The sequence below is a fragment of the Marmota monax genome, unplaced genomic scaffold (assembly GCF_021218885.2).
Source record: "Marmota monax isolate L192 unplaced genomic scaffold, Marmota_monax_Labrador192_F-V1.1 WCK01_AAM20220418_F8-fsc00730, whole genome shotgun sequence".
Taxonomy (NCBI): Eukaryota; Metazoa; Chordata; class Mammalia; order Rodentia; family Sciuridae; genus Marmota; species Marmota monax.
Genome location: NW_026693495.1, coordinates 120,990 through 176,612, shown reverse-complemented (window position 1 = coordinate 176,612; position 55,623 = coordinate 120,990). Strand labels below are relative to the sequence as shown.

Below are 55,623 nucleotides of genomic sequence, written 5' to 3'. Positions count from 1 at the left end.
TTGTCCTAAGGAGACTCCACAGCAGAATTGTCAAGACCTGAGCAATCAGAGGACAGAGGAGCTAGAAGTCCAGGTGGCAGGATACGCCTGGATAGCAAAGAGAGAGAGTCTGCAATGCCCATACAAGGGACAGCAGTCTAAACCCTATCTTGCATAAGCAGATGGAGTCTGACAAAGACTTGCCCTAAACTGTCTCCCCTGTGGGATTGACCTAGTCCTAGTCCTAGTAAGCCCTTGGTGGGCAGCCTGGGAGAGCAGGGGTTAGGGTAGCCCAGTGTTGGACAGGACACCATGGGAGACAGACCCCCATGTGTTTTCTGGCTCATCTCCATCTCTCAAAGCTTTTGGACATGCACACAGCTGGAGGAGATCTCCCTGGTGGAGAACTTTGGAAAGCTCCCTCTAGTGAGACTGGGCATGGGTGGCAGGGTTGGGGTGGGGACTGCCTTGAGAAAGCAGCTGAGGAAAGGTTTCTTGAGCTTGTAAACATATTGAGCAATTCTGTAGTATACAACATCAGCACACAAAAACCAGGTGCTTTCTTACATGTCAATAATGAATATGTTGAGAAAGAAATCAGGAAAACAGTTCCATTCACACTAGCCTCAAAAGATCTTCAGAATTAATTTAACAAAAGAGATGAAAGACCTCCTCAAAGAAAAGTATGGAAGGCTGGAAAAAGTAAGAGAGAAGACACCAGAAAATGGATGCCGCAGTCTGGCTGGGCACAAAATAACCGAGCCACCACAAAAGGCTTGTAGATTCCAACAGTAACTCTTTTTTCCTGAACTCTCACTGGCACTCTACACGCATGTCCTGGGAAAATACACTCCCTCCACCGGGTTCTGGGTACCAATACTCTTAGAACCCTGTGAGAACTCCAGGGGAACTCAAGGAGTGGGTGCCTGAGGCAGCAGGATAAGCCCTATTCCCAGCAGGATCCACCCTAAACCTAGAGCCACCCTAATCCAGCAGGATCCACCCTAAACCTGGAGCCACCCTAATCCCTGAGCAGGTCACCTTTCAACCAAAAATGCCATGCATCATTCTTACTTGGCTATGGCTCTCAGCAAAGGGAAAGCCCTCCCATGTTCAGAGTTAGGAAAAATTAATATTGTTAAAATGGCCACATTACCAAGCAATCTACAGGAGTCAATGCAATACTCATCAAAATATAGTTCTGAGAAGAACTGGAAATAACAGTTCTACAATCTGTGTGGAAGTACAAGAGACTCAGAATAGCCAATGCAACTCAGATGCAGAATAACCAAAGCAGAGTAGAGCTGGAGGCATCACAATACTCAATATTGAAATACTGAAATCCTTCAGGATTTAGATAACATGGATCAATTTGTCTAATTATGAGCTTTTTGCATTGAACCTCCAAGGTCATATGAATGTCAATTATCAGTCTGTAGCCCTTCAGCTTGATCTATTTGATCCACTGGCCTCCATGGTCATGTTTCTTCCTTCCAAGGTTCTGCATCAGGAAGCTCCTATTTGAGACTGAATTGATAGCAATCTTAGGGACTGAGCAGGCACTCAATGGGCTCCAAGCAGGAGAGGGGCGTTCGATCTGTGTTCTTTAGTTATAACCCAGCAGAGATGCACCATACACTAGTGAATTCTGAAGTAGACATTGGATGGAGGAAGGTCCATTAGAAATGTTTCCTCCTCCTCAGGTCAAACATCACACTTTGACTAGCTAAACTGGACAGTCAGGAAACTAGCTGTGCAGGTTAAAAATCTAAGTCAGGAAAACAGTTGTAAAAGCTTGAAACTCATTGTTACTGGGATAATAATCCAGAGCCCAGAGCCCATTTGTTTGCCTTCCCCTCCAGGATACTGGGAAAGGAGGAAAGACCAGAGAGAGCACAAGGCACTTTGTTTGCCTTTTCTCTCCCAGGACCCATTGTCCTCCCTCAGCCCTGGGGGTTGTCATTTCCCTTTTCTAGGGAGATGTTGTTTTCCATATTCTTCACTTATACATAGAATTAACCCTTTAAACACCCTGTTTCCACTGCTCATGTCTACCTAGAACCACCACCATGTTCCTTGGCATATAAATTTCCACTTATCTGTGCTATATTCAGAATTGAGTCCAGTTCTATACTGAGGTCTCTACTCCCCTACTGCAATTGTCCTAAATAAAATTTGTTCTGGGGTAGGGGTATAGCTTAGTGGTAGAACACTTGCCTAGCATGTGCAACACATTGGTCTGATCCCTAGCATTGAAAAAAAAATTTTCTTTACTGCTTTGTAAGGGTGAAGCAGACCAGTTAGCCCCATCCAAAAGACCATTGCCACAGTTAAGCTTTTTTCCTTGTCAGAAAGAATTTTACCAAGGGTGTCAATAGGATATCAGCAAAAATTTCTGTGGTTTGTAGCTTCCTCTTTCTTATAAATGCCAGGTTTGCAGACAAAATTTGTGAAACCTCTGTCTAGCCTAAAAATGTGGGACAAAGAGTCACTGTTATGTACCCACCCAGTGACATGCAACCACCCCACTGAGTATAAGTCTAAAAGAATTTTCAGATTCAGGGTCCAAAGCTTTTTAGGCATTAGCCTCCTCTGGACTGCTGCAGCTAAAATAAACCTGATTTCTGGTGTCCAGCCACATCTGTCCTATATCAAGGGGACAGACAGATTTAGATGTAAGGTGTAAGGGGACAAATAGATGAAGATGGTGGGAACACAAGGTTCAGAGAATAATTCTATAAAATGAGTTCACTGTACTGATTCTCCACATGCTTTCTTTGCTAAAAAGCAATCTGCCTTCAGCCCTACCTGGCCTCGGGGGACAGGAAAAACACATTCCTTGCTTTTTTTGGCTATGCCTTTTGTTTCTTAATCTCTTCTTTAGGTTTGGACAGGAGAGTCTGTTTCTTACAGACATGACATCATAAATCAAGTTGGAGTAAACTATTATGAACTTAATAGTTTCATATACATTGTATAATATTTATCAAAACTACTGATAAAATGTCTTCACAAAGCAGATTCAAAACAGAACTTGATAAAAGCCACAAACTGCAGCTAACATGGGAACCTTGGTGATTATTATTAACCAAGACATGAATACCTTCTTTCTTATCTGACTTATAGTTAGGAGGCCCTGCACAAACAAGAAGAAAAATAAACGACTTATGACTATTATAATAACAAAAATGCACAGGAAATATTATTTATATTTAAGTCCAAAAAAAGGAACTTACAGATATTAAAGTTCAGCAAGGTTTCCAGACAGAAGGACCTAATTAAATACTTTTCAATAGCTTTCCTCTAGCAGAGCAACAGTCAATAAAACAATGAAAGAGAAAAGTAAAGACCTAAAGGACTGAATCAATGGAAAAGAGTTTATCGCACAGGTTGGTAGACTCAGAGTTTTAAGTATGATGGCCTGTGGACAGGGCTCTAGCAAGGGTATTAATGCATTTGATGAGCATGATACTCCCAGGCCTCAGGGAACCTGTGTGACAGGCTCTAACTTTAGCCCCGCCTCTAGGAATTTCCATGGGTTTCTCTTGGCAACCAGGTCTCATCTTAGACCCAACCTCTGGAATATTAAAAGCCACGTCCCTTGATCTGGTCTCACCTGAGTCCACTCGGCAGGCCTAGCCTCCCAGCCTCCTCTATGGTTCTGGTTCTCTTTTTACCTACAACCCCAGGAAAATTAGCAAGTTCCATGCGCTGATGGACTGAGCTGGCCGCTCCGCGCCACGCCTAGCTCCCAAAGCCCCGCCCCTTACGCAGAGCGTTTCTCAGAATGGGGAGGGGGGGTAGCGGGAGGCAGAAGGGCATGTCTGCGCACGCGCGAGGTAGCTCACTGTGTGCTTGAGGCCGCCATGACACTTTACGCTGCACCCCGCGTGTGAGATACATTCTTGCCTCAGTCCACATCCTATCCTGCCCGGCCGGGCGCCATCCAGGTATGGTCCGCGGGAGGCGGAAGGCTGGCTTCCTCTCGTCCGCCGTCGCATCCTATCCGTCCCGCCCCGCGCCATCCAGGTATGGGCCGCGGGAGGCGGAAGGCTGGCTTCCGCTCGTCCGCCGTCCCCAGGACCCCTTCAGCCGCGCGGCCCAGAGTCCCGTTGGCTCCGCCGGTGCCGACCTCGTCCCGGTGACCGCATCGGGGATTCCGGGCTGCGCCAGCGGCGGGCGCGTCTCCTGCAGGCCGGAGCTGGAGAGCCCCGCGACCTCTCCCTTCGGAGAGCAGAGGCCTCGCTTGCGTCGGGGTCCCGGTCCGGAGCTTCGTGCGGGTCTGCTGGTCTGCACACACCCGGCGTGGGGTGAGCTCGGCCCGCTGCCCCTGGGCCTCGCGCATTGTCTAGCGCGGGTCTGAGAGTTCCCCGGGGGCCTGGGGCATGTTTGACATGTTGCATTCAGATACACAAGAGGGAGCTGATTTTAAAATACTGTTAACCCGCCTCCTGGGCAAGTGCATTTCATCCTTAATAAAGTGATACATTTTAGCCTGGCGCGGAGGTGTACGCCTGTAATCCCAGCTACTTGGGGCTGAGGTAGAACTTGATCCCAAGTTCAAGGGCAGCCTGAGCAATTTAAGCAGACCTTATCTCTACACAAAAAATTAGAAGGACCAGGGGTGTACTTAAGTGGTAGAATGCCCCTGGGTTCAATCCCTAGTACTGCAAAATGCAGGGAGAAAGAAAAAAAAAATCTTGGTCACTTATTTATAGATTCTTTCAATTTTGCACAGAAAATGTGCCAGTTTGAATATTTTTTCTCCTAAATGTTTGTGTTTTCCATTTTTTTTTTGTTTCTAATTACTGCACTTGCCAGGACTCGCAGCTGAATGGAGATTAGCATATAATTTTCATTCTTGCCTTGTTCCTGATTTCAGAGAAAATTAATCAGTATTTCACTATTAAATAGAATGTTTGCATTTTTTTAATGTATAAAATCTAATCCTTTCTAATGGCCTAAGTTATTATTAGCAATGTACACTGAAATAGATTAGTTATTGCTTTGTGTCTAAGGGAATATGTCAAATAACATTTCTATGAATACTGTGAATTTCATTAATCAGTGATTCAATTTTTGTTTATTTTATTCTTGTGGCGCTGGGATTGAATCCAAGGACTCAACACTAGTAAGACACCGTACCACTGAGTCCCAGTGATTCAGTTTTATTCTTTTTTTCCTTTTTTTAGTGATTCAGTTTTTAAGCATCCATCATTCCTAGGGTGAAATGAACTTAAATTGTGATTTATACTTATTGTTCATTTTTCAACTGTTACCAATACTTTTGTATTATTTGTACTTTGTATGTGATCTGGCATATTTTTTAGTTGTACCCTTCTGGTGTTGGAAGTAGGAAATTACCTTCCCTCTGTACACTGGAATTATGAATTTCCTACTTATTTTGTGAAATTTTCTGTAAAACAATTTGCAACTTCTGTTTCCTTGTGCATGTTTTAATATGATTCTTTTAATGACTGGATACAATGAAATTTTCTTCTTCCTCCTCCCCCTCTTCTACCACTACCATCACCACCCACCACCACCACCACCACCACCACCTCCACCACCTCCACCACCTCCACTACTTCTTCCTTTTCCTCTTTCTCATCTCTTCTAGATTCTACCTCTTGTAGTTCCTGTTACCTCCCAGTAGTCCATTCAAACTCTTAATCCATAAAATGGATTAATCCACTGATGAAGTCAGACCCCTTATAATCCAATCGCTTCCCCCAAGTCCAAACTCTGAACACTGCAGCACTGGAGACCAAGCCTTCAACACATGAGGCTTTGAAAGACATCCCAGATTCAAACCATAACAAATAGGTTGATTCTCTTTCTCAGAAATTAGGTTTTGTGGTGCCCATTGGGTGGGGTTGGGATGACAGCAGTGTTCAGGGCTTTGTAGTAATGCCTATTATCATGTAAAATGGTAAACAAGTAAAAATGTTGGTCAAGGAGCCCCAAGAAGCCTAGTGTTTAAAATTAGTGCTTTCTTAGATATGAGTCAGGGAATATATATTCTTAGGGTTGAAGGCACCACTTGATACATTTCATGCTTTTTGTTATGGGGAAATGGACAGCCAGATGTTCTTAAGACTTGAGTTAATTTACTAATAAAATGTTACTATTAACCTCTTTTGTATCATTGACATGGATAAGAGTGTTTTTTTTGTATCTCTAGGGAAGAAAGGATTGTTCCAGTTTCACACAAGTTCAGTTTGTATTTACTTGGGAGTCATGGTATATGTGTTTTGAGTTGTCACTGGTAATGGATGTGCTACAATATCCAGGCTCATGAGTATGGGAATTCTCTGGAGGGTTGGATTCCCATGTCAGCTCCTGTCTTACCTATAACTTCTCAATGTCTTACTTTTCTTTATGAAGGTGACATGGAGGAAGAAAGAATAAGTGTTGGGTTACAGAAAAGTATGATGCAGGTAAGTAAAAGGTATAATGCTCTAAAAGAATATTTCTATTTCATTTGATATCCTGCTGCTATTTTAGAGCACAGGTTAGCAATCTGCTTCTTTTTTTTGGATCACATGGTATGTATTTTAGGTTTTGAAGGTCATAGAATTTCTCTTACAAGGAAATTGTAATTTTAATACAAAAAATATTCATAGAGGAACATAAAAAATGTTTTATTGTATTGCAATAAAACTTTACTTACATAAGTAGGTGATAGGCTAGAGTAAGTGCATGTGCTATAGTTTGGTGAGCCCTGGCCACAATACTATAAAACCGAGCCAGCTGTGGGCCTGAGTTGAAAGATGTGCAGGCTCTTGGGCCTCTCAGGATTGTGAGGGGGGAAAAAGGAAAAGTTCCCATTCACTCTTTGTGTTTTCATTCATTAAAACCTCATCAAGATTTAAACCTGAGTTTGATGTTGTGCTCAATGCCTTAATAGGAATAAAGTAGCAGGTGAAGTTATTCTTGAATAAGGAAGAATTTCCAAATAAGGAATAATATGATATTGTCCAATATGTGGTCTTGGTCCCATATCCTGGCATAGAGTTCCTAAAACCCTTCAAATGTCTGGAGTGATAAGAGTAGCTTTGTATGATGACTGGTGACCAGGACAGATAGCCTCAGGATGACTGCTGGTCCAGAAGAACTAAGATATGCTTGACTCTTCAGCCCTATCCACTAACCTTGAAGTTGAGAGGTACTGAAGGTTAAATTGTTTATTTAAATTGCTAATTTAAATCAGCCATGCTTTCTAGTAAAGCCTCTGTGAGAACCCAAAAAGAATGAATTTAGGGAGCTTCTGTATAGCTGAATATGTAGAGGTTCCTGGTACGAGGCACCCCAATAGGCATGGAAGTTCTGCAGCTTTTCCTACCCTGCTATGCCATATATATTTCTTTATCTGGATAGTTCTCTGTATTTATAAGAAACCATAAGCACAAGGAAGTGTTTGCTTAGATTCTGTAAGCCATCCCAGCATATTAGCTAACTCAAGGAGGGTACAGTGGGGACCCTGAGATGTAGCCATGTGGTGAGAAGTATAAATGACAATGTACTAGTTGTTATGTTGCTTGAAGTATGGGGAAGTTTTGTGGGACTGAGCCCTCAACCTGTGGGATGAAGCTCTCCATGTAGATAGTGTAAGAATGTTAATGAATAACAGGAAACCTAGCTAGTGTCTGTTGGAGAACTGCTTGATGTGTGTGTAAAATTACCCACCTACCTAATATCCAGTGTTCTTTGCAGGTTCGAAGGAAAATAACTTTGATTTTTTGTTTTCTTATTTCATTACCATCAACTGAAAAGAGACTAATGTAGTATTTTAGAAGTATTTTGGCTTTTAGACAGGATTTGTTCAGTCACTAAGTATGTGTGAGTAGAAAGGGAAAGAGATCTGCTGACGGAGTCCTGACATAGACTTGGGGAGACCACAGAATCTTCTGAACCTCCCCTGAATTGATTCTCAGGTCCCCAGTGCTGTCAGCCTCACCCACCATCTCACACACACTGGAGGAATTGTACTTTCTGAACAGAATTTGTGGCATCTTTTAGGACTCGGTGACCTTTGAGGATGTGGCTGTGGACTTTACCCAGCAGGAGTGGGCTTTGCTGGATCTTGCTCAGAGGAGCCTCTACAGAGATGTGATGCTGGAAACCTTCCAGAACCTGGTCTCACTAGGTAAGATTGGCAATGTTGGTTCATGTAGTGGTTTAGAAAACAGTTTTATCTACTAGTTGACCTTGTTCCAGGATCTGTGCTGAGGAGTGGGAGTACTTGGTAAATAAGACAAACGTGGTCACTGACCACAGGGTGCTTACGATCTGGAGGCTTCTTCATGAAAATGAACACGGGCATATTAAACTTATTTTTTCTTTTTCTTTTTGTGGTTGAAAGCCTTGAGGCTTATTAAGTGTTGAATGTGTGGGCATTGAGGGGCTTCTCTGGGGCACAGGGAGACTTTGTGATTTGAGACCTTTGAAGAGTCTGCTGCCGTGAATGCCCTTTACCCAGAGACCACCAGGAGCACACCTGTAAGTTAAACAAGCGGGGTTTATTTTGCAGTCATGGGAGAACATACCCATGGGGAGTCGAGGGGCGTCTTAGTAAGAGGGCGTTAGAAAGTACCTATTAGAGAATTTGTGCTTTTTGGATGATTTAGAGATGAGTCTATGGGGTAGATTATATTGGTTTCTTAGGGTGTCTATGAACAAGTACCATAAAACTGGTGGGTAAAAAGTATAGAAATTTTTATTCTTTCATGTTTCTGGCATCTGGGAGTGTGAAACCAGGTGTCAGCAGAGCTATATTCTTTCTAAAGGCTCTAAGGAAAAAGTTCCTCCCTGTCTCTTTCTAGCTTCTGGTGGTTGCTGGCAGTCCTTTTTGTTTATAGATGTATCACTCCAGTCTCTGCCTCCACCATTACCTTCCCTGTTTACCTGTTTCTAATCTCTGTCCATATAGGGACATCAGTCATTGGATTTAGGGTCCATATTAATCCAGAATTACCTCATCTTAACTTTACTATATTGACAAAGACCTTGTTTCCATATAAGGCAACATTCTGAATATGGGTGAACATTTTCAAAATAGTCTTTAAAAAAATGTATGTGTTGTATGTACATTTGTACGTATGCATATATGTATGTATGTATGTGTGTGTTTATGTGGTACTGAGAATTTAACCCAGGGGCTCCCTACTACTGTGCGAAATCCCCCGCTCTTTTTTATTTTGTGAAAAGGGTCTTGCCAAGTTGCCCAAGTTGGCTTCAAATTTGGGATCTTCCTCTCTCAGCCTTCTGAATAGCTGGAGTTATAGGTGTGCACCACCATGCCCCAGAGTTACAGGCTTTAATTTTTAGAGCAGTTTCAGTTTCAAAGCAAAATTAACTGGAAGGTAGAGAGATTTCTAACAACTGCTGTCCTCACAACACAGACAGCCCCTTTCACTATGAACATCTTCCACCAGAATGGTCCATGTTTAATTTACAAATGATGAACGTACATTGACACATGTTCATCATTAACTAGAGTCCATAGCCTATATTAAGGTTCATTTGTGGTGTTGTACATTGTATGGCTTTGGGCAAATGTACAATGACATGTACCATATATATATATTCAGTAATATATAGAGTAGTTTTATTCCCCTAAAAATTTTCTGTGCTCTCACTTTTTAATCCCTTACTCTCTCTTAACCCTTTGGCAGCCACTGGTCTTTATATCATCTGTATATTTTTTATCTTTTGTGGAATGTCATAAAGTTGGAATTTATATAGTATGTAGCTTGTTCAGATTGGCCTATTTCACTCGGTAATGTGCATTTAAGTTTCGTTCATGTCTTTTTATGATTTTTCTTTTACTGTTGAATAACATTATGTAGTATAGATTTGCCACAGTTTATTTATCATCCCGTTTACTAAAGGGCATCTTGGATGCTTTCAGGTTTTGACAAGTATGAATTATGCTCTCATAAACATGTGTAGCCTTTTGTGTGCAGTTTTGACTCCTTGGATGAATGCCAAGGGACACAATTTAATTGCTGGATCATATGGTAAGAAGAGTTTTTTTTTTTAAATATTGATTTTTTAGATGGACACAATACCTTTATTTATTTATTTTTATGTGGTGCTGAGTATTGAACCCAGTGCCTCACATGTGCTAGGCGAGCGCTAACCCCAGCCCCATGGTAAGCGTATTTTTAATTTTATAAGAAACCACCAGATTGTCTTCATAAGTAGCTGTACCATTTTGCATTCCCATCAGGAATGAATGAGAGTTCCAGTTTCTCTACATTTTTGCCCATATTTGGCATTGTCAATTTTCTGGATTTTGGCTGTTCAAAAAGGCGTGTAAAGGTGTGTCACTGTTTTGTTTTTCCTGGGTGATTTTAGGATGTGGAGCGTACTTTTACTTTTTTACTTGCCATTTGTCTGTATTTGTTTAAGTGTTTGTTTAGGTCTTTGGCTATATTTTTATGGTATTTTTTTGTTCTCTTATTATTGATCTTTAAGATTTGTTTGTATAACGTAGCAAAAGAAATGATAAAGTGCGAAGAGACAGCCTTCAGGATGAGAGAAAATCTTTTCCACCTACTCCTCTGACAGGGGATTAACATCCAGAATATACAAGGAACAAAAAAATTCAACAGCAGAACAAAACAAACAAACAAACAAAAATCCCAAAGCAAACAAAAACCAAATAACCCAGTCAAGAAATGGGCAAAAGGGACTAAACAGATTTTTCAAAAGAAGAAATGTGGGCTGGGATTGTGGTTCAGCAGTAGAGAGCTTGCCTAGCATGGTAGAGAGCTCACCGAGCTCGTGCGAGGCCCTGGTTTGGATCCTCAGCACCACGTAAAAATAAATAAATAAAATAAATATATTAAAAAAAAGATTATTTGTTAAAAAAAAAAGAAGAAATGCAAATTGTTGATTGATTGTGTTTCTTCTTCTGTGAAGTGTCTATTCAGTTCCTTAGCCCATTTATTGATTGGGTTATTTGTGTTTTTGGTGTCAAGTTTTTTGAGTTCTTTATATATTGTAGAGATTAATGCTTTATTGGAGTTGCATGTGGTAAAGATTTTCTCCCAATCTGTAGGCTCTCTCTTCACGTTATTGTTTCCTTTGAGAGAAGAAGCTTTTAAATTTGAATCCATCCCATTGATTATTTTGACTTTGCTTCTTGCATTTTAGGAGTCTTGTTAAGGAAGTTAGATCCTAATCCAATGTGGTGAATATTTGGGCCTATTTTTTTCTTCTATTAGGCATAGGGTCTCTGTTCTAGTGCCTAAGTTTTTTATCTACTTTGAGTTGATTTTTTGCGCAGGGTGAGAGAGAGGTTTAATTTCATTTTGCTACATATGGATTTCCAGTGTTTGCTGTACCATTTGTTCAATAGGCTATCTTTTCCCCAGTGATTGTTTTTGGCATTCTTGTCTAGTAGGAGATAACTGTATTTATGTGGGTTTGTCTCTGTGTCCTCTATTCTGTATCATTGGTTGATACAAGTCTATTTTGGTGCCAATACCCTGCTGTTTTTTGTTACTATAGCTGTGTAGTATAGTTTAAGATCTGGTATTGTGATGCCACCTGCTTCACTTTTCTTGCTAATGATTGCTTTAGCTATTCTGGGTCTCTTATTTTTCCAAATAAATTTCATGATTGCTTTTTCTATTTCTATGAAGAATGTCATTGGGATTTTAATAGGAATTGCATTGAATCTGAATAATGCTTTTGGTAGTAAGGCCATTTTGACAATATTAATTCTGCCTGTCTAGGAGCATGGGAGATCTTTTCATCTGCTGAAATTTCCTTCAGTTTCTTTCTTTAGTGTTCTATGGCTTTCATGGTAGAGGTCTTTTGTTAGATTGATTCCCAGTTTTTTTGGGGGGGCTATTGTGAATAGGTTAGTTTTCCTAATTTCTCTTTCAGTGGATTCATTGATGATGTATAGGAATGTGTGTGACTTATGGGTGTTGATTTTATATCCTGCTGCTTTGCTGAAATCACTTATTCTAGAATTTTTCTAGTAAATTTCTTTGATCTTCTAAATATAGAATCATGTCATCAACAAATAGTGATAGTTCTTCTTTATCTATTTGTATTTCTTTAATTTCTTTCTTTTATCTAATTGCTCTGGCTAGAGTTTCAAGGATGATGTTGAATAGAAGTGGTGAAAGAGGACATCCTTGTCTTGCTCCAGTTTTTAGTGGGAATGCTTTCAGTTTTTCTCCATTTAGAATGATGCTGGCCTTGGGTTTAGCATATATAGCTTTTACAATGTTGACATATGTTCCTACTATCTCTAGTTTTTCTAGTGTTTTGAGCATGAAAGTGTGCTGTATTTTGTCAAATGCTTTTTCTGCATCTATTGAGATGATCATATGATCCTTGTTTTTAAGTATATTAATATAATGAATTACATTTATTGATTTCTGTATATGGAACAAACCTTGCATCTCTCGGATGAATCCCACTTGATCCTGGTGCACTATGTTTTAAATATGTTTTTTTATGTGATTTGCCAGAATTTTATTGAGAACTTTTGCAAATATGTTCATCAGGGATATTGGTCTGAAGTTTTCTTTCCTTGATGTGTCTTTGTCTGGTTTTGGTATCAGGGTGATATTGGCCTCATAGAATGAGTTTGGAAGGGTTCCCTCCTTATCTATTTCATGGAATACTTTGAAGTGTATTAGTATTTATTCTTCTTTGAAAGTCTTGTAGAACTCAGCTGAGAGTCCATCTGATCTGGGCTTTTCTTGGTTAGTTGGCTTTTGATGGTGTTTTCTATTTTATTACTTGAAAATTGATCTATTTAAAGCATGTATGACGTCATCATTCAGTTTGGGTAGGTCACATATCGTTAGAAGTTTGTTGATATCTTTAATATCTCCTATTTTATTAGAGTATAAATTTTCAAAATAGTTTGTAATTATCTTCTGTATTTCAGATGTGTCCATTGTGATATTTCCTTCTTCATCTTGTATTTTAGTAATTTGGAGTTTTCTCTTTGTTAGCATGGCCAGGGTTTATCTATTTTATTTATTTTTTCAAAGAACCAACTTTATGTTTTGTCAGTTTTTCCAATTGTTTCAATTTCATTAATTTCAGCTCTGATTTTAATTATTTCCTGTCTTCTACTGCTTTTGGTGTTGATTCATTTTTCTTTTCCTAGGGCTTTGAGATGTAGTGTTAGGTGATTTATTTGTTGACTTTTCATTCTTTTAATGAATGTGCTCGATGCAATAAACTTTCCTCTGAGTACTGACTTCATAGTGTTACAGAGATTTTGATATGATTATCAGTGTTCTCATTTACCTCTAAGAATTTTTTTATTTCATTCTTGATTTCTTCTACTATACATCATCATTCAATTGTGTATTATTTAGTCTCCATTTGTTACTTCTATTTTTATTTTATTGTTGATTTCTAATTTCATTCCATGTGGTCTCATAGAATGCAAGATATTATGTCTGTTTTTTTGTATTTACTAAGATTTGCTTTGTGGCATAAGCTATAGTCTGTTTTAGAGAATGAGCCATATGCTGCTGAGAAGAAAGTATTAGCTCGTTGATGGATGAAATATTCTATATATGTCTGTTAAGTCTAAATTATTGATTGTATTTTTAGTTCTATAGTTTCCTTATTTAGTTTTTGTTTTGGAAGATCTGTCCCATAGTGAGAGAGGTATGTTAAGGTCACCCCATATTACCGTATTGTGGTCTATTTGACTGTTGAAATTGAGAAGCATTTGTTTGATGTACATAGATGCTCCATTGTTTGGAGCATGAATATTTGTAAGTGTTATATCCTTCTTATATATACTTTCTTTAAGAGGTATGAAATGTCCTCTTAAGGGAAGTATATATAATCTCTTCTGATTAACTTTGGTTTGAAGTCTACTTATCTGAGATGAGAATGGAAACCTCTGCTTGTTTATACAATCCATTTGAGTGATAAGGTTTTCCCCATCCTTTTACCTTCAGTCTGTGGATGACTTTGCTCATGAGGTGAGTCTCTTGAAGACAGTATATTGCTGGGTCTTGCTTTTTAATAAAATCTGCCAGTCTATGTCTTTTGATAGATGAGTTTAGGCCATTAACATTCGAGGTTATTATTGTGATCTGATTTTGTATTCCATATCATTTTGATTTTTTTCTGGTTTTTGATTTGTCTTAGATTCTCATTTGGTTGAGTATTGTTTTAGTGTAGATCCTCCCTTTGCTGGTTTTCACTTTTTTTCCCCCACTTCATCCTCATGGAATATTTTGTTGAGAATGCGCTGTAATATAGACTTTCTAATTGTGAATTCTTTTAATTTTTGTTTATTATGGAATGTGTTAATTTCATCTTCAAATCTGAAACTTAATTTTGTTGGATATAAAATTATTGGTTGGCATCCATTTTCTTTCAGAGCTTGAAATAAATTATTCCAGGACCTCCTAGCTTTGAGGTTCTTGGCTAAAAAATCAGTTGAGATCTGAATTGTTTTCCCTCTATATGTAATTTGATTTTTTTCTCTCATGCCTTTAAGATTTTATCTTTATTCTCTGTGTTAGTCATTCTAGCATAATGTGTCTTGGTGTGGGTCTGCTGTAATTTTGTACATTTGGGGGTCCTACAAGCCTCTTGTATTTGACTTTTCCGTTCCATTCTTTAGATTGGGCAATTGTTTACTATTATATCATTTAAAAATTATGCATTCCTTTGGATTGTATCTCTGCTCCTTCACGTATTCCAATAACTCTTAAATCTGGTCTTTTCATGTTATCCCTTAATTCTTGGATGTTCTGTTCATGGTTTCTTACCATCTTCTCTTCATGGGCAACTCCACTTTTAAGATTATATATTTTTTCTTCATTGACTGAGGTTCTGTCTTCCAAGTGATCTACTCTGTTGGTGATGCTTTTTATTGAATTTATAATTTGGTTTACTGATTCCTTCATTTTAAGGATTTCTGCTTGTTTTTTTTTTTTTCATGATCTCTAACTCTTTATATCAATTTAACTATATGCAATCTGAACTCCTTCTTCGACATTTTTTCTACTGTGTTATCAGTGGCTTCTGTTGTTGAAGCATCTTGGTTTGTTTGGGGCTCTTTATTTCCTTGTTTTTTTCATGTTGTTAGTGTGTTTTCCCATGTAGAAGTATGGATCTAAGGCAGCATAAAATCTACTCTGTAGACTTATAATGTCTAGTTGTCTGAAGGTTTCCATAGCCTCATGTTTAATGGTGAGTCCAATATCAATGTTACTCAGCATATAATATGTAGCCTTAAACCTAATAGCTCCCACTAAGGCAACTACTGCTTTCTCGCAGTAAACCAAAATGATGAATTTAATAACTATCTATAGTATAAACAGAAATTTCGTTAAAATGGTTTACAATTTCAAAGGGTGGATGAGAGAACAGAATAGTGTAGTATGTAATATTTGTGAGGGAGGAAGAGAGAAGCTAGAAGTAAAAATTCACAGGAAGAGTGGAAGAGGAGCCAACAGAGATTGGCTGTTCATTGGAGAGAAGTTGGAAAGAAAATAGCATAAAAAGCATCCTGTTCTAAATATGGTAGAGAGATTAGTGAATCAAAAAATAAAATAAATCTTGCTGGAAAGTCGAACTGTCTCTGTCAGTGTTCAACAGTTTGTCAGCTCTGACTCTGATGTCTCTTAGGATCACCAAACCCAGATCAGCCCTTGCAAACCTAGTCTCTAGCCTACAAACCTGGATTTCAAATACCTCAGGCTCTGCCATTTGTAGTCCCAAGATCTCAATGCTGCTCCTACTTGCAGAGAGACCACCAGGAATACACTCATGCAAACGAGCAACAGCAAGAGATGCAGCAGCAATACCCAGGCCACTAGCACTCTCAGCAGGAAGACCCCAGGGTCCTCCACACCCACAGGTAACCCAACACTGGACCTGCAGGTCCTGATTGGAGTCCCCAGACAGAGGGTCTTGTGGTGGTAAACCTGCTGGCACCCAGGTCCCAGGCCCTGGCTGGTATCCCAAAATGGGTGCCGCCACATGCAACCAAACCTGGAATCTCCCCTGCAGCAGTCCTCTAGGCCGTGGTAGCAGCAGTAGTGGCGGCTGCATTGGCAGTTACAACTGCAGCTGTGGGGGGTAGCATCACCAGGTGATCTCCAGGGGTCAGCAGCAATGTGGGCTTCAGTTGCATCCGTAGTTTTTTCTGTGGCAGCAGCACCCAGAAAGAACACCTCCAGGTGATCTCAGTCTAGCAGTAGGGAAATCAGAGGCAACAGCAATGGCGGTAGTGGTGCAGGTGGCAGTTGAGTAAAGGAGACTTCCAGTTCAGTGGCAGTGACCATGGAGGTAGCATCAGAATTGACTCAGGGGTAACCAGGCCATTTCCAGAAAAGAGACCTCCGGGCACAGCATTGGCTTCAGCAGCCCAGAAAGTAGACCTCCAGGCAACCTCAGGCTGGCAGCAGTAGAATCAGAGGCAGCAGCATTCGACACATGGGTTTTTATTCTTTTATAAAGAAGAATGAAATTATGGCATTTGCTGGTAAAGGATGGAAATGGAAAATATCATGTTAAGTGAAATAACCCATATTCAGAGAGCCAAGCGTCCAATGTTTTCTCTTGTGTGTGGAAGTTTGAGCAAAATAAGAGGGAAACAGGCAGAGGGTGCCTATGAAAATCAAAAGGGTAGGATAGGTAGGGGGCAGATGGGAAGTAAGGAGGAAGAGGTAAAGAGGGGACTGCAACGTGCACCTGGCCAAATCGTGCTGTGCACATATAGGAATATACCACAGTGACTTTCACTATTGTGTGTATCTATAAAGCAAGAATTAAAACAATAGGTAAATAGAAGGAAGACCAGTAGAGGAGAAGAAGGGGACAGGGGAAGGGAGGAGGGAAAGGAAAGGAGAAGTACTGGGAATTGAAATGGAGCACATTAATTCCATGCATGTATGGTTGTGTCAAAATGAATTGCAATATTATGTATGTGATAATACACTAATAAAAATATGTAAAAGAAAGCATTCTGGGCTGGGGTTATTGCTCAGTGGTAGAGCACTCGCTTCACACGTGCGAGGCCCTGATTCGAACCCCAGAACCACATTAAAAATAAATAAACAAAAAAGGTATTGTGTGCAACTAAGAAATAAATTTTTTTTCTCTCTCTCTTTTTTTTATTGGTTGTTCAAAACATTACAAAGCTCATGACATATTATCTTTCATGCATTTGATTCAAGTGGGTTATGAACTCCCATTTTTACCCCAAATACAAGTTGCAGAATCACATCGGTTACACATCCACATTTTTCCATAATGCCATATTAGTGACTGTTGTATTCTGCTACCTTTCCTATCCCCTACTATCCCCCCTCCCCTTCCCTCTCATCTTCCCTCTCTACCCCATCTGCTGTTATTCAATTCTCTCTCTTGTTGTTTTTTTCCCCCTTTCCCCTTACAAACTCTTATATGTAATTTTGTGTAACAAAGAGGATCTCCTTCCATTTCCATACAGTTTCCCTTCTTTCTCCCTTTCTCTCCCCCCACTCATCTCTGTTTAATGTTAATCTTTTCCTCATGCTCTTCCTCCCTGGTCTGTTTTTGGTTGCTCTCTTTATATCAAAGAAGACATTTGTCATTTGTTTTTTAAGGATTGTCTAGCTTCACTTAGCATAATCTGCTCTAATGCTATCCATTTCCCTGCAAATTCCATGAGTTTGTCATTTTTTAGTGCTGCGTAATACTCCATTGTGTATAAATGCCACATTTTTTTTATCCATTCATCTATTGAAGGGCATCTAGGTTGATTCCAGAGTCTAGCTATTGTTAATTGTGCTGCTATGATCATTGATGTGGCAGTATCCCTATAGTATGCTCTTTTAAGGACCTCAGGGAATAGACCGAGAAGTTCAATAGCTGGGTCAAATGGTGGTTCCATTTCCAGCTTTCCCAGGAATCTCAATACTGCTTTCCATATTGGCCGCACCAATTTGCAGTCCCACCAGCAATGTACAAGTGTACCCTTTTCCCCCATCCTCGCCAGCACTTATTGTTGTTTGACGTCATAATGGCTGCCAATCTTACTGAGTGAGATGGTATCTTAGGGTGGTTTTGATTTGCATTTCTCTGACTGCTAGAGATGGTGAGCATTTTTTCATGTACTTATTGATTGATTGTATGTCCTCCTCTGAGAAGTGTCTGTTTAGGTCCTTGGCCCATTTGTTGATAGGGTTATTTGTTTTCTTATTGTTTAATTTTTTGAGTTCTTTGTATATTTTTAAAAGCATTCTTTGTGTAAAGAACAGGAAAACTGTTTCTTATCAGATAAATCTTCGTGAAACATCCTCTTACCAGAGAAATTTCTTGCAAATGTCTTCTTTTAGGCATAGCTTATCTTTTCTTTCTCTAGATATTATCTTTCACAGAGCAGGAATGTTAATTGTAATGGGTTGTATTGTATCAATCTCTTTCTCATCGATCATACCTTTAATAGTATGATAGTATCAAAAAATTCATAGCCAAATCCAAAGTCATCTAGATTTTCTCCTTGTATCTTGTACAGTTTTTCTAGTTTTATGTTTTACATTTAGATCTATAATCCATTTTAAATTTATGTTTGTGAAGGGTATTTTATGTGGGTATGTCCAGTGTTCTAACAGCATTTGTGGAAAAGGCTATCTTTTCTCTATTGTGTTGCTGTCAATTCTTTGTCAAAGATCAGTTGACTACATAGTTCTTGCTTGGTCTGTAGGGATTTGATACTAGTATCTCCCAGAGACCTACATCTGTGGATGGTCAAAATCTCTTAATTAAAATTCCCTGGTATACAGCCTAAGCTCTCATATACTTTACATCATCTCTTGATTATGTTTAGTGCCTGACAAAATGTAAGTGCTATGTAATTGAAACTGGAGTTTGAAATGAAACCAGATTCTCCACTCTGCTGGTCTGTAGGTCCACATAAGTTACATGCCTCTGCAGCTGAGAGAGCCCATTTTAGTATTGCAACTAATCACAGCAGGGAAATGCCTGTCTGGTCAGCTCCATGGGTCAGAGCTGGCAGAACCTGACTCTCTTCACTATTACTGAGCAGTGTGTTGTAGCTCTCAATGGCAGACCTCAGCAGCTGGCTGCCATTTTTTTCCCCAAGGTCTCATTCACAGATTTGAAGACAAATCCACAGACAACAGAAGGCAAGAGTGAAGGTGTAGTATTTATATAACTGAAAAGAAAAGAAGCAGAACTCTCAGGGGCTGAGAGGGGAACCTGAGAGTAGGTTTCCACTTAAGTGCACTAGTCTAGGGTCTTAAATAGCTACTGGATGAGGTATTCATCAATATCTGTGCTAATCAGGTCTTGGAAAGATACTAAGGGTGTTGGTCAGTATCTATGCTAATCATGTCTTGAAAAAGTGCCAATACTATTGGTCAACACCTATGCTAAACAAGTATTGGAAAAGTGCCAAGGCTCATGGTTTGGTCTGTGACATTCTGATTAGTTAGGCCTTGAGTCTGTAGTCTTCACTCAGGTCGGCCCTACCTCCTTTTTCCTGCCACCCGGGACAAAAGAATTTGGCTGTAATGTTTGGAATGTTTTCTATAGGTTAGTTTTGTGAAATAGCCTCTTCATTTAAAGTCTCTCTCTCTCTCTCTCTCTCTCTTTTTTTTTTTTTTTGGTATGGGGGAATGCATTTTCTTAACTGTCTTTCTGTTTTACTATCTATCCTATCTTTTTTTTTTATTATTGGTTGTTCAAAACATTACATAACTCATGACATATCATCTTTCTTCATTTGATTCAAGTGGGTTATGAACTCCCATTTTTATGCCAAATACAAGTTGCAGAATCACATTGGTTACACATCCACAGTTTTCCATAATGCCATATTAGTGACTGTTGTATTCTGCAACCTTTCCTATCCCCTACTATCCCCCCTCCCCTTTCCTCCCCTCTTCCCTCTCTACCCCATCAGCTGTTGTTCAATTCTCTCCCTTGTTTTTTTTTTTTTTTCCTTTCCCCTCACCATCTCTTATATGTAATTATGTGTAACAATGAGGGTCTCCTTCCATTTCCATACAGTTTCCCTTCTCTCTCCCTTTCCCTCCCACCACTCGTCTCTGTTTAATGTTAGTCTTTTCCTCATGCTCTTCCTCCCTGCTCTGTTCTTAGTTGCTCTCCTTATATCAAAGAAGAGATTTGGCATTTATTTTTTAAGGATTGTCTAGCTTCACTTAGCATAATCTGCTCTAATGCCATCCATTTCCCTGCAAATTCCATGATTTTGTCATTTTTTAGTGCTGCATAATACTCCATTGTGTATAAATGCCACATTTTTTTTTATCCATTCATCTATTGAAGGGCATCTAGGTTGATTCCAGAGTCTAGCTATTGTGAATTGTGCTTCTGTGATCATTGATGTGGCAGTATCCCTATAATGTGCTCTTTTAAGGTCCTCAGGGAATAGTCCGAGAAGGGCGATAGCTGGGTCAAATGGTGGTTCCATTCCCAGCTTTCCCATGAATCTCCATACTGCTTTCCATATTGGCCGCACCAATTTGCAGTCCCACCAGCAATGTACAAGAGTACCCTTTTCCCCACAACCTCTCCAGCACTTGTTGTTGTTTGACTTCATAATGGCTGCCAACTTACTGGAGTGAGATGGTATCTTAGGGTGGTTTTGATTTGCATTTCTCTGACTGCTAGAGATGGTGAGCATTTATTCATGTACTTATTGATTGATTGTATTTCCTCCTCTGAGAAGTGTCTGTTCAGGTCCTTGGCCCATTGGTTGATTGGGTTATTTGTTATCTTATTGTTTAATTTTTTGAGTTCTTTGTATATTCTGGATATTAGGGCTCTATCTGAAGTGTGAGGAGTCAAAATTTGTTCCCAGGATGTAGGTTCTCTATTTACCTCTCTTATTGTTTCTCTTGCTGAGAAAAAACTTTTTAGTTTGAGTAAGTCCCATTTGTTGATTCTAGTTATTAACTCTTGTGCTATGGGTGTCCTATTAAGGAATTTGGAGCCCGATCCCACAATATGTAGATTGGGGACAACTTTTTCTTCTATCAGGCGCAGAGTCTCTGATTTGATATCAAGCTCTTTGATCCATTATGAGTTAACTTTTGTGCATGGTGAGAGAAAGGGGTTCAGCTTCATTTTGTTGCATATGGATTTCCAGTTTTCCCAGCACCATTTGTTGAAGATGCTATCCTTCCTCCATTGCATGCTTTTAGCCCCTTTATCAAATATAAGAAAGTTGTAATTTTGTGGATTGTTTTCTGTGTCCTCTATTCTGTACCATTGATCCACCTGCCTCTTTTGGTACCAGTACCACGCTGTTTTTGTTACTATTGCTTTGTAGTATAGTTTGAACTCTGGTATCGCTATACCTCCAGATTCACACTTCCTGCTTAGAATTGCTTTTGCTATTCTGGGTCTTTTGTTTTTCCATATGAATTTCATGATAGCTTTATCTATTTCTACAAGAAATGCCATTGGGATTTTGATTGGCATTGCATTGAACTTGTAGAGAACTTTGGGTAATATCGCCATTTTGATGATGTTGGTTCTGCCTATCCATGAACAGGGTACATTTTTTCCATCTTCTAAGATCTTCTTCTATCTCTCTCTTTAGGGTTCTGTAGTTTTCATTGTATAAATCTTTCACCTCTTTTGTTAGGTTGATTCCCAAGTATTTTATTTTTTTTGAGGATATTGTGAATGGGGTGGTTGTTCTTATTTCCACTTCAGAAGATTTGTCGCTGATATACAGGAATGCCTTTGATTTATGCGTGTTGATTTTATATCCTGCCACTTTGCTAAATTCACTTATTAGCTCTAGTAGTTTCTTTGTAGACCCTTTGGGGTCTGCTAGGTATAGAATCATATCATCCGCATATAGTGATAATTTAAGTTCTTCTTTTCCTATTTTTATGCCTTTAATTTCTTTTGTCTGTCTAATTGCTCTGGCTAGTATTTCAAGGACTAAATTGAATAGAAGTGGTGAGAGAGGGCATCCCTGCTTGTTCCAGATTTTAAAGGGAATGCCTTCAGTTTTTCTCCATTTAGAATGATGCTAGCCTGAGGCTTAGCATATATATCTTTTACAATGTTGAGGTATGTTCCTGTTATCCCTAGTTTTTTCTAGTGTTTTGAACATAAAGGGATGCTGTACTTTGTCGAATGCTTTTTCCGCATCTATCGAGATGATCATATGGTTCTTATCTTTAAGTCTATTGATGTGGTGAATAACATTTATTGATTTCCTTATATTGAACCAGCCTTGCATCCCAGGGATGAATCCTACTTGATCATGGTGCACAATTTTTTTGATATGCTTTTGTATTCGATTCGCCAGGATTTTATTGAGAGTTTTTGCATTGAAGTTCATTAAAGATATTGGTCTGTAGTTTTCTTTTTTTGCAGTATCTTTGTCTGGTTTCGGGATCAGGGTGATGTTGGCCTCATAGAATGAGTTTGGAAGGGCTCCTTCTTTTTCTATTTCTTGAAATAGCTTGAAAAGTATTGGTATTAATTCTTCTTTGAAGGTTTTGTAAAACTCCGCTGTATATCCATCCGGTCCAGGGCTTTTCTTGGTTGGTAGTCTTTTGATGGCTTCTTCAATTTCTTCCTTTGTTATTGGTCTGTTTAAATTGCGTGTGTCTTCCCGACTCAATCTGGGCAGATCGTATGACTTAAGAAATTATCAATATCTTCACTGTCTTCTATTTTATTAGAATATAGGGTTTCAAAATACTTTCTGATTATCTTCTGTATTTCTGTAGTGTCTGTTGTGATATTGCCTTTTTCATCCCGTATGTTAGTAATTTGAGTTCTCTCTCTTCTTCTCTTCGTTAGCATGGCTAAGGGTTTCTCGATCTTATTTATTTTTTCAAAGAACCAACTTTTAGTTTTATCAATTTTTTCAATGGTTTTTTTTGTTTCAATTTCGTTGATTTCCGCTCTGATTTTAATTATTTCTTGTCTTCTGTTATATTTGCTGTTGTTTTGCTCTTCCTTTTGTAGGGTTTTGAGATGTAGTGTGAGTTCATTTATTTGTTGGTTTTTTCTTTTTTTGAGGAATGAATTCCAGGAAATGAATTTCCCTCTTAAAACTGCTTTCATTGTGTCCCATAGTTTCCAGTATGTTGTGTCTGTATTGTCGTTTATCTCTAAGCATTTTTTGATTTCCTCCTTTATGTCTTTTGTAACCCATTGATCGTTCAGTAACATATTGTTTATTTTCCATGTGATGCATGATTTTTCCTTCCTTCTTTTATCATTGATTTCCAGTTTCACTTCCATTATGATCAGATATGGTGCATGGTATTATCTCCACACCTTTATATTTACTAAGAGTTGCCCTATGGCATAATATATGATCTATCTTTGAGTAAGATCCATGTGCTGCTGAGAGGAATGTGTATCCACTTGATGATGGTTGATATATTCTATATATGTCGGTTAAGTCTAGGTTATTGATTGCATTATTGAGTTCTCTAGTTTCTTTATTCAGCTTTTGTCTGGAGGATCTGTCTAGTGGCGAGAGCGGTGTGTTGAAGTCACCCATAATTATTGTGTTGTGGTCTATTTGACTCTTGAACTTGAGGAGAGTTTGTTTTATGAACGTTGCTGCACCATTGTTTGGTGCATACATATTGATAATTGTTATGTCTTGTTGGTGGATGGTTCCTTTTAACAGTATATAGTGTCATTCTTTATCCCTTTTGATTAATTTAGGTTTGAAGTTGATTTTATTCGATATGAGTATGGCCACTCCTGCTTGCTTCCGAGGGCCATGTGAGTGGTATGATTTTTCCCAACCTTTCACCTTCAGCCTGTGTATGTCTTTTCCTATCATATGAGTCTCCTGAAGGCAGCATATTGTTGGATTCGTTTTTTTGATCCAGATTACTAGCTTATGTCTCTTGATTGGTGAGTTTAGGCCATTAACATTTAATATCCTATCTTATTCATTATTACTTTTGTACTATATTGATTTGGACATAAGCACAAAAAAATACATGCTTAATACAGATGTAATTTTTTCCTATTGTATTTTCTATCCATGGTTGCTTGAATTCACAGATATAGAGGGCCAACTTATGTAGATCTGTATCTGTGCTCTCTTCTCTGTTTCATTGATATATTTGGACATGACTTTTGGTGAAACCGTGTTCAACCTGTTAAAATAAAAGTATTGTGTCCAACAACAACTAAAAGAATATTAAAAATAAATAAAAAATATTCTGGCTGTGTCAGATCAGCTTATAATAATATTGAGGTTCCACTGTGAATTTAGGTCAATCTTTCATTTTTTTTTTTTAATAATTTTTTACCCCTTTACTTTATTTTTATGTGGTGCTGAGGATCAATGTCAGCACCTTGCACATGCTAGGCAAGTGCTCTACCACTGAACTACAATCCCAGCCCAGATCAATGTTTTATTCTTTTTCTTTCTGTGCTGGGAATTGAACACCTAGGGGCACTTTACCAGGAGCTACATCCCCAATCCTTTAAAATTTTGTTTTTCTTTGCTTTGTAATAGTATCTTGCTAAGTTGCTGAGGTTGGCCTTGACTTCATGATCCTCTAGCCTCCCAATCCCACCCTAGGATTATAGGCTTGTGTCACCATGTCTGATTCAGATCAGTTTTTCACATTAGAGGCTGCCTTTCCCCCCACATCTCAGCTTTTTCTTTTACCTTCTCTATTTTTCTTTTCTTTTCTTCTTTCCTCTCCCTTTCCTTTGCCTTTTTTTTTTCTTCAATGGATTTGATGTTTTATTTCAGTTAAACTCATTCTTCTCTGTCTTTAGAGTATCAGAAGACCAAAGTTTGACCCAATCTTATGGAAAGATATTTGTGATTCTTCATTGCTTTCCCTCATGATATTCCTTTCCTTGTGTGCAGGATACTCAGTACTCACACCCAATCTGATCTCCCAGTGGGAACAAGAGGAGGAACTGCAGACAGTGAAGACAGAACGTATCCAGGGCATCTGTATGGAGCAGCACCAGGAAGGCAAGAATCCCTGGGAGAAACTGGCCTGGGAGGAGAAAAAAATAAAATAGAAATAAAGCAAAAGTTTGTTTTGTCTGAGGAGGCTCATTATCCACAGATGCCTCAGAGTACTATTTTGACTGTTTATCTGTCCTCTCATACTTTCCTTGTTCTTGTCAAAGATCTCCATATTTGCTTTTTTAAAGTTTGTTTTTGGTATGTGTATTTTATCCTTTCTGTGTTCCTCGCCTAGTAATTTTTAAAAAATTATTAATGAAAAATTTTAATATATTGTCCAAACTAATATGAAATATCAAGTTAACAGAAAATTTTATCATAAACTTTTTTTTTTTTTTTAAAAATTATTCATTTATTTGTTCTAATTTGTTATACATGATAGCAGAATGCATTTTGATTCATATGTAGCCCAATTTTTCATGTCTCTGGTCCCAATAATTTCTTCTGGTCATGTTACCATCACTTTCATTCTTCATAGAACTATTTTTTATTTTTCAGCACTGGGGAACCCAGGAGTGCTTTACCACTGAGCTATATTCCATACCCTTTTTAATTTTGAGACTGGGTTTAAGTTGTTGAGGCTGTCCTTGAATTTGTGAACTTCCTATCTCAGCCTCCCAAATAGCTGAGATTACAAGCATATGTTACCATACTATGGTAATGTTATTATACTATGGTTTCATGGAAATATTTTTTAGTGAACTGTTTTACTTTTGATCCTTGTGTCTATTAGTAATGAAGTCCTGAAACAGCTGCACTGCTCAAAGTCCTTTGCTCATAGGTAACTTTATTTTGTTTTATTTTTTTGTTTCAGGGTTTGAGTCTCTACTTAATACTAAGGAATTAGTTGCTCTTCAAGACAACAATGGAGAAAAACCATATGAATGTAAGGAATGTATAAAGGCCTTCAGTTGTTCCTCCATGTTCAGAGCACATATGAAAATTCATAGTGAAAAGGCAAACTATGAATGTAAGGAATGTGGGAAAACCTTCAGTAGTTCTTCCCACCTCACAGAACACAAAAGAATTCACAATGGAGATAAGCCCTATGAATGTAAGGAATGTGGGAAGGCCTTTAGTTGTTCCTCATCACTCTCCAAACACAAAAGAATTCATAGTGGAGATAAGCCATATGAATGTAAGGAATGTGGGAAGGCCTTTAGCTCTTCCTCTCATCTTAAAAGACATATAAGAATTCACACAGGAGAGAAGCCTTATGAATGTAAAGAGTGTGTGAAGGCCTTCAGTGAATCCTCAAAACTCACTGTGCATGTGAGGACACACACCGGAGAGAAACCCTATAAATGTAAGTTATGTGGGAAAGCCTACTGTCTTCCCACTTTCCTGAACACACATGTGAAAAATCAAAGTAGAGAGAAACCCTATGAATGTAAGGAATGTGGGAAGGCCTTCAGTTGTCCCTCTTCCTTTAATGCACACGTGAGAGATCACAATGGTAAGGTGCAATATGAATGTAAGGAGTGTGGGAAGGCCTATCGTCATTCCTCATCCCTCACTGAACACCTAAGAACTCACAGTGGAGAAAAGCCTTATGAGTGTAAGGAATGTGGGAAGGCATTTCGACATTCTTCATCCCTTACTATACATGCAAGACTGCATACTGGAGAAAAACCCTTTGAATGTCTGGAGTGTGGAAGAGTTTTCCGTACTCCCTCATCCTTTGGGATACATGTGAGAAGCCATACTGGAGAGAAACCATATGAATGTAAGGAATGTGGGAAAGCCTTCAGTAGTTCTTCCCATCTTACAGTACATAGAAGAACTCACACTGGAGAGAAACCTTATGAATGTAAAAAATGTGGGAAAGCCTTTATTCGTTTCTCAGGTCTTAGTAGCCACTTGAGAACTCACACTGAGGAAAAACCCTATGAATGTAAGGAATGTGGGAAGGCATTTCGACATTCTTCATACCTTACTATACATACAAGAATGCACACTGGAGAAAAACCCTTTGAATGTCTGGAGTGTGGAAGAGCTTTCAGTTGTCCCTCATCCTTTCGGAGACATGTGAGAATCCATACTGGAGATAAACCATATGAATGTAAGGAATGTGGGAAAGCCTTCATTAGTTCTTCCTATCTTACAGTACATAGAAGAACTCACACTGGAGAGAAACCTTATGAATGTAAAAAATGTGGGAAAGCCTTTATTCGTTTCTCAGCTCTTAGTATCCACATGAGATCCCACACTGAGGAAAAACCCTATGAATGTAAGGAATGTGGGAAGGCATTTCGACATTCTTCATCCCTTACTATACATTCAAGACTGCATACTGGAGAAAAACCCTTTGAATGTCTGGAGTGTGGAAGAGCTTTCCGTTCTCCCTCATCCTTTGGGATACATGTGAGAAGCCATACTGGAGAGAAACCATATGAATGTAAGGAATGTGGGAAAGCCTTCAGTAGTTCTTCCCATCTTACAGTACATAGAAGAACTCACACTGGAGAGAAACCTTATGAATGTAAAAAATGTGGCAAAGCCTTTATTCGTTTCTCAGCTCTTAGAAGCCACATGAGAATCCACACTGAGGAAAAACCCTATGAATGAAAGGGATGTGGGAAGGCATTTTGACATTCTTCATCCCTGACTATACATGCTAGAATGCACACTGGAGAAAAACCCTTTGAATGTCTGGAGTGTTGAAGAGCTTTCATTTCCCCCTCATCCTTTGGGATACATGTGAGAAGCTATACTGGAGGGAAACCATATTAATGTAAGGAATGTGGCAAAGCCTTTATTTGTACAGCCTACTTTCGAAGACGTGAAAATTCACACAAGGGACAACATATAAATGTAAGGAGTAAGGGAATCTCTGCAAGACTTTTTCTGAACTAATGCAATTTGTGTAGTCTCATTTTGTGAAGTCTCATACTGTAGAGACATTGTAAATGTGAGAAAGTAGAAGATTATCACTCATTCTTTTGAATGGTTGAGGACAACAGCGAGAAACCCTGTGTTTGTTAGCTATATGGTAAAGCCTTTTGATTTTGAACATAATTTGTGCCACAGTCTGGCTGGGCTGTGCAAAGTAGCCGGTGGGCGGGGGGGGGGGCGACAAGCAACTTGTGAAGGTGGAAACAGCGGGAGCCACTGTGTTCAGACCAGCAGAGGTATATATACCCAAGTAAATACAGACAGCTTATCTCAATTAATATCATCCAGTTACAGCAATCAGTCATTAAGGAATCTTCACCATCTTAATAATTAGACACAGCTTAACTCCATTAACATCATCTAGATACAGCAGTCAGTCATTAAGGAATCCGCATCATCTTAGTAGCTCGCTGGCGTTACTTCTCAAACCACTCCTCCTGGCAAAGTGCCAGATGCCATCTTGACTTGGCTGTGGCTCTCAACACTTGTATAAGAAAATTCAAAATTTGAGCTAGAAAAGAACATCAGTGCCTCATTAAAGTGGACTTCTAGAGGTCATTGATTTCCAATGTTTTCTAATAGGAAGATTTAATGTTACATGGTTCCCTTTTCAACTTTTATGACATACTTTTGAGTATGAGGTGAGTTTCTTTTGCTGAGATGTAAATGTTATTTCCATTACTAAGGCTTTTGGACTCTTGGGAGATTGTGTGTGTACGTGTGTGTATACTTCTCCTCTGAGACAGGGTCTGGCTATGTTGTCCAGGCCTGTAACTCCTGGACTTCTGCCTTAGCTTCCTAAGTTTGGGAGTGCAAGCATATATCACTGAGTCTGGCTCAAGTGCATTTTTTTTTTTTTTTGGGCAGGCAGGAAAATGGTGTTTTTTTTTTTTTTTTTTTTTAATTGTTTAAGTTTGAACTCATAGCATGGGCACCTTCTTCGTCTTCGTCTTTGCCTTCGCCTTCTTCTTCTTCGTTGTCTTCATCTTAGTCTTTTCCTTCGCCTTTGTCTGGATACTGAAAGTTGCATACCCAATAATTCCCCCCTTCCTGTTAAACTAAGAGTACCAACTGTTTTTGAGAATATTAGTGTTTACTATCAAAAGCTTTTCATGTGTAATAAAAAAGTTTTAGTAGAAATTAATTAGTACAAAGGCGTTGAAAGATTATAGTCTCATCTATTTGCTGTTTTGTGTTTTATTCTTTATGTTTGTTCATGACTGGAATCTTTTTTAATTTAAATTTTTTAAGTTGTTGATGGATCTTTATTTTATTTATTTATATGTGGTGGTGAGGATCGAACCCAGTGTCTCATACACGCTAGGTAAGTACTTGACTACTGAGCTACAACCCCAGCCCTCATGGATGGAATTTTGATCTAATGTTTTAAGTTAATAAAGTGTGTTATATTAATTTGGATATAGCTGAGGACTACATTTCCCTTAATCACTTCTAATCCTAGGTGATAGTTTTCTAAAATAACTTTGCAAGAAGTTTGAAAGGCTTTAGGGAAGGAGCTACAATTGCCTGCTTATTAGGACCACGATATAGGTAGACAGATGAGTAGGGACCTTGTGGGCCCCAGTTTTCAGCTCATTTTTCTGAGTATTGAACGCCCTGATCCATACTTGCTCAAAACTGAATGTTAAGTGCTTGACCTCAGTCTCCTCAGGGGCTGCACCTCCACAAATGTCTCCATTAACTGCTGTATCCTGGCCAAACACAACTTAGATTTCTTTGGCAAGCTCTGGTGTTGCCATTTTGGCATTTTTGCTTCTCATTGCAGTTCCTCTGGCACTTTCACTGCCCTGTTAGAGTTGACCAGTTTGTGGAAGGATTGTCATCATGCTCACAGTTCAGTCCCATCCTTCACTCTGCTTATGGGATTGATGTCTATACAAGCCTACCGTGGTCCCAAAAGTGAGTAGAGCTGTGGCTAATGACGTTATCCTGACTGTAATTGAGGCAAGCCTCAGATAGGCGTCATCCTATTTTGGTAGAGGAGGATTTATATTTGATACCTTCAGACAGGGAAGATTTTACTGCCTTTATGTGAGAAGAGGAGTGCTATGAGCTGTTTCAGGTATATTTTGCTACCTCCTCCCCTTTTTTAAAGCATTGTATTTTAAGGGGTGGTGTTGTGGCTCAGTGGTAGAGCATTTGCCTATCATGTATGAGGCACTGTGTTCGATTCTCAGCATGGCATATAAATAAATGAACAAAATAAAGGTCTATTAACAACTAAATATATTTTTGAAAATTATATTTTATCTCTTAAAAGCATAACTATATCATTTCCCTTAATCAGTTTTTACTGTTTATCAAGGTATACATACACTAATGTGCAAGCTGTGTACAGCTTGATGTAATTTGACATAGATGTATACATCCTGCTAGACACATTTCCAGGATTCCAGGAAGTTTTCTCAATAGTCACTCCACAGAGGAAATTGGATTTTGACTCTTATTATGCTTGATTTGGTGTGCTTTTTCTCACTTTTCAAATAAGTGCTAAAACTACAATATATACTGTTACCTGTTTGGCTTCTTTTACTCAAGATAATGTCTGGTTTGTCACTTGGTTGCTCTTATTTCTCTTGGTATATGCTGTATATGGGGAATGCAATTGCTGAATGATAAGGTAGACTTCAAGTGTAGTTTTGGTATATACTTTAGATTTTCAAAAATGTGGGTTCCACCAGTAAGTCCCCAACAGTGCATGTGAGTGTTGGCTATTCCGCATACTGGGCCCACACTTTCTAACTTTAGCTCTTCAGCAGAGTGTGTGGTGATATGTTTTTTTTGTTGTTGAAATATGCATTTTCCTGTTATGTCATGATTTTGAGTACTTTTTGGTGTGCTTATTGGTTATTTGGATATCTTTATTAGGCTAACTTTTGAAGCATTTCACCCATTTTCATTTCCTTTTTTCTTTTGAAGTGTTTCCTTGCTGCAAAAATGTCCTTGGCTATAACTAAGCTTTAATCTGGATTTTGAGGCTAAAAGATGTGCTTTTGTCTGTCTCCGTGTCTTGGCTGTGCATCCTTTTGCATTGTCCTTTCTTCCAGCTGGGATATTTTCTTCACAATAGGCTTCAGAAGTTCTGTGCTGCTTTCTTCCCAAGATAATGCTTCAGGGAGAAGAGTGACATCTTTTTTGAACAGTTCCAATATAATTATCAAAATGGAATCTGAGGAGGGGAGGGTGGATAGTAGAGGATAGGAAAGGCAACAGAATACTATAGACACTAGTATGGCAGTATGTAAAAACGTGGATGTGTAACCGATGTGATTCTGCAATCTGTATATGGGGTAAAAATGGGAGTTCATAACCCACTTGAATCAAATGTATGAAATATGATATGTCAAGAGCTATGTAATGTTTTGAACAACTAATAATAAAAAAAATGTAAAAAAAAATGGAATCTGATTAATGGCTTATTTTGTCCACCATGGCCTTGGGAATGTGAATACTCTGATTTGTTTAGGACCAGCTCCCAGTTTCTCATTGAGAAACTTAGGTTAGAATTTGTACCCCTAAATCATAGAGCCTTGGCAGTAATGATGCACATGGAGCGGAGAGAGAGGCAGCTGTGAGTAGGTGGGGTCTCAAAATAGGGGCAATATTGCACCTTATGCTGACTTCGGGAAATACAAAGTCTGGGAACTTACCCAGTGTTTGTTCCTAGAAATCCTTTTAGAATGTCAGATGCCATATGTCTTTTAGATTGCTAAAAATTGCTCTCAGTCTTTACAGAACATAAAAATAAGTAGAGATCTGAGTGTTATTTATGAAGTATTTGCCTAGACCAAGATAATGAATATATTTTATGTTTTCTTCTAGACCCTTCATTGTTTGACTTATTGTATTCAGGTTGGTGATCCATTTTAAGTATTTTTGTTTGTTTGTTTGATAGGGTGTGAGGTAGGATGCCGGTGTATGTGTACAGATTTATCCACTAGATCATGTGTTCGCTCCGTTTAGGTAGGCAATTTATGTCTTTTGATTTGTTTGTCTTTCCTTGCAGCAGCAGCATACTATCTTAATTTGCATTGCTTTGTAGTATTTTTGGAAATCTAGTAATAAATTCTAATTTTAGAATTTATTAATTTTTATAAAATAGTCAGGGTCCATTTTATAGAATAACCTAAGGAAAAATGACATCTTTACAGAATTGCATCTTTCAATTGATGAACATGATGCAACAATCCATTTACCTTGGTTGTCTTTAACTTTTCTGAAGGTGTTTTGTAGTTTAATTGTAGAGGTCTTGAATGCCTTTGTTTAATTTATTTCTAGATACGTGGTGTGTTTTGCTTGGTAATTTTTTTTTTTTTTTTATTTCTAATTTTTGAATTAGTACATACCTTTGCAATATCTTTTTCTTACATCAGCTTTATAGCTAGTGACAGAAATTTAACTCACTCAAGTAATTCTCACCTGGTTTGTAAAACTTTTATTTATTTTTCTTGTCTTATTTAATGAATAGAGGTCATGAAAATGAATATCTTTTCCTTGTTCCTGTATGAAAGAGTATTCAACATCTCACCATTAAATATAATGCTACTTTTAAATTTTCATAGATAACTTTTATCAAATTAAGGGAATTCTGTTTTGTTCCTGGATTGTCAAATGTTTTTAAAAATCACAAATTGATATTGGATTTTATCCAGTGCCTTTTCTGCATGTATCAGGGTCTTTAAAAAATCCTTAATTCTGTTAACAAAATGAACTATACATTCTTTGATTTTCAGATGGTAAAACAACATGTATTACTGGAATCAATTAAATTTGTACATATTGGTCTATTAGCCTTTTCATTTTGCTAGGTTCAACATGCTAGTTTAAAAAATGATGTCTGTATTTATATTGGTGTTTGTTTTATGATTTATCAAAATATATATATGATTGTTTTTCTTGGTTTTTGTTCTTGTTTTTGGTACTGGGGATTGAACCCAGGGAAACTCTACCACTGAGGCACATATCCAGCCCTTTTTATTTTGAGATGGGTCTTGCTAAGTTGCTCAGGCTGGCCTTGAACTTACAATTGTTTCTCAGGCTCCCAAGTTGCTGGAATTACAGGTGTGTGCCTCTGTGCCTGGCTTTCCCCTCTCCCCCCCCCCACACTTTTTTCTTTATTTTATTCTTCTTTAACCTCCTGTTGGCCCAGTATTCTAGTTTTTTGCAAGAAAAAAAATCTTTTGGAATCATGCTCCTGGTTATTGGAAATTATTGGACTTTGCCTCACCCCAGAAAACCAATAAAAGTTTCCACATCTTGCCTTGGTGAAACAGCCTAGTTCCTTAATCAGTGCTGTCCACCTTTGGTGAAGCCCTAATTAAAGGCTTGCCTCTGAGTGACCACAATATTGGACTTGGTCTCATTCCTATTTCCAAGCCAGAAGATCCTGTCTCCAATAACAAAGGTAGCCCCTTGTCTACCCAGGCTGGTATTTAACTGGATAATGCCCAGTTGTCAGACTTCCAAAATTGAAACTGGTGGTAATGAAGGTGGAAAAATTAGTTCATCCCATAGGTCTCTGGTGCTGAAGAAGTTCTAGAGCCCCATCTGTAAGTACTGGCCTCACAATAGCTGTGCTGCCTGAGACTGGGTGACTGGTGGTAGAAATGGACCCCAAGACGGACACCAAGCTGGGTCACATCTGAGTCTCACATCCAGAGGACAGATACAATTTTGGGGAGGCTGGTGATGATATAGGCTGAATGATGTAGTCTATCCCAGGTGGCATGCAGGTATCTGCCTGATGCTGGTTCATGTCTAGAGGCTCCATCTGTGAGCTTGGGCCTACACAGGAGCCTTGGTCTCTAATCTGCTCAGTCTCACAGTTGCAGGCCTGGCACTGAGCTCCAAGACAAAGACCCGTACTAGCTTTCATGTCCTGCTCTCCTGTGGAGGTAGTCCTTCTCCTCCCTCAGCTGCCCACTCTTGGGGGAAGGGTGATGTTGAAGTTCTGTGCCCTGGCAAACACAGTTCCAGCAGCAAGCTCACTCTGGTAGTATTGGAGGTTGTGGGACTGTGCATGGCCATAGGTGTTGGTTTATTTATTTATTTATTTTTGTACTGGGGATTAAACTCAGGAACACTTAACCACTAAGCAAATCTCCAGCCTTTTTAAAAATTATTATTATTTTTTTTTAGTTGTAGATGGACACAATATCATTATTTATTTTTATGTGGTGCTGAGATTCAAACCCAGTGCCTCACGCATGCAAGGCAACTGATCTACCACTGAAATACAACCCCAGTCCCCATCTGTTTTTATTTTATTTTATTTATTTTTTAAATTTAGAGACAGAGTCTTGGCTGAGTTGCTGAGGATGCTTTGAACTCTCAAGCCTCCTGGCTCAGCCTTCTGAATTGCTGGGAAGGGTTTACTGGCTATGCCACCTGCCAACATGGCAGCTGGTTTCACCCAGGCCTGAAAAGGGTTTGAAATCTAAGGCCTAGATTTCTTTCTTTCTCCCTTGCCTAGGTGGAAAGTGTCTCTCCGTGCTGAGCTGCTTAGAGATGGAGGAGTATGCCAACTCTTTTTGTATCCTCTTCAAACATCTTTTCTTTTTGTTCTACTAACAGCAGGCACTATGGTCTCTCAACTGGTTTCCTTAACATCCCCTGCCTTCCTACTTGGGAAGGACCCCAGGCTAGGCAAATGCTCCACTACTGAGCTAAATCCCCAGCCCTTTTTGGAAATTATTTATTTATTTAGGTACTGAGGACTTAACTCAGAGGCACTAGACCAATGAGCCATATCTCCAGGCCTATTTTTGAATTTTACTTAGAGACAGGGTCTCACTGAGTTGCTTAGGGCCTTGCCCTTGCTGAGGCTGGCTTTGAACTCGTGATCCTTCTGCCTAAGCCTCCTGAACTGCTGGGATTTCAGGTGTGCTCCAGGTTGGAAGTTTTTATCTTAAGACAAGGTGTTACTAAGTTGCCCAGACTGGTTTTGACCTTCTGGCCTCAGCCTACCAGGGGTGCATTGGTTTCCTCAGCTCTTGCAAAGGTAGCTGAGAGCGCGCATAGCTCTTCAACTTGGTATCACAGCCAGATGATAGTCGCCATCATGCTCTGCTTTTCCAAATGACCAGATTATTCTTTCCTTACCCTCAGCCCCTACAAAACCTATAATTTCCCGACAGCACCCAAGCAGGCCTCAACCCTGCTGGGATGTACCACCCCAAATCCCAGCCCCCGAGGCTCCGCCCCTTGCTTGGTGTGTCCCGCCTCCCCCATGCAGAAACTGGAAGTGGAAGTAAGCCTCTACACTGGTGCCTTGGGGCCTCCCGGTCAGGTGGTTCCTCAAGGGCGTTTCTCCTTTACAAGGGGTTTCCTCAGTCAGTTTCCCAGCCATCTTGGGTGCATCCCTGGCTTGTAGCCCGGGCTTCCCTCATCTGGGTGGCCCTAGACCCAGGTGGGCTCCTCCCGCTCCTGGCTCCCTGGTGACCACAGCGGGAACTCAGGGCTTCACCTGTGGCTGGGGAGTTTCCCGTAGGCGGGAGCTGGCGAGCCTGAGGTGTTTCCGGTCTCCACCCGAAGCCTCTCTGCAGAGATCGGAAGCCATGCTGGTATCCGGTTTGGACAAGAGCCTGGAGAGGGTGTCCATGGGGTTCCTTCCTTTCTAGCCAGCTAAATTTAGTCTCCCAGTCTCCTGTGTTGAAATAGATTTGTCACTGTGTCATGACCAAGGGGATGAACCATACAATCTTTTTAGTATTAATGCTGTGAATTTTACTAACCAGTGATAAATGTCCTTGTTTGTTTTGTGGTGCTGGAGACCGAGCCCAGGGCCTCACCCATGCGCAGGGATGTTCTACCCCTGAGCTAGGTCCCCAGCATTTTTTTTTTTTTTTTTTTTAGTTATTTTTAATGATTGAGACTGGGTTCTCGGTGGCCAGGCTGGCCTGCAATTTGTGATCTTCCCGCTTTCAGCCTTCCTATTAGCTGGGTTTAGAGGTGTGCAGCACTGTGCTTGGCACTTCAGGAGTTTTTTATTTGGTGCTTTATTTCCCATTGTTAGCACAAAAAGACTAGGCCGGATGCAAACTTCATGATAATTTCAGTGTTTTTTTTTTTTTTTTTTCAATTTAAAATATGTTTTTAGTTGTAGATGAACACACAGTGTCTTTATTTATTTTTATGTGGTGCTGAGGAGTGAACCCAGTGCCTCACACTTGGCGAGGCAAGCACTTGACCACTCAGCGCCGTCCCAGCTCTCATCAGCTTTTTATTCAGGAATGGTATTATACCTCCAGTGGACTCACTGTCCTGGTGGAAATGAGCCACTGGCCAAAGGAGTTGGGCTTAAATAGGTTATACTGAGAGGTGAGCATGTCAGTTTGGGCACTCAGGAATTTTGAGTTTTGGGGTTGAGGGGTCTGTGGCCAGCACCTGGAGAGGATTCATCTTGAAAGAGATTAAAAGCTTCCCAGAGATTATCATTTTAGGTTTGATGAAACACTTTCTCCCCACTTGTGGCCAGCGTCTGAAAAGGATTTATCTTTCAAGAGATGAAGGCTATCAATGTATGGCTTTCTTTTTCACTCCCTTTTCCCAGGCTGCACTATCTTGGGGTTTTTCATTTTCCATAACTAACACCATGACTACATGTGATAGGGTGAGCACAAATATTACCTAAGTAAAATGATATTAAGGAGTAGTTGGTGTGGGTATTAAGAAAAATATCCTTGCCCAAGGCCAATGGCTTGGAAGAGGAGCTTAGAGATAGCACATTTGAATAGTCTTTCCTCTGACACTATAGTGCCCAACAGTGTTCTAGGTTAAAATCTGATAATAGGGAAAAAGAATTCTAATAACAACTAAATTGTAAGGCATGTGTCCAGAAATGTACTCAAGCATTTAGGCTTTGAAGACAAGTAGACTTGTCATACTCTGGCTTAGCAGTTTTGTAATAGTAATCCTCCTGCCTCAGCCTCTCAAGTAACTGGGGTTATAGGTGTGTACCACTGTGTCTGGCTTTCTAGCTGTTTTATGTATTTATTTAAAAGGAATATATGGCATTCAATTGAATGTGAATGTGATTACAAAGGTCTCACAGAAAAGAGGTTCCAGATTTATATAATTGGCTTCACAGATTAGATTTCATTCATCCATCCATTAACAGTTTTCATTCATCAGATATTCAAAGGTTCATATGTTCTAGGCTGTTGAGAGCCACAGCCGAAGGGGCCCCAGCAAACTTCCAGCTGCCAGCTGATGATTGGCTCACAGCGGCCCCAGCAACTTCTAGCAGCCAACTGATTGGCTCCTCTGCGGTGATGCTCATTGGGCTGTTTCCCTGCCCTTTCAGACCACAGAGCTGCTCATTGGGGGACTTTTTTGGCTCTGCCCATGCGACCCAGCCAATGGGCCTCAAGAGCAGGAGGTGTGCGGGAGGTGGAGAGGCTAGTGGGAAGCCAGTTGTGGCAGTTGGGCTCTGAAGGTTTTTCCTGAAGAGCTGTTTTGTTTGGTGTGTGTGGTTCTAAAAATAAAGTTCGTTTCTTTTGACAAGTGGCTCCTGTATTGTGCCCAGCCAGACTGTGGTACTAGGCAGTGAGGAACAACGAATTCTGGTTCTTGCTATCACAATGTGTCTTGTGATGGGTATTGCCTAGCTGTTTTAGAACACAGGTTGGCCATCTGTTTCTTTATTGGATCATATAGGAAATATTTTAGGTTTTGAAGGCCATAGAATTTCTATTGCAAGGAAATTCTCATTTTAGTACAAAAGCACCAAGGGAAAGCTTATAAAGAAATGTTTTGTTGTGTTCCAGTCAAACTGATGTACACAAATAGAGGATTGATTAGTTCATGCCTATTTTGCCAAATCCTGGCCTAGAATAAAGAAAATCTGCTACTTGTGGGCCTGCCATAAAGATGTGCTGTGCAAGCTCATAGGCCTCTCAGGTTTGTGAGGGAAAAATTCCTATTCCCTCAGTGTGTTTTCATTCATTAAAACTTCATCATGTGCCTGTAATGCCAATTACTTGGAATACTGAGGAAGGAGGTTCTGAGTTTAAGGGCATAGGCAATTTAGGAAGACCCTGTCTCAAATTAAAATATGAAAAGGGCTGTGGACATAGCTCAGGAGTAGAGTGCTTCTGGATTCAATCCCCCACAAGGTGGAGAAGGAACAAACTAACAAAAACTCATTTAATCTTGGGTTTCATGTTGTGCAGATTTGCTATGATGTAACTAAGGTAGCAGGTGAAATTGTTTCTGTTACAAGGAAGTGATTGTATCATTGTGGAAATTATTTCATTTAGAATATTTCTCTCTTTTCTGCCACATGTTCTGGAGCAATATGGAACTGGAATTGGTCACCAAGTGTGATATTGTGTGGTCTGTATTTGGTCTTAGTCCAGGGTCCTGGTACAGAGTTTCTAAGACCTGTGGAATGTCTGGAGTGATAAAAATAGCTTTGTATGCCCATAAGATGACTAGTGGCTGGTAGGCTGTAGATAACCTAAGGATCATGGCTGGTCCAGAAAGATGGAGGCATGATTAAAGGATTGAAACTTTCGCACACGTCAAACTCTAGGAAGGCAGATAGGCTGAGGGTTAAGTTGATAACCAGTGGCTACGAGTAAAGCCTCTATGAGAACCCCAAAAGTGTGGGTTTGGGGAGCTTCAGGGTAGCTGAACATGTTGAGGTTCTTGGGCATGGAAGCTCTGCACCTTTCCCACCATACTGTGTCCTATCCATCTCTTTATCTGACCATCCATCTATGTACTTTGTAATATTCTTTATAAGAAACTAGTAAACACAGGGAAGTATTTCTTTGCATTCTTTGAGTGATCCCAGCAAATTCCCTCCCTCAAGGAGGAGGTAGCCAGTTGGTCATAGGTGTATGTGACAACCTACAACCTACTACCTGTGACTGGCTTCTGGACTTGGGAATGTATTGTGGGACTGAGCCCTCAACCTGTGGAATGACAGTATCTCCAGCGAGATGGTAAAATAGGTCACAGAATTTGTGACCTTTGAGGATGTGGCTGTGGACTTTACCCAGCAGGAGTGGGCTTTGCTGGATCTTGCTCAGAGGAGCCTCTACAGAGATGTGATGCTGGAAACCTCCCAGAACCTGGTCTCACTAGGTAAGATTGGCAATGTTGTTCATGTAGGGTTTAGAAAACAGTTTTATCTACTAGTTGACCTTGTTCCAGGATCTGTGCTGAGGAGTGGGAGTACTTGGTAAATAAGACAAACGTGGTCATTGATCACAGGGTGCCTACGATCTGGAGGCTTCTTCATGAAAAAGAACACGGGCATATTAAACTTGTTTTTTTCTTTTTCTTTTTGTGGTTGAAAGCCTTGAGGCTTATTAAGTGTTGAATGTGTGGGCATTGAGGGGCTTCTTTGGGGCACAGGGAGAGTTTGTGATTTGTGACCTTTGAAGATTCTACTGCCGTGAATGCCCTTTACTAAGAGACCACCAGGAGCACATCTGTAAGTTAAAGAAGCGGGGTTTATTTTGCAGTCATGGGAGAACATACCCATGGGGAGTCGAGGGGCATCTAAAAAGAGGGCATTAGAAATACCTATTAGAGAATTTGTGCTGCTTTTTGGATGATTTAGTGATGAGTCTATGGGGTAGATAATGTTAGTTTCTTAAGCCTGTCTGTGAACCAGTACCACAAACTGGTGGGTAAAAAGTATAGAAATTTTTATTCTTTCATATTTCTGGCATCTGGGAGTGTGAAACAAGGTATCATTGGAGCTATATTCTTTCTAAAGCTTCTAAGGAAAAAGTCCCTCCCTGTCACTTTGTACCTTCAGGTGGTTGCTGGCAGACCTTTTTGTTTATAGATGTATCACTCTAGTCTCTGCCTCCACCATTACCTTCCCTGTGTACCTCTTTCTAATCTCTGTCCATATAGGGACATCCGTCATTGGATTTAGGATCCATCTTAATCCAGAATAACCTCATCTTAACTTTAGTATATTGACAAAGACCTTGTTTCTGTATAAGGCAACATTCTAAGGTTCTAGGTGGATATATTTTTTAAAAAAATTCAAACTATTTTTAGATGAAGTTTTAGTTAATAACAAAAATGAATGGAAGGTAGAGAGATTTTTCTACTCCCAAACATGGATAGCCTCACCAGAATGGTAATTTTTTAAAAAAATTAATGGACCTATGTTGATATTTCATCATCACTTAGAATTCATTCTTTGTATTTAGATTTTTTGTCTTGGTACCATGAATTGAACCAAGGGGAACTTAACCACTGAGCCAAATTCCAGTCCTTTTTGTTTTTAATTTGGGACAGAGTTAGCAAGTTGCTTAGGGCCTCTTTAAGTTGTTGAGGCTGGCTTTGAACTTGGTGATCCTCCTGCCTTAGTCTCTCAAATGGCTGAGATTTTAGGTATGTGCCATCATATCTGGTCATTTCTTCTTAGTGGGTACTTTTTTTTTTGTAAGTTATACTTTATTTCTAAAAGTATAACTACACCATTTCCCTTAATTACCTTTTTACTCTTTTATCAAGATATACATACACTAATGTGCATGAAGTGCCAATCTATGTACAGCTTGATGAAATTTCACGTGGATGTATACATCCTGGTGGACACACTTCTAGGATTCCAGGAAGTTCATTTATCCCCTTTCTCAATAATCACACCAAAGAGGAAACCCAATTTTGACTCTTACTATACTTGATTTGGTTTGATTGTTCTTGCTTTTAGATAAATGTTAAACTATAATATGTACAGTGATTTGTTTGGCTTCTTTAACTCAACATAATGCCTGGTTTGTCCTTTAGTTGGTCTTTTGGTAGACTTACATACTTACTTCTCTTGGTATATGCTATATGTGAGGTAATGCAATTACTGAATGATAGGGCAGACTTCATGTATAGTTTTGGTAGATGCTTTAGTTTTTTAAAAATGTTAGTTTCAGCTGTAATCCCCCAACACCATGTAAGTTTTAGCAGTTTCACACACCTGGCCCATGCTTAGAAACTTTAGCCATTCATTAGAGTCTGTAGTGATATTATGCATTTTTCTGATATGTAATGGTTTAGCGTACTTTTTTGTGTGCTTATTGGTTATTTGGACATCTTTATGAAGGCACTTTTTGAAGCAATTCACCCATTTATTGTCCTCTCTCTTTTTTAAAAATTTGAATGCTTTCCTTCTGGTTAGTTGTCTAATTGTATGTATATGTTATATGTATTTTGTATCTTGATACATACACATCCACCTATCTGTATTAACAAACACATACACACACATATATACGTATTGTATATATGTTCATAAAAATGCATATATATTATATCAGATAACTTCTTCCAGTCTTTGGGTAGTTTCTTCACTCAATTTTTTTTTTTCTATAAAGTGTATTTATTTATTTGACTTCAGTGATGTACACCACAGTCATTCCCATGCTCAACCCCTTCATATATAGCCTGAGGAACAGGGACATCAAGAGGGAGGTTCCTCAGAATACAGTGTTCATATTGGATAAGCCAGTGAAACCAAACTTGTGGAACCCTCAACTCTGCCCATCTGGTTCTGTAGTTTTTGTCGCTCTCATGTCTTTCAATTTTCTCAATATCTCCTATATGAACACTGCTTCTTTTGGTACATCTGTAATGGGATTGATGGAGTATTATGGGATGTTGTCTACATTAGTCACTGTATAACTGAATTCTGCAACATCTATATAACCTTCTTTATTTTTCATCTATGGCCCGAGCATCTTGGAGAAATGCACAAATGTTTTGGAAAAGTAATTTCAATCTTCATCCCTTTCAAAAATTCATACCTCTTTTCTATTCTACTTTCATGTCTTTTAGATATATTTAGGTATGTTAAGTGTAAGGATGAACATAACTGGTCCTCAGCCTAGGTGCTCTCGTTTGGTTCCAGTGACTCAAAACTCCATGTGTTGGTAGCTTGGTCCTCAGAGTGGTGATATAGGAGGTGGTGGAACCTTTGAGTGGTGGGGTACCAGAAATTAAATATGTTATTGGGGAGTGTCCTTGAAAGTGATTAATGCTGGTCTCAAGGAATAAGTTAGTTCTCATGAGAGTGGTTTGTTATAAAGGAGCAAGGCTGGCCCCTCCCTGCTCTCCGGGGTCCTGCTTACCATGTGATCTTTCCTTTTCTGTGTGCTTTCTACATGATGCCATCTGCTATGATGTGACATAGTCACGAGAACCTCTCAACAGAGCTGATGTCATGCTATTTGGACTTTCTGCCTTCAAACTAAACTACATAAATCTCTACTTTATAAAGTACCTAGCTTCAGGTATTAATTTTTTTATGCTGGGGATTAAACCCATCGGTGCTTTACTACTGAGCTACATCCCCAGTTATTTTTTATTTTTTGTTTTGAGACAAGGTGTCACTAAGTTGCTGAGGTTGGCCTTGAATTTGTGATTCTCTTGCCTCAGCCTCTGGAGTCACTGGGATTACAGGTGGGTGCTACTGTACCTGTATCAGGTGTTTTGTTATGGCCACAGAAAATACAAGAATACATTTGTCTTCATGTTGGAGTCATTTGGGGAGACTTAAAAATATTGATCATTGTATCTCACTGCAAATTCTGATTAATTGGACTGTAATGTGGCTTAGCCTGAAGATTTTTATGTGATGCAGGTTGTTTTAATGTGCCACCAAGGTTGAGAACTATTGCTCTAACCCCATGACTAGTTCAAAGATGATTATTGTGTTTGATTCTTTTACTAGTCAGCATAACTAAAGATCTTTTTTTGGTACTGGGAATTTTTTTTCTTTTTGTACTCAGGGGTGCGTAGCCATGAGCCACATCCCTGGCACTTTTTAATTTTTTTATTATTATTTTTCTGTTTTAATTAATTTTTAAGTTTATATATGACAGCAGAATGTATTACAATTCATATTACACATATAGAGCAAAAATTTTTCATATCTCTGGTTGTATACAAAGTATATTCACACCAATTCATGTCTTCATACATGTACTTTGGTTAATGATGTCCATCATATTCTGCTATCAGTTCTAACCCCATACCCCCTCTAATTTTTATTTTTTATTTTGGTACTGGGGATTGAACTTGGCCCTCAACCACTGAGCCACATCTCCAGCCCTATTTTCTATTTTATTTATAGACAGGGTCTCACTGAGTTGTTTAGTGCTTCACCATTGCTGAGGCTGGCTTTGAACTTGTGATCCTCCTGCTTCAGGCTCCTGAACTGCTGGGATTACAGGTGTATGGTACTGCACCTGGCTCCCAGCCCTTTTTTATATTTTATTTAGAGACAGACTCTCATTGAGTTACTGAGGCTGGCTTTGAACTCATAATCCTCCTACCTCAGCCTCCTAAACTGCTAGGATTACAGAAACACTGAAGACTTTAAAGTGATGTGAGCCCACAAGAGATGAGGTTGTTAAAAAAGCTCACCTTAGCGGGTGGGGGTTGTGGCTCAGTGGTAGAGTGCTTGCCTAGCATGCACGAGGCACTGGGTTCGATCCTCAGAACCACATAAATGTAAAATAAAGATTTTGTGTCCACCTAAACCCAAAAATAAATATTAAAAAAGCTCACCTTAGCAACAGAAAATGTGATTTTACCCAATATTTCTAATGTAGGCAAATAATGTTTATTTACCTATAACTGTTTATATTATTTAATTACCTATATGTCCTCCAACAACATAGCTGGTCATCTCCGCTGATTAATAAAATATTATCTTGCCCCACATTCACCATTTTATACTTACCTCAGCAAATGGAAGCTTTTTCCTTTCATTAATAACAGTATCTTTAGAACTTCACTTTTAAACATTGCTTTTTTATGTCTTCTGTTGGCAAGAACTGTTTTTGATGTTTGGTCTACATCCATTATAGGGGAATTCATCTTGCTTTTAGAGATGTTGTGTATAGTTTCTGAGGTAGTTATTTGATATCTTTTTTTTTAAATATTTTTTTAGTTGTAGATGGATACAATGTCTTTATTTTTATTAATTTATTTTTATGTTGTGCTGAGGATTAAACCCAGGGCCTCATTCATAAAAGGCAAGCGCCCTACCAATTGAGCTACAACCCCAGCCAAGTTATTTGATCTTAACCAATGAATACTTACTTTTATTTGTCTTTTTGTTATTAAGCTAAGTTGTCTACCAACTTCACTCCTCAATACTGATATCAGAGAAGGGAATGCTGTTTACAGAGAAGAAGTCATACCAGCCAGTGATAAGTGATGCTCTCATAAAAAATGGCTAAATTAGAGTTCTGATTTACTGGTTCAACAAACTGCAGTAAGACACTTTGGTGTCTGATCTACTCTGAAACAAAAGTAAGTGATTGCCAAAAGTCTTGGAATTTGCAAAGGTAATGTTGCCTTATTATTTTATAATTATGGTCTACAATGTAAGAAATAACTATTTTAGCCATTTTAAGTACATTATTTAGTGGAATTAAATTCCTTCACAATGTTTTGCAGCCATCTCCACTATCTCCAGAACTTTTTCCATCTTCCCCATATGAAATTCTGTACATATTCAACAATAACTACCCATTTCCACCTACCTCAGACCTTAACAATGACCACTCTATTTCTTGTCTCTGTGAATTTGACTGCTCTAGGGATATCACATGAGTGGAGTCATACAGTGTTTGTCCTTTTGTGACTGAATAATTTCACTCATCATAATGTCTTCAAGGTTCATCCATGTTGTAGTATGTGTCAGAATTTCCAGAATGTCAAGGCTAAATAATATTCCCTTGTATGTATACATTATCTTTTGTTTATTGATTCATCTTTTGAAGAATACTTGGGTTGTTTCCACACCTTGGGTACTGCCTGTGTGTGTATCTCATTTTCCTTAACCATTCATGTGTCAACAGACACGTTGCTTTATATTTTGTCTTTTGTGAATAATGCTGAAATTATTGTAAAAGTGCAAATATTTTATTCTTTGGGATATACACTCAAAAGGAATTGCTGAATCACATTATTGTGTGTGTGTGTGTGTGTGTGTGTGTGTGTGCGTGTGTTTATTTTTAGGAACTTCCATATGGCATTCTATAATGGATATACCAACAGTTTACATTCCCACGAACACAGTACATAGGTTTCCTTTTCTCCATACCTGTACCAACATTTGTTATATTTTGACTTTTTTGTTAATAAGCATTATAAATGATGTGACTTACATGGTTTTGATTTGCATTTAGTTGACAATTAGAGATGTTGAATATTTTTCATATACCTGTTTGCCATTTCATGTCTTCTTTGGGAAATGTCTTTTTAGGCCTTTTGTCTATTTTTCATTGACTCATGTATTTATTTTTGCTATTGAGTTGTTTGTGTTCCTTATGCATTTTGTATCTTAACTTCTTGTCAGATAAATGGTTTGCAAATTATTTTCCTCTTCTGTAGGTTGTATCTTCACTGATTGTTTTCTTTGCTGTGCAAATTGTTTTTAGTTAGATGTAATCTCATTTGCCTGTATACCCTAAAAACATTTTCTACAGGGTACAGTGCACACAGCTGTAATCCCAGCAATTTGAGAGACGGAGGTAGGTGAATTGTGATTTCAAAGCCAGACTCAGCAACTTAGCAAGACCCTATCTTGAAATAAAAAACAAAAAGGGCTGGAATGTAGCTTAGGGGTTAAATGACCCTGGTTCAATCCCTAATAAAAAAATCAAGCAAATCCATTTTCCTAAACCAGTGTCAAGAGTTTTTTCTTCTCTGGTTTTCTTCTAGTAGCTTTACAGTTTCAGGTCTTAGGATTAAATGTTTAATTCATTTTGAGGAGGTTTTTATATATGGTGTGAGATAAGGGTCCAGTTTCATTTTTCTGCATGTAGTTAGAAGAATCTATCTAGTTTCTCTTCCACTACCTCTAGAGTCTCCCATCATTCAGTCTCAGTCATAGTTATTCTGTGCCTGAACTCAATAAATGTCCCAGTGAATTCTCACTTCTGCTTAGTTACAACGACTCATGTAACTCTAGAATATACTTGCATTATATTTATTCATATTTGCAGTTCATGATGTCTACCATAAATGTGCTCTTTACCTCTGAGTATTTTATATAGTTGATCAAGTGGAATATATGAGAATTATGGTGTATTGCTTTTGATTTGCATTTCTCTGATAATTAGAGGTGATAGGCAGCCCTCTTGAGTGGGAGATTTCTGTGCTGAGGAGAGAGAGATTAGTTTGTCATTAACTGACATGAGGAAAACTCAAATCCATACCCAATCACAATGGATATACAAGAAAGGATGGTGTGTGTATGTGTGGGTAAATGGCAGAGAGTAATTTTGGGAGAACAAGTGACCAAGTGGCATGTGTTTTAGAGGTTGGCTGGAAAGGAAGAGATTGAATAATGAGAAAATTTAGAATGCTGGATGATCAGTAGCCAAATTGAAATAATTATGGTTAGATCCCTCAAAATGTAATATCAAATTGAAATTATGATAGGTAGATCCAAGGAGCGAAACTGATCAAGGAAGGAACATACCATTGATTTGATATTGCTTCTGATACTGAGGTTAGATAATATTGTGTATGAAAACTAATATTACACTCTACTGTAAAATAAAGATTCAATTCTTCCTTTTAAGATTTGTTCTTTTCCTGATTATGTGCCACATGATGAACATCATTAGGCAATAAAAAGGCTACCTCCATGTATTCACCTTTTAGATGGAGAAACCTAGAAGAGGGAATTCATAAGCATAGAAAGAGCCATAGTGGTTGCCAGGGGCTGGAGGTGGAGGAGTATGGTGAGTTACTGTTTAATGGAAATTAAAGTTATGTTTGGGATGATCAAAAGCCTGGGAAATGGACAGCGGTGCTGCCGCATAACATTGTGAATACACATGGTGCACTGAACCATGCACTGAAAAATCGTGACAATGGCATGTTTTGCTATTTATATGTTACCACAATGAAAATTAATAAAAAGTTTAAAAACCACATGAAATATTTAAAAAGTAGATTCTGAGGTCTTTCCCTGAAGATATTGACAAGGTAAGTCTTGGATAGAGTAGGAGGCTGTATATTAGCAAAGCCCAAGTTGATGCTTTTGAGAAACCTAAATCCTAGGATAGTGTTTCTCAAAGACTGTCTTGGGAGCTGGGGATGTGGCTCAAGCGTTAGCGTGCTCCCCTGGCATTTGCAGGGTGCTAGGTTCAATCCTCAGCACCACATAAAAATAAAATAAAGATGTTGTGTCCAACGAAAACTGAAAAATAAATATTAAAAAATTCTCTCTCTCTCTTTAATAAAAAAAGACTGTCTTGGGGATATAAAAATTGAAACTTTCCCAAAATGCAAATTATCAGACTCAAAGTTAGACCTACTGAGACAGAAACTGGGGGTGAGTGGGTCTCAGTACTCTGAATTTAAACAAGTCCTCATGGTCATCCTGGTGTAGGTCATCCTGGTGTAGGATTTTGTGAATCCCTACCCTAGTGAATCCTGAGACCCTTTGGTACTCAGTCATCTGCCTGATTATGAAACTGTAAGTGGAAAATGGTGACATTTGTCTCCAAGAGGGAATCTAGCAAGACTAGTTACTCTTCCCAGAGGAGAGGAACACAGGAGAGAGGAATCCTGATGGACCTACAGTTAACTCCCTGGAATAAGGAATTGATGAGTTAGAGACTTCTTCCTGTGTATTCCTGCCCTTATGGAGCCAAACTGATCAAGGAAGGAACATACCATTGATCAATTTGTTTAATAAACTTCAGTGGGGATACAGCCTCCGGCATGCAACATGAAACTCATCAGCTTATAGTTACCAAGGCCTTTAAGTGCCAGGCTAAGACACTCATGCCTTCTCCAGAAGAAGTCAGCCAGACCCCATACCATATGCCTGGCTCTGTCTCCCTGCTCTTTCAGTGGACAGATTTTCTGTCTTCATCAGAGAACATAATTCGAGGAAGTTGGCCCTGCAGTGGGTCCATGCTGCCAAGCCTACATAGCCCAGTAAGTGTTGAGGGAAAAGAGATGATATTCATGGAGAGGGAGCACTCAAGAATATTTGCTTGGAAAGTAGAATGACTAGATTAGTTGCTTAAAGTTGCCTTTGTATAGTGAAGTTTTACTTTCATTGTATAGTATTTGGGTGGATAGCTGAGGAGGTTATGGGGAGGGTTACTCTGTGTTGGTCTTCAGGGCACCCTGACAGCACAAAATTGCTGTGGATAACATAGTCCAGTGTTAGAGTTACCAGTCTGGGTTTTACAAATGGATGCTTTGTATTAAAGTCTTGTTCTTTTCTAGTCATTTTTGTTGTCTGACCCAAGAACTCCAAAGTCTTCATTCTTCCTTAGCCTAGAACAAGCCTTTCTGAATTCTGCTGTCACTGTCATGTGCTTATAACACCCCTGTTTCTCCCAACAGTCCTGGCCGTCTTCCCCACTTCACCTGTATCCATGGTTCTCAGCAGAAACATTTAAGGGAGAAGTGCTTTCATAAAAGCACTTCCCTTCAAAAACCTGAATGTTTGTGTAGACTTTATATCTTTTTCTCAGAGGACCTAATATAGAGCTGAGAAGAGATTCCAGCTTCAGAGGCCAATCCTTTCATTAACCATTCCCCAAATCAGCAGAGGTCATAAGAATACTTTGGAGTACTCTCCTCTCTGGTGCTCATTAATTACTGGTGGAAGACTGATATCACACTGTTCTCATAGGAACCTGAATGGATGGGGGGATGCTTGGCATAGCACTGGGAAGGATAGGAGGGCATTTTCCCAGCATGGCTCTTTTCTTATTTATGTTCTGAGGCTCCTGCAACCAGACACAGTGGAGGGAATGTTCTCATCCATTTGCCTTCTATTGTTCTCTTTGGGAAATTGGTGTTTGGGGAGAGAACACAGAGAGAGGACTTCCTCAATCAGAGATGGAAAGTATTCAGCTGTTCTACATGCAATTGAAAGGACAAATATAAACACTGAGGAACTTCCAAGACAGGAATGGAAATGATGACTCTCCATTTATAATCCCACCAGAACTACTGTTATAACAGTTCTTTGTAAATTTCATGTAAATGTGTGATTCCTCTATTTATTCTTCCTTTTGTTTTCATTGTAAAAGAGGACAGAAACCCAGGGACATGTATGTAAGTGACTCAGACAAAGCTTGTGGAGAGTAAGTTGCTGATGTTTCCATGGGAAAGGATTCCTGGTGAGAGAGTAAGTAGAAGGGCACGAGAAGATGGTCTGGCTACACTGTTGCATCTTGGGATGTGCTAACTTGGGGATATATCCTGCCTAGGCTTGAGAGAAGGGCCTGGCTATTTAATGAGTAAAAACATATTCCCTCTTCTCTCTTCCTTTCCTCTTTCAAAAACTTTTGATACTTTTTATCACATCTCTGTATATTAACTCCCTTGGGGGCAAGGGTTGCTAAAGATTTTGGAGTAACAGACACCCAGGGTATACTAGATGAGTCATAGCAATGGAATAAATTGTGGGTTCATCCATCCATTAATTTAGCCCCAAACAATATGAGTTATCCTCTATGCCAAGAAATCAGTTGGATTTGAGGATGGATGGGGTTGGAAATAGCCTAAACAGGGGAGAGCTATGTCAAGTATAGAAATACAGGAAGAAATTAGAGGGAAGAGTGCTTGAAAATCATGGTTATATAAGAGGCTCTGTCCCATTTTGATACAAGGAAGGTTTTCAATATGTTCAGAATTTAGAGTAAAAGTTGAGAAGTGCTGAGAAATGAGGCTGTAGGATCAGAGTAGACCCATGATATATCAAGAATTCCAGATATTTTCAGAATGACTGGCCTGAAAAAAAATTCACATGTTGAAATCCTAACCCTCAAGGCTATGGTATTAGGAGATGGGACCTCTTGGCAGATAATTACATCTTGAGAGTGAAGCTTCATGAATGGGATCAGTGTCCTTATAGAATAGGCTCAAAGTATCTTTTTTCACCCTCTCCCACCATGTGAGGACACATCAAGATAGTGCCATCTGTGAACAAAGAAAATGGGCTTCCATAAGACACTGGGTCCCTCCTTGCTTTAATGGTGGACTTTCTAGTCATCAGAACAGAGAGAAATAAATTTCTGTTGTTTGTTAACCACAGAATTGTGATATTTTGTTGTATCATCCTGAATAGCATCAGAAAGACATCTAAAAATTTCAGGCAGGGAAATAAAATAACCAGTTTTTCATTTTAGAAATATTGGCAGCCTGGGCAACTTATTGAGACCTTGTATCAAAAAAATAAAAAAAAAAATAAAGAGGGCTGGGGTTGTAGCTCAATGTTAGCATGTGTGAGTCCCTGTGTTTGATCCTTAATACAAGCAAGCAAAACAAAACAAGAACAGTAAAAATCCCCAAACAATAACAACAACTACTCACCCCAAACTCCCAAAACCAAAATGAAAACCAAACCAAAATAAAAAATCAAAACCAGGGCCAAACCGAAATCCCCACATCTATTTGTGACTTTTTCCATGTCTTGTCTTATGGCATTGCAATGGTTTAAACCTTGATAATTATGTTTTCCTTGACTGTTTGACCAATCAGTTGATTTATTATAGGTGAAGAGCACCTGTATAATAGCATGTAGCAAATGTGCAGAAAGCACTTGTTTCTGTAGAATGTTGAGGGTCACAGGTACAATACCTACTAGTCATTTGTTAACATGGTTTATTATTTGTTGAAAATATTTTCTTTTCCTCCCTCCTTGCCTTCCCCTCCCCCCCCTCTCTCTCTCTTCCTTCCTTTTGACCTCCTTTTCTGTTATTTCTTCCTTTCCTTTGGAAACTGAAATCCTACTCATCCTGCTCATCCTGAAGTATTTTTTCAGATATTTCCCCTCCTTTCAAATTTTCTTATTGCTCAAAGTCATCTGACCCTCCTCTGAGTCCCTGTCCTGCCACACACAAGAAAGATAACTCAGACCTTTCTTTAGGTCTCTGGGCCCCATGTGTATTGGAGCAGGTGTGGATTGTTTTATCCCTAAGATCTAAAATTCCTTCTAACTTTCTGTAGTTATTAATTCTAAGGCAGAGACAAAGGGAATGGGTGAGTCTCCCATAGGCCAATAGACATGGATTTGTCAATATCATGAAATGTTGCCTATAATGAATGACAGAATGTAGGTTTTCTAGGTTCTATAATATTAAGGATTTCATGCCCAATTTTTTACCTCAAGAAATAAAGAAGCCAAGATAGTCTGTCTGGTGTGTATTTCATGTTCTTTCTCTTTAATTGTCTAGCTGATGTGTCAACAACATGGGACTAGGAAATCAAACAAATGCTTTAGAATTTATATTCCTGGGATTTTTCCAAGACTCAGAGCATCAACTGATGTTATTTGGATTGTTCCTATCCATGTTTATAGTCATGTTCCTTGGGAACTTGTTCATCATCATTATAGCCATTGTCTCGGATTCCCATCTTCATATGCCCATGTACTTCTTTCTCTTCAATCTGTCATTTGCTGACATTGGTTTCATCTCTACTACCGTCCCAAAGATGCTGGTGAACATCCAGACACAGAGCAGATCCGTCACCTATGCAGGCTGCATCACCCAGATGTATTTTTAATGGTTTTTGGAGGCATGGATACCTTCCTTCTCACTGTGATGGCTTATGACCAGTTTGTAGCCATCTGTCATCCCCTTCACTATCCAGTCATCATGAACTCATGAACTCCCATCTCTGTGGTTTCCTGGTTCTTACATCCTGGTTAATCAGCTTGTCATATTTTCTGATCCAGAGTCTGTTGATGCTGCGTCTATCCTTCTGTACCAATTGGGAAATTTGACACTTTTACTGTGAACTTGCTCAGGCCCTCATACTAGCTTGTTCAGACACACTGATCAATCACATAATACTCTACATGGTGACTGGCCTTTTTGGATTTGTTCCCTTTTCAGGGATCCTTTTCTCTTATACCCGGATTGTCTCTTCCATCCTGAGAATTCCATCAACATATGGAAAATATAAAGCTTTTTCTACCTGTGGGTCTCATCTATCTGTGGTTTCTTTATTCTATGTGAAAGGTCTTGGTATATACCTCAGTTCTGAAGCATCATCATCTTCCTGGAAGGGCATGATGGCCTCCATGATGTATACTGTTGTCACCCCCATGCTGAACCCCTTCATCTACAGCTTGAGGAACACAGACATTAAGAGGGCCCTGAAGAAACTTCTTGGCAGAACATTCTATGTTCAGTGACAAGAATACTGGTCCTGGGCTCTTGAGCTGGCAAAAGTACCAGCAAAAGAAATTCTGCGTCAAGAAATTCTGCCTCTAAATTATATAGGCTTTCACCCCTCACCCAATCTGTTTCTCTGTCTTTAATGAAAATATCCCTGGGAGTACTTTGTCTGATACTTTTATGGTGATCACTCTGTTACCCTCAGTTTTATTCCCCACTTCTCCTCCTTTTACATTTTACATCACTACATCTCAACTTGATGTTTGCATTCCTATAGGTCTATACAACCATTCAAGTATCAACTCAGAGACTCTTGGATAAAACATTATTTAGTTCATTTTTTACCAACAATAATTGTTAGTTCCTGTTAAATTCATTCATTTGGCAATATTTATTGAATATCTACAGTGTACCAGGGTGTTCTAGGTGCTAAGAATATAGCAGTGAAAAAAATCCTTGCCCTCATAAAGCTAAAATCCATGTTCAGGCATATAATATCTGGGTAGACAAAAAGAGATTAGTACTTTGGGCATGATGTTGCATATCTGTAATCCCATCTACCCAGGAGGCTAAGGCAGGAGGGTTACAAGCTTGAGGTCTTCCTGAAAAACTTAGTGAGACCCTGTCTCAATAAAAAATGAAAAAGGGATGGGGATGTAGCTTAGTGGTATAATATGCCCAGGTTCAATACCCAGTACTGCAAAATAAAAAAAAAAGTGTCATGTAAGAAATTGGGACACTGGTATGCACAAATCTATATGAAAGTGCTGTGTGGATCACAGACTATAAATTAAATAAAAGACTTGTGATCACCACCCTGTAGTGACCACAGGAATTTTAGTCCTGAAAACTTCCATTTGAGAGATAATTACTCTCTTGATTGTAGTTATTAATTGAAATAGTCTGCTATGATCCGTCTACAAATTAATATGATGAAACTTTATCATCAATGTGATGGGATTAGAAAGGGTACCATTGGGAAGTGATTACAGTATGAGGGTGTTGCCCTCATGATGCTCTTATAAAAGGGGCTCCAAGGGAGTTGCTTTGCCTTTTCTCCCATGTAAGGGCACAGTAAGAAGCTACTATCTGTGAAACCGACCTTCATCAGATTCTTTGATATTAGACCTCTTGGTCTCCAGAGCTGTGAAAAATAAGTTTCTGTTGGTTATAAGCTACCTGGTTTATGGTATTCTTTATAACACCTTGAAAAGATTAACACACTACTCCTAAGGCTAAAGTGCTTACAATAATATTGAAACCTGAAATATCTATAATGTCTTAGGTAATGTCAGAGAAACACACAAATGAGCAGGCGGGTACCTAGATAAGTTCCATAATGAAATGGAAATGATTTATACAGGAATGTATTACTGGATAAATGCAAGCAAGTACTTACAAGAAGGTAGCCTTTGCAACCATCCAAGGAAATGTCCACTTCCATTGTCATTTGGGCAGTGCTCTATGCATAGCTCTATACTGATTAACTACTTGGTTTATGGATGGCAGTTACAAACTGAACAGATGGTAGGGTGCCACTCTGAGAGGAAGATAGAGACAAATAATCTCAGTGAGCTGAATTGCATGGTGTTTGCCTATCTACTTCTATTTTTACTACCTCATGGGTATTGGCCAATGGCCTAGCTATGTGGAACAACCTGACCAATTAAAGGTATGTTTATGTGGGGCATGACCCAAGGAAATAAATCACTATGGAGATTTAAGGGAGGTAGTAATAGAGGACATGTTGGGGCTGATCAGATATCCTTTTCTAGGAGTTTAAGATGATTGGAACCAGTGAGTTGATATTCTGGTGTGCTACCTTGAAGTGTCCATTTGCGTCATGAGATGAGTTGCATTGGCTAATGTGAGAAAATGCAAGAAGGTTTAGAGTAGAAATGATTGAGTCAAAGACTTAACCTTATCAATGAATCCATATTGATGGGATTAAATGAGTGGTAACTGGAGGCAGGTGGGGTGTGGCTGGAGGAAGTGGTTCACTAGGGATGTGGCTTTGGGGTATATATTTTGCATCTGGAGAGTGAAGTCTTTCTCTCTGTTTTCTGATCACCATGTGAGCTACTTCCCTCTGCCACACTCTTCCTCTATGATGTCCTTTCTCATCTTGAGCCCTGAGAAATGGTGTGTACTGTCTATGAATTGAGACCTCTGAAACTGTGGGCTATCAAATAACCTTTTCCTCCTTTACAATTTTTCTGGTGGGGTCTTTTAGTCACAGCAGTGAAACAGCTGACTAAAACAGAAATTGGTACCTAGAAGTGGGGTCTTTGCTGTAACTAATCTGACCGTGTGGTTGATAAGTTTTTGGAACATTTTGAATAGGTGGGAGGAATTTTGAAATATTTAGCAGTGTAAGCTGGAAATGCTTTAGGTTGTTGTAAGCAAAGCTTAATGGCTGTTTCTGGTGGGAGCTCAGAAGACCAGAATGCCAATAGGAGAGTGAGGACAGGTCTCAAGAGGGCCTAGAGGAAAAGGAGGATTCTATTGATAGTTAGACTAGATGTCATTCTTGTTATGTTCTGGCTAAGAAGTTATCTGCATTTTATCTGTGTCCTGAGACTCTCTGTGATGTTGATTTTAAAAGGGATGGATTTATTAATCTGGCAGAAGAAATGTCTAGGCAACATAGCATACAGGAAGTGCCATGGGTATTGCTGGTGGCTTTTAGCCAATTTTATTGTGATATTCAGGAGCATAAAGCTCACCCCTAAGGGAAGGCGAGAGAATGGGTGACCATTTCAAAAAACAATGTGTTCTTGTTTTGATTTATTTTGTTTTTGTTTCAAGCTGCCTATCCCTAGAAATTTCTCAGGCAAACTGGGAAAAATGGTTGGCTCAAGGTTTGAAGTTTGTCGGACCTGAGGAAGAGAAAATTAATACAATGAATTTTTATTCCGTTTTTGTTTCATTCAGTTTTGGTTTTGTTTTGTGTTATCTTATTGGGTTGGGTTATCTTTATAGTAGATTAGAAATTAGTAAAAAACAAACTGAAAAGGTGTTAAGTAAATTGTTAGAGGGTCAGTCCATGGAGAAAGACATTTTAGATCAAGCAAAAGAGAAGGTATCTCGAGCTAGTCAGACAGAGAAAGAAAATTTAAAGGAAAAGGGGCTATTAGGAAAAAGGCTACAACAGGAGGCTGCTAATAACTCCGTTTTATCACCAGATGGCGTAATTCAACCAACAGCTGCACCTATGGAGACAGCTGAGTGGCCCTCAAACCCCGTAGTTGATAAATAGGATCCTGAGACAGGACCTCAAAGATTAGCATGCCCTGTACTTGAACAGGTAGGAGGGCAGCGAATTCACCATGCTTTAGATTTTAAAACAGTGAAGCAGTTAAAGGAGTCTGTAACAACCTATGGTCGCCAAGCACCCTTCATGGTAAGCATGGTCGAGTCCATTACTAACTTGGACATGACGCCAGCAGATTGGGCTAGCATGTGTAAATCTGTGCTAAATGGAGGACAATATTTGTTATGGAAGGTTGCCAATGAGGAATTTTGCATGGAGATAGCTAGGCGAAATGCAGCAGCCGGTTACCCTCAAAGAAATGTAGACATGTTGTTAGGAAAAGGACCTTACAAGGG

The 55,623-nt window shown here is 39.1% G+C and overlaps 1 protein-coding gene and 1 pseudogene across 1 annotated transcript; both read left to right on the top strand.

The window, feature by feature from the left end:
* Positions 1-3,861: 3,861 nt before the first annotated feature.
* Positions 3,862-32,763, top strand: LOC124102105 (zinc finger protein 699-like). The gene is given in 5 exon segments (XM_046458343.2): positions 3,862-4,008; positions 6,367-6,419; positions 8,002-8,128; positions 24,848-24,958; positions 25,770-32,763. Coding segments are annotated over 4 exon segments (2,328 nt in total). The 5' UTR covers positions 3,862-4,008; positions 6,367-6,371; the 3' UTR covers positions 27,812-32,763.
* Positions 32,764-33,918: 1,155 nt separating this feature from the next.
* On the top strand, positions 33,919-52,970 carry LOC131424686 (olfactory receptor 7C1-like; annotated as a pseudogene).
* Positions 52,971-55,623: the final 2,653 nt, after the last annotated feature.